This window comes from Daucus carota, chromosome 5 (genome assembly GCF_001625215.2).
Source record: "Daucus carota subsp. sativus chromosome 5, DH1 v3.0, whole genome shotgun sequence".
NCBI lineage: Eukaryota > Viridiplantae > Streptophyta > Magnoliopsida > Apiales > Apiaceae > Daucus > Daucus carota.
The window spans coordinates 43078048-43136014 of record NC_030385.2 but is presented as its reverse complement, the minus strand read 5'-3'; the positions used below and the strand labels follow the sequence as shown (position 1 = coordinate 43136014).

Below are 57967 nucleotides of genomic sequence, written 5' to 3'. Positions count from 1 at the left end.
AATCATATCAGGATCATCATATTAGGATCATAATTTGAAAATAGCACTAATCACACATCCTTGAATCGTGCCACTAATCACGACGTCAATTTAGATTTAAGCTTTGCTACTTATTTGCATATGATATTCTTATTAGATCAAAGCAGATAAGTTGGATTTCACATTCGAAATCATTCTTTCTTCCACGCCTCTAATCGCGACGAGTATGTTTTCTTGCTTGGCTTTCGAACTGATTTGTGTTCTCGGTCGGATTTTGGTGTAGTACTATTGCTCTTGGCTTTCTTTACACATTAATTTCTCTATCCACGGACTTTGCTTTGCGCGTATTTACTATATTGTATAATCAAATTGTACTTATCTTGCACAAATCGCGTTGATCCGTGTATGCCTCAGGTAGTATCCGTCAAAGTCCTCTTGCGACGATGCTTCGACAAAGGATGATGTTTCGAAGTCAAAAAGAGAATAACACCATTGGCCGTGAAATAAGTCTGCACTATTTCCATCTTAATTTACAATATTTGCTACATTGTGTATATTTGTTCATTCTATTATTTTTGAACGGGTTCTGAAATTTGTTGTTTGAACGCTGCAGGTATCATAATCAGTACATGATTTTGTATTTAACGTGTTTGATAATTTGCTACAAAGAAAAGCTGAGAGATCCGTCCTCACGATTTCTATTGATTTCATGTTCCAGGAATTTGAGAAAAGGTTTGAACACTTTAGTGCAAATGAAAGATTTGTGTTGTGATATAGAAATTGGGATTATTTTTTTGAACATCATTTTTAACTCTCCGTTTTGGGATTTGTGTTGTGCAAAAAGTAATCTTAGTGTTTTGTTTTTTAATTCTTCTGGATTCAATTTATTTTGATTTTGTATAGAGGACATGATAATTTGTAATTAATTTTTTTAATTTTTTTTTCCATAATTTTCTTTCGTATTGATAGTGATTATGATGATGCATATATGTCCTCCATTGTATTTATTGAGCATCTTTTTGTTATTGAGTTTTCCTTACAACTGTTGAACAGAGATGATTCGTCCTGGCCACCATCGGATGCTCATCGTGTGAAGATTTGTATTCACTTTTCCTCAACATCTGCTTTATTGATCTAGACTTTTTGTTAACCTTTTATCGTGTGCCATTGTTTTTTGACAAGAGACACCGAGAATGAATATGACGCAATTTCCGTCCAGATACATGAATCTAGCCTGCTACAACTCATATGTGAATAGGGAAAAGTAGTCAAAATATATTTGATTTTCAATGATTTTGGCATTTATTATTACAATCTTTTTTTGTATAATATGTAGTGGTTTCGATATTCGGTACATTTAATTTTCAAATCTTGACTTTTTGTTATAATTTCAAATTAATGGAGTCTTTTTTCACTCCACAATTTTAGCTCTTAATAACGAAGTTTTTATATATTAGATTTTTAAATATTCGGATACATGGATCTAGACTGTTATAGCTCATGTGCAAACAGGGAAGTCAAGCTTTATTTGATTTCCACTGATTTTTACATTAATTACTAAAAAACTTTTTCACTTAATTTTTGCGGTTTCCATGTTCATTATATTCAAATTTCAAATCAAGACTTTTTGTTATAAAACAAATTAATAGAGTATTTTTTCCATTCCATAATTTTAGCTCTTGATAAGGAAGTTTTTATACATTCGAATTTTTAATGTTTGGATGCATGGGTCTAGCCTGCTATAACTCATATTTAAATAAGGAAAAATAGTCAAAGTTTATCTGATTTAACTGATTTTGGCCGTTATTATTACACTCCTTTTTTGTATAAAATATACTGGTTTCTATATTCAATACATTATATTTCCAAATCAATACTTTTAATTATAATTCCTAATCAATGGAACACTTTTTAACACCACAATTTTAGCTCTTGATAATAAAGTTTTTTTGTGTTAATTTTTTTAATATTTTCCGATACATGCATATACACTACTATAACTCATAGAAAGTAAGAAAACATAGTCAAATATAATTTGATTTCCACTTATTGTAGCATTTATTACTACAATATTTTTTCGTATAATTTGTGCGGTTTCTATTTTCACTATATTCAATTTTCAAATCGACTTTTTGTTATAATTTCCAATTAACGAAGTATTTCTTCACTCCACAATTTTAACTCTTGATAAGGAAGTTTCTATATATTAGACTTTTTAAATTTTCGGATACAAGAATCTAGCCTGCTATAACTTATATGTAAATAAGGAAACATAATCAAAATTTATTCGATTTTCAATGAAATTGGCATTTGTTATTACAATCCATTTTTGTATAAAATATAGTGGCTTCCATATACATTATATTCAATAAGCAAATCAATACTTTTTGTTATAATTTCAAATTAATTGAGTCTTTTCTCATTTTGAGATTAGCTCTTGATAAGGAAGTTTACATATACAAGATTTTTCAAACTTTCGATACATGTATCTGGATTGCTATAGCTTATATGCCAATAGAGAAGTCAAACTTCATTTGATTTCCACTGATATGACATTTATTATTACAATACGTTTTCGTTTACTTTATGCGGTGTCCATGTTCATTATATTCAATTTTAAAATCAAGATTTTTTTGTTATAATTGCATTATTAATAGAGTATCTTTTCACTCCATAATTTTAGCTCTTGATAAGTAAGTTTTTATATATTTGACTTTTTAAATTTTCGGATAAATAGGTCTAACCTGCTATAACTCAAATGTAAATAAAGAAAGGTAGTCAACGCTTATTTGATTTTCGCTGATTTTGACATTTATTATTACAATCCTTTTTTCTAATATATGTACTGGTTTTCATATTCACCACATTCAATTTTCAAATCTAGACTTTTTTTATATAATGTCATATCAATGCAACATTTTTTAACTCCACAATTTTAGTTCTTGATGATGAAGTGTTTATATATTAGATTTTTAAAATTTCCAAATATATGGATCTAGCAAGCTATAATTCATATGCAAATAAGAAAACGTAATCAAACTTAATTTAATTTTCATTAATTTTAGCATGTATTACTACAATGTTTTTTCGTATAATTTGTGCAGTTTCCATTTCACCACATTCAATTTTCAAATTAAGACTTTCAGTTATGGTTTTCGAATAATAAAGAATTTTTTCATTCAACAATTTTAACTTTTAATTAGGAAGTTTTTATATATTAAAAAATAAAAAAACAAAAATCATACTCGTGTGCGTAGCACGTGCCAAAATGCTATGAGTATATATTTATTTAAATAAAAATCTGATAAATGAGCATGTTGGAAGTTTAAATAACTTAACAATAAAAAATTTTACATACAGTAAATTATACAAATTATTATTTAATAATAGATCTATAAACTTATAAATTTTTAACTATATAAATAATGATTTAATAATAAATCTATAAACTTATAAATTTTTATTCCAAACATAAAAAATTATTATTATATTAAATATTTAGTTATATTAATGATACTAATGAAAAGTATATTCCGTTATAAAAACAATACAGAATCTATTCCATTATAAATATTTATCACGTATATCTTCTTATTATAAATTTTAAATATAGACAATAATTGTAGCATATAATTTTAGTAATGTAATTGAATTATGATCACATATGTATTCCTTTATTGATGTATTTTTTCAAGGTTAGTTATTCCATAACTTATTCATCAATTTTTATTAAGGACGGGAGGAAACTCTTTTATCAGCATATTCACCTTAATTTTATAATTAAAGATCGGATGGTAGCTTTATAATCTGCATAATCAGGTTAAATTTAAAATTATTTCTATTTCTAAATACAAAGATTTATATAGTCTGCGTCGTTATAATTTCTGTTGCGTGATTTTATTTTTTTTCAATCGAATCGTATATATTATCTTTAACATTTACAGCGTACTGATCTCCAATAACATAACACGATTATTTTGACTCTTACATGCGTTGCCTTTCATAACTCATATCTCATATCATATTGTTTGTTAATAAAAAATGTATAGCTTAACTATATAAAAAAAACAAAAAATCATACCCATGTGCGTAACACGGGCCAAAATGCTATGTGCATATTTTTATTTAAATAACTTAACAATAAATTTTCTTACATACAATCAATTATAATTTTTTGTTATTTTATTTAAAATACGAGGGGTCGCCGTTAGCCGACCCCAAATTTTTTTAATTATATAGCGATTACTATTTTCATGTCTTTTATAAATATTTTAGTCAAAATTATCAAATACTTTTATTTGTTTTAACTATACAAATAATGATTTAATAATAGATTTATAAACTTATAAATTTTTATACCAAACATAAAAAATTCTTATTATATTAAATATTTGGTTATATGAATGATACTAATGAAAAGTATATTCTGTTATAAAGACAATACAGAATCTATTCCATTATATATATTTATCACGTTTATCTTTTTATTATAAAATTTAAATATAGGCAATAATTGTAGCATATAATTTCAGTAATGTAACTGAATTATGATCACATATGTATTCCTTTATTGATGTATTCCTTCAAGGTTAGTTAATCCTTAACTTATTTATCAAATTTTATCAAGCAAGATAGGAAACTCTTTTATCAGCATATTCACCTTAATTTTATAATTAAGGATTAAGGAATGGATGGAAGCTTTATAATCTGCATAATCAGGTTAAGTTCAAAAATATTTCTGTTTCTAAATACAAAGATTTATATAGTCTGTGTCGTTATGATTTCTGTTGCGTGATTTTATTTTTTTTATTCGAATCATATATATTATCTTTAACATTTACAGCGTACTGATCGCCAATAATATAAAACGATTATTTTGACTCATACATACGTTGCCTTTCATAACTTATATCTCATATCATATTGTTTGTTAATAAAAAAATGTATAGCTTAAAAAAAAAAACAAAAAATCATACATATTTGTGTAGCACGGGCCAAAATGCTATGATGATATTTTCATTTAAATAACTTAACAATAAATTTTTTTACATACAATTAATTAAATTTTTTTGTTATTTTATTTAAGATACGAGGGGTCGCCGTTAGGCGGCCTCAAGAAATTTTAATTATATAGTCATTACTATTTTCATGTCTTTTATAAATATTTTGGTAAAAATTATCAAATATTTGTAATTATTTTAACTATATAAATAATAATTTAATAATATATCTATAAACTTATAAATTTCTATTCCAAACATCAAATATTTATTATTATATTAAATATTTGGTTATATTAATGATACTAATACAAAATATATTCCGTTATAAAAACAATACAGAATCTATTTCCTTATAAATATTTATCACGTATATCTTCTTATTATAAATTTTAAATATAGGCAATTATAATTGTAGCATAGTATTCCTTTATTAATGTATTCTTTCAAGGTTTTTTTTTTGAAACAGTATTTCTTCAAGGTTAGTTATTCCTTAACTTATTTATCAATTTTTTTTAAGGTAGGAAACTCTTTTATCAGCATATTCACCTTAATTTTATAATTAAGAAATGGATGGAAGCTTTATAATCTGCATAATAGGGTTAAGTTTAAAATTATTTCTGTTTCTAAATACATAGATTAATATAGTCTGCGTCTTTATAATTCTTGTTGTGTGATTTTATTGTTTTTCAATCAAATCATATATATTATCTTTAACATTTACAGCGTACTGATCGCCAATAACATAACACGATTATTTTGACTCTTATATGCGTTGCCTTTCATAACTTATATCCCATATCATATTATTTGTTAATAAAAAATGTATAGCTTATCTAGATAAAAAAACAAAAAATCATACCCATGTGCATAGCACGGGCCAAAATGCTATGAGCATATTTTCATTTAAATAACTTAATAATAAATTTTTTTACATACAATTAATTATAACTTTTTGTTATTTTATTTAAGATACGAGGGGTCGCCGTTAGGCGACCCCGAGAAATTTTAGTCATATAGTCATTACTATTTTCATGTCTTTTATAAATATTTTAAAAAAAATTACTTACTATTTTTATTATTATTTTATCTATACAAATAATGATTTAATAATAGATCTATAAACTTATAAACTTTTATTCAAAACATTATAAATTATCATTATATTAAATATTTGGTTATATTAAAAATATTTATCACGTATATCTGCTTATTATCAATTTTAAATATAGTCAATAATTGTAGCATATAATTTTAGTAATGTAACTGAATTATGACCACATATGTATTTCTTTATTGATGTATTCGTTTAAGGTTAATTATTTCTTAATCAATGTAATAATATTAATTAAGGAAGGAGAAGACTCTAGCGTCAGCATATTCATCTTAATTTTATAATTAAGAAATGAATGGAAGCTTTATAATCTGTATAATCAGGTTAAATTAATAATTATTTATGTTTCTAAATACAAAGATTTATATAGTCCGCGTCGTTATAATTTCTGTTGCGTGATTTTATTTTTTCAATCGAAATTCGTATATATTTTATCTTTAACATCTACAACGTACGGATCGTCAATAACATAACTCGAGTATTTTGACTATTACATACGTCGCCTTTCATAACTTATATCTCATATCATATTGTTTGTTAATAAAACATTTATAGGTTAACTAGATAAAAACAAATCATACCCGTGTGCGTAGCATGGGCCGAGATGCTATGAGCATATTTTTCTATAAATAAAAATTTGATAAATGAGCATATTTTCATTTAAATAACTTAACAATAAAATTTCTTGCATATAGTTTATTATAATTTTTTATTTATTTTATTTAAGATACGAGGGGTCGCCGTTAGGCGACCCCGAGAAATCTTAATTATATAGTCATTACTATTTTCATGAATTTTTTATAATATTTCAGAAACAATTACCTATTTTTTATTATTTTAACTATACAAACAATGATTTGATTATTGATCCATAAACTTATAAATTTTTATTCTGAACTTGAAATATTATTATTATATTAAATATTTGGTTATATCAATGATACTAATGAAAATCTATTCTGTTATAAAAATCAATACAGTATCTATTCCATATATATTTATAACGTATATCTTCTTACTATCAATTTTCGGTATAAACAGTAATTGTAGCATATAATTATAGTAATGTAACTGAATTATGACTACATATGTATTCCTTTATTGATGTTTAAGGTTAATTATTTTTTAACCTATTTATCAATTTTTATTAAGGTTGGGTGGAAACTCTATCATCAACATATTTACCTTAATTTAATACATAAGGAATGGATGAAAGATTTATAATATGGATAATCAGGTTAAGTTTATAATTATTTATGTTTCTAAATACAAAAATTTATATAGTCCGCGTTGTTATAAAATTTGTTGCGTGATTTTATTTTATTTTTCAATCGACATTCATATATATTATCTTTAACATCTACAACGTACTGATCGCCAATAACATAACTCGAGTATTTTAACTCTTACGTACGTGCCTTTCATAACTTATATTTCATATCATACTGTTTGTTAATAAAAAATGTATGGGTTAATTTGAGAAAAAAAAATAAAAAATCATACCCATGTGCGTAGCACAGGCCAAAATGCTAATAAATACGTTAAATTTTATGACTTAAAACGCATAAATAAGTAGTTTGACTGCGCCTATTACCCGTCAGATTTGGGGTTATTCACGACAGAAAGTAGAGGTTAAGTTGATAAAAAATCAAAGAATCAATACCCGTGTGCGTAGCACGGGCCAAAAAGGCTAGTAAAAATAATTTATGAGTAATTTATGATTTATGAGTAATTTTTGTAAAAAATAAAAAATAATCAAGTCACTGAAAAAATACCTCAAACTAACTTTTTAATTTAAGTTAGTTTCTGGCTTTGACTTTAAAACGACTTCTGAATATAAAGCTCGATTTTAAATCCAGAGAAATAGACTCTTAATTTTACAGATCATATAGAAATTAGTAGTACAAATATCTCATATTCAATTATTCTCTCTTTATTTACATGGTAAACCGTAAATCTAATTATTAAATACACAAGTCATCGTGGACGAATCTAGACATATTTGTTTTTTATCAGTTAACCCAGACATATTTGATTAGGAGGGAACTGCAGAAAAATCTAGAAACACACTTTTATATTAAAATTTCGATAGAGACATTTTTAGTTTTTTAATTTAAGAATTTTAATGATAAAAAAATAGATCCTGATTCCATCCCGTTACAAGATAAGCTCCAAACATCAGAATTTAAGTTTTCCACGCTCTCTAATGTTTTTTAAACCCTTTTCCAGTATACTTGACTTTTACACATACTGCATTAAAAAATATTTAATTCTACACATTAATTCTCATGCAAGCAATTCTGAATGATGATTCATTTTGAACACTTCTTAGTCGCAAAAGCTAAAACAGGTCACGTATCTGGACAGCAAATACTTGGTAAATTCTAAGATGGCTCGGCACGCTCTTGGAAAATTGTAAAAGAAAGACATAATCAATAAAGTCTGTGTGTTAATTAATTCCACGCTCTCACATAAAATGTCGGTCTTTTTTACTTAGTAAACAAACATGACTAGAGCCCTCCTCTTTGTGGACCCTTCTTAAAAATCCAACTTCAAAACAACTTGCATTTCGTCAAAACAAGTCCTTTTTGAACTTACCAAGAACCTCCCTTGAACTCTCTTAGAAAACACTTAGAACATCTTTATATAAGCACTCCAAGTCCGGAGAAATGAACATCTCTAGCTAAAAAACAGCAAACCATGGAAAATCGGAAACCGAAACTGAAACCGAAACCGGAACAGATGAGGTGCAAGAAGCACCCGAAGCACAAGCAAGCGCCTGGCGTTTGCGCAGTATGTCTAGCGGAAAGACTCTCTCGGCTGGCGTCTTCGAAGAAACCAATGAAGAGAGCATTGAGAACTCCGGATACTTCGTCGTCGTTGTCATCGTTATCGTCGTGTGATTCTTCGTCGAATGCTTCCTCATGCGCATCTCCGGTGAAAAGATCAGAGGGGAAAGGGTACGTGTCTTTCTTGAAAGTGAGTGGGAAGAATGTGATTCTTACGAAGAGTAGGTCAATGGAGTTTTATCCACCGAGGAAAGATCAAATGAACGATGAATTTCGGAAGAAGAAGGGGGGATTTTGGTCTAAATTAATTGGTTCGAGAAGCAAGAAAATGGATCATGAAGGTTTAATGCATTCGAAGACTACGAGGGAAAGATCATCTTCTGGAGTTCATTGAGGCAGATTTTTTCAGATTCTTTGTAATTGTTATTGTATATCTAGATTCTTTTATTTATATGTAGATTTGTAGTATTTACATCAGAGAAAACAAATGATCGAATATTTTCTCAGATTGTTACGTTACATGCATGTATTGTGTAGTGAGAAGTGAGCCTGGTGTTTTGGCTTAAGCTGATGAATTGCGAAAATCGAAATTCAATCACACTTTCAACTTAATGATACCAACTTGTCATATACTGATTATGTTTGGTTTGGTTTTATACTATATCGCTTGGTGAGACGTTGATACAGAAAAATTGTAAGACTGCTAGTATCTAACTTCGCCTCTTCATCCATTTACAGAGTGCTACAGAAGTATTTTGACGTTGATTACTAATTTAGTTTCTTGTTCTGATCGATCCGTTGATAATGAATTTTAGTATGCAAGTAGGATTGGTCTGGTTTAAGTTTGGTTTGCATATACTCCCTCCGTCCCAGTCATTTGTATATATACAAATGGTTGGGACACGAAGACCAAGAAATTGTGTAAGAAATGAGTAAAGTTAGATGAAAAGTGGGTATAGTGGTGGGACCTATTTATATTTAATAATAGATTTGAGATAGTGGAGGAATGTAGTGGGTGTAATAGTGTTTATATTATTATAAAATAGAGATAGTGGAGGAAGGTAGTTGGTGTAATGATATTTTATATTATAAAAGTTTACCACTTTTAAAATGTATACAATTGATGGGACGTCCCAAAAAGGAAACTGTATACAATTCACTGGGACGGAGGGAGTACATGCTGATCACAAAGTTGTATGAAAGGGAGGGGAAACAAGACTTTTAACACCGAGATTCTTTTTCTCCTCCGGAGATACTTGACTTGATTTATAAGTAACTTATAAGGGAATTATAAGAATTCACACTGACACTAATGTGAATTCTTCGATCTTCGTCTCTATCGATCATCTGGCACACCTTTCTTTAGTAGCACTTTTGTTTTGGTGACTTTTAGTAACACTTGTTGTTTTACATTACTTCCAACACTTGCTCCCACAACAGCGCAGAGACAAGAAAATCTTCCCTGATCCGTAAATTTGATCGGAGTGCACCTTTGTTAACTAGTACTCCCTCCGTCCCCTTTTACATGTCCACTTTGAAAAAAAAATTTGTCCCAAATTACTTGTCCACTTCTCTTTTCAAAGCAACTTTTTGTATGTTTTTTCAAAAAGTAACAACTTCCAATGTTTGACTAGCATATATATATACACAACTCTATCTAATTCATTACATTTATTAGGGATATGTATGAAAACAAGATATCCAACTAACATTTTCTTAAGATGCGTTTTTTTTCCAAAAGGGACAAGTAAAAAGGGACGGAGGGAGTAGTAGTCATGATGACGCCGCGTCAAGATGCAACCAAAGTGTTAGGAGTATTAAATTAGTTATAGGACCAATGCGAAAGCAGCAAGTATGATGGTACGGACAACTACATACAGAATGTAATGGTGAACTGGTGCTAGGCTGTTTTGTTCGCTGTGGCTGAGATTTGGTTTGTGGTCCTTATTTTTATGAAAAATACTAGATTTCGAATTTCTTTTATTATTATTTTTTCAAAATTTATTGATAATGTATAATTAATTCTACACGCTAATAATAATAAAAAAAAAGTTTCAATACATGTAAATTGGATAATTTTAGGCATTTGTCTGGGTCTGGACATAATTTGAGACTTCTAACATTACTCTTTTTATGCGGTTGGCGTTTGACTTTTGTGGTTTATGGTTTATGTATCATTTTCTATAGGTAGGTCGGTTTATTGTTTATATGTACTCTCTGTTTTTGTCTACTATTTAATACTCCCTCCGTCCCAGTCATTTGTATACAAATGGCTGGGACACGGAGACCAAGAAACTGTGTAAGAAATGAGTAAAGTTGGATGAAAAATAGGTATAATGGTGGGACCCATTCATATTTAATAATAGATTTGAGATAGTGGAGGAAAGTAGTGGGTGTAATAGTGTTTATATTATTATAAAAATGGAGATAGTGGAAGAAAGTAGTTGCTGAATTGATGTTTTATATTATAAAAGTTTACTACTTTTAGAATATATACAATTGATGGGACGTCCCAAAATAGGAACTGTATACAATTCATTGGGACGGAGGGAGTACTACTTATGTATTTTTTTCCCATACGAAGATTTTGAGACTGTTTTTAGCATGTATCGCAATTACCTAGATCTGATAGTACTCCCTCTGTCCTATAATAATAATAATAATAAGAGTCGTTTTGACTTTGACACATGATTTAAGATGTAAAAATACATATTTTTTATATATTAGTTTTAAATTTTTTTTCTGAATTAAAATATAGATATTAAATTTGTATTTGAGAAAAAAAATTGAAAAAAAATATGTCGAAGTATGTTTTTTGTACACCTCAAATTACGTATAAAAAATCAAAACGACTTTTATTATGAGACAAAAGGACTAATAGAATACTCCCTCCGTCCCAGTCATTTGTATACAAATGGTTGGGACACGGAGACCAAGAAATTGGATAAGAAATGAGGAAAGTTGGATGAAAAGTGGGTATAGTGGTGGGACCCATTTATATTTAATAATAGATTTGAGATAGTGGAGGAAAGTAGTGAGTGTAATAGGGTTTATATTATTATAAAATGGAGATAGTGGAAGAAAGTACTCCCTCCGTCCCAGCCAATTCTTTACGTTTGGTTTGGGCACGGAGGTTAAGAAATATGTATAAAGTAGTGGAAAAGAGGAAGAAAAGTGGATGAAGTGATGGGACCCATCAATTTTTAATGAATAAAAGAGAGATAGTGGAGTAAAAGTAGTGTGAAAAAGGAGTAAAAGTAGTGTGAAAATGGAGGAAAAGTTGGGAAGTAGTGGGACCCATTGACTATTTTTGGTAAGTTTTGGAAATGTAAAGAATTGGATAGGACATCCAAAAAAGGAAACTGTTTATATTATTATAAAATGGAGATAGTGGAAGAAAGTACTCCCTCCGTCCCAGCCAATTCTTTACGTTTGGTTTGGGCACGGAGGTTAAGAAATATGTATAAAGTAGTGGAAAAGAGGAAGAAAAATGGATGAAGTGATGGGACCCATCAATTTTTAATGAATAAAAGAGAGATAGTGGAGTAAAAGTAGTGTGAAAAAGGAGTAAAAGTAGTGTGAAAATGGAGGAAAAGTTGGGAAGTAGTGGGACCCATTGACTTTGGTAAGTTTTGGAATGTAAAGAATTGGATGAGACATCCAAAAAAGAAAACTGTAAAGAACTTGGTGGGACGGAGGGAGTAGTTGGTGAATTGATGTTTTATATTATAAAAGTTTACTACTTTTGGAATGTATACAATTAGTGGGACGTCTCAAAAAGGAAACTGTATACAATTTATTGGGACGGAGGGAGTAGTAAATTTCACAGCAGGACAGTTCGACAGCAATAGTTGCATTAATATTCTGCTACATGGGGTGGTTGAATACGAATTCCTCGCAATTTCCTGCACTGCAGGAGTGCAGGTATAACTTACAGGCTACAGCTAATGCAAGGTCAAAAGTTTATACGAGACTACAGTTGCCCAGTTCCCACGCAAGAAGATACAACAGAAGAAAATTACTCCTCCTTCCCATATTAATGGTCTCTAAATAAAAAATTTCATAATATCTATCCTCCTCTTTGTTCAATTTAATTTTATATTATTTTGATATTGATCATAACTAATTCACATAATTTTCAAAGTATATGGACCCGTATTAAACGAGTCTTCGAGATTATTATACATGAAATCAGGTTGGATGGACTCGTTCTTAATAAAATATGTGACTCTGAGATCATCAAGATCCATCTTTTAGTATTAACTAGTTGAGAAACCGCGCGTTGCGGCGGCCTATAAAAATTATATTAATGATTTAATATTAATTTTTGTAGAATGTAATTATTTTATGAATGTCTATAAAAAATATATTAATGATTAAAAATTAATATCTGTAGGATAAAATAAATTTTATATTATAAAATTTTTGATATAATACAAATACTAATATATAAAATTGCAAAATTGGATTATAATTCATGGTGAAAAAATGAAAATAAATTTCTACACGTAATTAACAATTTAAAGCACGACGAATCTTAATTTTATTTGTGTTTTTTTTTTGAAAAGTAATCATGTTCTTATATTGTTTTCCTTCAAATTTTTTTGGATTGATTGTGCACAAAAACATCTAACTTAAATCCGTTAGACAGCGGTCTATAACTACCCTTACGTGTAACAATTTTTATTTTTTAATATTGTATAAACAGCGTTCACTTGAAAGTCGCTTGAACGGAGCAAACACATAATGCATGAATAATATTTTCCAGTATACAAAGTAAATCATATAAAAATTAACAACAACAAACATGTCCGATGAACAAAACAAATATTATAAAAGAATAACCAACAAACATACATCACTCATAGTTAATTTATTGATATCATCCATCAAAATCATGTCAAGACTATTTTGAATTGTCGACTCCCACATAACGGTCTATAACTACTTTTGTTTAAAACAACCTTTATCTTTTTAATATAGTATAAACAACATTCACTTATCGTAGCTGCAGAAGAACGGCACCGTCGAGTTAGAAATCGAGCAAGAGAATTATCACCAGAGAGAGGTAAGATTGTGGTATTGAGAGAGAGTATGTTGTGTTTAGATGATCTAAAACCCTACAACTTATAGGGGTATTTATAGGTGCAGAGAGACTTGTGTGATACTTTTTCTTATAATTAAATAATCGGAAACAAAATCAGATTAAAACTTTCAAGCGGTTATATTCCATAAATAATGTAAAACAAAATCAGATTCTAAAACTTGCTTCTAATATATCCGAAACTAAAAAAGGTAGTTATAAATTCTGATATTTTTCATCCAAAAATTTCAGAAAATTAGAAAAATAGAACGGAGCGATGTGAGAGGCGCCACCTACACGCCCCTCGCTTCTCCTTTATATAAGTATATTGATGATTACTATTTATTATTAAAAATTTATATTAACTTGTATGAAAATTAATAGATTTATTTTATTAATTTAATATAAATAATATCAAACAGAAACAAGAAAATGAGAGGGAAAAACAATAACGATCTTTAGGGGACAAATATATAAGAACTAACCGGAGTGAATATCTGTTTATGATGTCATTCTATAAAATATATATGTGACAAACTAAAATACGTCTATTGAAAGAATGAAAAATATCTTCATTAAGTTTCGATATATCTTCGTTTATCTTCCTTCAAATATTAATCGGTCTTGCTTATTAAAGAAAAATGCTAATATCTTAGGAAAAAAAATGCCAAAACTCTCTTAAATTATATGCTAAACTCACTTTTTAGCTAAGGGGTTTGTATGGTTGGAGATGCTCTTAAACTTCAAAATATCTTCGTTTTATCTTCCTTCAAAATCTTAAACTCTTTTCCTCCATCTTTTTAGATAGTTTTATTATTTTGCTGTATGTATGAACTTATTATGTTTTATTTGTATTGCATTTTTTCAGGTATGCGAGTGGAAGATAGAATGGTAGTGGGACCTTTATGGGTGTTTTCTTATCGAACATTAAAGTTTTATTGTCTAATAAGTGTCTCCGGTCATCTCTGCATGTCCGAGGGTTAGATGATAAACTTTCTTGAACGAAAGGAACTCCTTACAGCGGCTTTTGTATTCTGATACAATTCGTTATACGAGAAAGTATCTTGTGACAAAAAAAATAAAAAATATTAATCGGTCTTGCTTATCGAAGAAAAATGTAATATCTTGAGAGAAGAAATGCCGAAACTCTCTTAAATTATATGTGGCATATTTTTTCATTAAATAAATTTGAACTCCATTTAAATCAATCTCACCAATAAAATCATTCTTAACCGGAGCATCAGCTATTTGGAAATATTTTTTTAAAAATAATTTGAAATACATTTTGTTATATCATCCTTATTTTATCTATTTATAAACAAATTCCCGAATAAATATCACCCATGCATGCACATCAACTTCGTTACTGTAACAATAATTTTGAAACCCAACGGCTCATGTTAATTCCGATCATCACTGCCCTCATCTCGCAATAGCCTCCTTCCACATCTCTCCCCCTCCGCTTTTCTATCCCCTCCTCCCACTCTCCCTTCTTCTACAAAAAAATAATAATTCCCCCATCTCATTTATCACAAAAATCATGTCCTCCCCACGCGAAGAGAACGTCTACAATGCCAAACTCGCAGAACAGGCCGAACGATACGAAGAGATGGTGGAGTACATGGAGAAGGTCTCCAACTCGTTGGCTGAATCGGAGGAGCTCAGCGTCGAGGAACGCAACCTCCTCTCTGTGGCCTACAAGAACGTGATTGGCGCTCGTCGTGCCTCGTGGAGGATCATTTCGTCGATTGAGCAGAAGGAGGAGAGCCGGGGGAATGAGGATCATGTTTCGGTGATCAAGGAGTATAGGTCGAAGATTGAGAAGGAGCTTTCGAATATATGTGATGGGATTCTCAAGCTGCTGGATGCGACACTCGTGCCTTCGGCTTCGTCGGGGGATTCGAAGGTGTTTTATTTGAAGATGAAGGGGGATTATCATCGGTATCTTGCGGAGTTTAGGACTGGAGGTGATCGGAAAGATGCTGCTGAGAGCACTCTCAATGCCTACAAAGCCGCTCAGGTAATTTTTTACACGTATTTGTGTTAGAATATAATATGATCCCGACACCTTGAGATTTTGAGAGAATTGGTCATTTAATATGATATCACACATCTTCGAGTGAGGGGAAATGTTAGAATATAATATATCCTGACATCTTGATATTTTGGGAGAATCGGTCACATCACAGTCTCTGGTGTTGAATGAAAGGGCTTATAGAAGTTTGTTGTGATCAAGATATAAATCTTCTTATAAGGCTCGTAAAATTGAAGTCTGAATAGTATAAGATCCTGTTGGAGCATTTTTCTAAACCTTACTTGACATTTTTTTGAAAAGGATGCTCAATTATGATCAATTCGAGTGAAATTTTAATGTAACTGGCACTCTACAGTCTACACTGCATGTGTTTTCAGCCGCAGCCTAAAGATTGTAGTATTGAGTTTTTAGCACTGCATATGGATGCCCTTGAATATGAAACTTTTGTTCTATTACAGGATATTGCAACTGCAGAACTAGCTCCAACACATCCAATTCGACTTGGCTTGGCTCTTAACTTCTCCGTGTTTTACTATGAGATTCTTAACTCACCAGACAGAGCTTGCAGTCTTGCTAAACAGGTGATCGAATGATTTTTGTTTTAATTTTGAATACAACATGTTCCATATTGATGTAGCAAAATCAGACATAAAAACAAAAATGCATATCATTTTCAAGAAAATAAACATAATTAACCCGGGAATATCTTAATGTACATGAAACTGTCTACCAAGTTGGAGATTTCATGCTGATGTTATTCTGTGAGTTGCATGACAGGCTTTTGATGAAGCGATCGCGGAACTAGACACCTTGGGTGAAGAATCCTACAAAGACAGTACATTGATTATGCAACTTCTCCGCGACAACCTCACTCTCTGGACATCTGATATGCAGGTTTAAAATTTTTTCCTTCTGAGATCTTTTAATCACTACCACATGGTCTAATGAAGAACGAAGCTAATCAGTTCTCGATCGATTATGAAATGCAGGATGATGGTCCAGATGAGATCAAGGAAGCCTCCTCGAAGCAGGAAGAAAAGAAAGAAGATGAACAGCAGCAGTGAGGATAGCTAGCCATCCTCAAATTAAAGCTCTTCTCCTTCTATCAGAAGAAGAGTACTATTTTCATATTTTTTGTGCCCCCTTTGAATTGTTTTAGTTATTAACTTAAGTACCATATGTTGATGCGCCACACTTGTTTTACCATCCAGATGTAACTCGGGTGGCTTATTAGATACCTTAGATTAATTCGTTATAAGCTAATCATATCCCTGAAATTTTATACGTTACTCGAACTGTTATGGTTTTTTAAGTTTATACTATAGTCACAGAAACTCTTGCTAACTACATTCTTATCTTTTATAACAAAAAGATGGCCCTATGTTCCTTGCACTTTTTAATTTGCAATCCCTTAGACACATATTTCAAGATAGAATATATGTTTACAAATAATTTTTTAATTTTTTTTATTCTATATAGAAATTTAAATTTTAAATTTTTTTTTCCTTGAAAAGAAAAGTTTAAAATAATTTATTAAATTAAAATTCATAACTCCGGATAAACAATTGAGATCCGCGACGGGAGTATATAGCAGGATATATGAACCAGAAAAAAAAAATCATTCTGACCCAACTTTTAAATTTAGCTAGCGGCCTCTAGATTGTTGGAACGGGCATATTTATAATATTTGTATGTAAAAACCGTAGTTATTTAAAAAAATTAAAAGATGAAGGTTTTTTTTTTGATTAAATATGAATGTTAATAATTTATTGATTTACTTTTACAAGAATGAAGATAATTAGCTACTTCGCTCATTGAAGCATTCCCTTTTTTGGGCTATGCTTTTGTGGGCTTTTCTTCTTGTCATTTAAACATTTGATTATCTAGGCTTCCGGCAGGCCGCAGTGTACAGATATTCAGAAATACACAAAATATGGTAAGTATTTTGTTTCATTTTCATATTATCATATTTTGTGTATCTTGTATATTTGTTTAATATTATAACAATTGTTTTAATTATTATTACATACTTTTTTATTAAATATATCATATTTTTATTAATATAGATTGAATTTTTTAAAATTTATTTTAATTGTATTTTTAAAATTAATAACAAATATAATAATAGTTATAGTCAATATCATCGGAGAATTAATAATTATTTGTTTTTAATATAAATTATTACTATAAATTTTAACGTAAATACAAAAATATTATTTTTACTATAAATAATCCTAGTGGATTATAAAATTTTAGTGATTCAATAATTTTTAACTAATCATACTATAGCTAATAATTTTAGTTCATTCTGTTGAAGAGGTTCAGGGAAAGATGAAAGGATAAGAAGAGAACAATAATTGCTATGTCTTGCATAATAATTAACACTCATCCTATCGAAAGAATAGAGAATTCATAACAATGCGATGTCCTAAACATCCGATAAGTATCGGATAAGTATCTTGAAAATTCAGCGGTGTGAATGTGTTAAAAAAAATCCCATTAAAACAGGCAGCGCTGAGGACCGAGGACAGGAGGTATATATGTCAACAATGTTGGAGATAAAAATTTTGATCAATTAAAATATGGAAACTTCTCGTCTTGAAAGCCTCAAAAAGTCTTGAAAGCCACAAAAAGCACTTCCTAGTTCCTGCTACTCACCCACATTATTGGATGAACCAAATCATAATCATGCATGCTACATGCAACCATTATGCAACCATTTTAATATAAAATACTAGAAATACTAGTACTAATATAAGATATACTTGACGTTGAGTAGCGTTCTCAAATTCTTCATCTAAAGATCTTGTTTCTTTCCGTAAGTTAGTTCCGAGTCTTCTGACTAATACTACTAACTTGTGTCACTGAAGATAAATCCAGCTCTGCCATCTTTATCTTCTCCACACGCAGCCCTGGCGTCTGCCTTATCACCATTTTTCCCGTACTTATCTCAACTATGATAAATAGTTAAATACCCTGAAATATATACTCTCTGCAATCTGCATAACGATATATAGTGAGTTCTAAATATTTTTTAGAATAAATATATAGATGTTTAGTTATTTATTCAAAAATAAAATATTTTTATAAATAAATTTTAATATTATATATTGTAAAAAATATAAAATATGATAACACAAGAAATTACAGTGTAAGATATCAAAACAGAAAGTGTAAAAGTTTAGATGGGAGTTGTTGATACATACGGAAATAATCCCCCTTCATTGATGTAGTCCTACTTGCCTGAGTACCATTTATCTAGACAGTTTGTATCAACAGACCTCTTTAATGAGTGGTCGTTTGGACAGTTGGTCGAAAATTAAAATATACTACTAATACTGTATCAATAAATCTCATTAAATGGTTGGTTGTTTGATCGCAAATCAGAAATAATTGAAAACATATGATAGGATAAAATATTAAGTGATTTGAAATTGGGTCTAATTGGCAATCGTTTTCTGTCAGACAAAAAAAATTCACATTAAATCGATACTGCCACATGGAACTAACTTTTCAGTAAAACTTACTTAATTTATCATATTTTTCATAAATAAAATTCTATTTTAAGAAGGAAAATGTGTAGTAACAATATTATTATTTTGAAAAATAATGATTTATTAAATATGAGTATATTAAAATCTTTAAATATTGACATTCAAAAATAAGTATGTATATATTATGTACATATATTGCGTAAATAAATTTTGAATTTTAAAATAGGAGAGACAAACATGATCAATGTCATTTTCAAACTCTACTATGGGATATATATCAATTCCGAGGTCAGTTAAATATAAATTTAGTGATGCCTGGAGTTTTGGAATCCGATTATTGAATTCTATTAATATTAATTTATTTGAACCGTATATATATTAAATTCTAAATTATATATTAAAATATGAGAATTTTAAATCTTATTTTTTATTGACTTATAAATAAGAGAAAAAACATTTTTAAATCAATCTATACGTTATTTTAATATATAAGAAAATCGTTAAATATCAGTTAATTACAAGGCTTATATGGGACAGTTGCCCCATTTGCAATTGAATTTTAATTTATTTGTAATAATTTGGATATATATATTAGATACTATTAGTTGCTCTAGTATATCTATAAAAAAAAAAATTATGCCCACATATTACCGTCCAAATAGAAGCATACATATAGAGAGGAGCAGATTAGATCTAGAAAGTCTCATGTATGAATCAATTTGCGATTTGAAATATATATGATATGATAACAGTACTGGCTTATCATAATATAATACAGAGTACAACGTGCTATATATGTACGCGAATCATATTAGAAAAATATCGTATCAATACTAACATTGACACTAGTTATTAAATTGAAAGGTTAGTTGCAGGCGGCAGCCTCCCAGTTTCATTTACTTTCATCCTTCTTATACAAATTTAAGAAATTTATGCATTTCAACCCAGCTATTCGCAAGACAGAGACACCGTATCTGCCTATTACTAAAAAGTGATTTATTTCCAATATTTTAGACTGCAGAATGTATTTGAAATTGTTCGAATTTTTAGTTTATAGTGTTAACGTGTACAGTGGCGGATCTGACTATTAAGTTAAGGGGGGTCAATTTTTTTGTAAAAAAAATTAAAAGGGGTCACAAAAAAATTAAGGAGAGTCAATTTTAATTTTACAACCTAAAAATATGTATAATATTAACAAACAAAAAAATTAAGGGGGGTCAGTTGCCCCCTCTTGCCCCTTCTAAGATCCGCCTCTGAACGTGTACACGCGGGTCAGACTTATTTCCAACAATATTATAATACAAATCTAAGTATTTTATATCCAATTTGGAAACATATGCAAAAGAAAAATGTTATTTAAATATTCTAAATAATTTTTTCAAAAAAATCAAATAACAAACAAAATGACCTCTGTATACACACGTCATTCAAAAGTTTTTTTTTTAATCTGAAATCCAGATTGGATATTTAAAATTACTCGTTTCAAGCACTTTAACATTTCTCTTTCAATTATGAGTAAAATATCATAAATAAATTATATTTATAAACACCGTCAAAAATAATTGAAGTATATAATATCAAAAGACTCTATTACTTATAGTATATTATTATTTTCCTAGTTACTTAGCCATTTGTTTTTGATTGCAACTAATCTGGATTTAGCATTTCTCTTTTGTTTGATGCTCCGTTTAAAATAATCCTACAGCATAGCCTCATCTTATATTCGTGGTTTCATCTCTGTTCTCACCTAACCATTTATGCACACAAACACACAAGAACATATGCAATTATTAGGCCATGAAAGATTCAACTTAGTTTAACTTGTGAGGAATGCTAAGCATGTTCAATTAAAAATAGCAACTACCGTAGAATGCAAGTGCAATAAAATATTAAAAAACACCAGCTTAGATCGAAGTCTCAAGTCTCAACTTTGTACGAAAATAATTAGCACTAATAAAAGGGGTTTGTACGACAAGTTGAGTAGGATAAGCTTATCACTTTGATTTCTTGGATCTCATATGGTCCACCCCACAAACAGAAATTCTTAGCTTGCACGAAAGTACATGCAGTAAAAGGTTCGATCTCGATCCAATTGCACATGATCATTTAATTTCTGAATCTCTCTAAAATTTCTGAATCTCTCTCTGAAGATTCTTGACATTTTAATATTCATTTTAATATATGTTCTATAATTTGATTTAATTAAACATAAAACGTCGTGAACTACTGAGCAATAATTTGTAATCATTGAGTGTTTTTATATTGAGTAGGCTGAAATATCACATCAAAGTGATTATCGTGGTACCTGTTCCTTTTATATGCATATTATATATTTATACACTCTATGTGTATAAGTAACTTGTAGTCCTATCACACGGATAAACTAGCTGCGGGTATAAATGAACAAACATGTCTGTGAATAAAATTTTATTTGATCATTTAAATGAACTCATTTATACTCATTTTAAAATTTTAATTATATATATAAACATTTGTTCGGTTAGTTAATAAATTTAAGTCAAGTTTTTTTGTGGACAATTCGAATTCAACATGTTCAATTTAAGACTGCCTCGACTACGGTAGAAACTTGAGTGACTGAACTCGACTCGTATAAAGATTCTATACATAACGTAAAATTTAAATATTTCAAGTGACTACAAAATTTAGACATGAAATACGAAATAGCAAAATAAAGCTCAAGTTGAATGCGGTTTTGCAGTTTTCGAAATCAGACTTCCAAAATTAGTATATTAGCTGCCATTTCTCTATTTTTCAATCTTCGCTTCATCAACTATTAAGTCCATTCGCTTTTCCATATTCTCTCATGTTTATTTTTTTTATAATAAAATCAAGATTCTATATTTTTTGGTGAGTTCTTGTTAAATAATTTGTGATAAGGATTGTTAGTCATGCCTATTTTTTTTTTATATTAGTGTTATATATTAAAATATTTTTCTGTGACTTATTATAGATTTCGACTTGTATGATATTGTTGATGATCCGTAAGACTTGCATCAAATATGACATGGTGATAAATATCGGAAGAGCTCGCTTTTCGCAACAAAAAAAATTCATATTAAGGGACATGTGTTGCCCTGGTTTCGGTTGATGAAACTTATAGTTTTGAAATGATACTTATATAAAGTCTAATTATGATGCTATTATATTTGCTACTTATATGTGTTGAATTACTCGACACACAATTGTAATACGTTTTGGAATGAAGAGTTTAGATATTTTATGTGTTAAGTGATCCGGAACAAAATGTTAGCTCATTCTTTATTTTACAATCAAGTTGTAATCGATAATTTAGGAATTTGTCTCGAGTGCGTCCCAAAATTTTAATGAATTCTTCGTTTTTATCGAAAAAAGGATATATATATATATATATATATATATATATATATATATATATATATATATATATATATATATATATATATATATATATATATATATATATATATATATATATATATATATATATATTAATTAACACGAAATATTATACTTTAGAATTTATAAATTAAAATTTGTCAAATTAAAAACATATGAATAGTGTAGGGACAACACATGTGGAGTGGGCTCAAATTTGACGCAATTCAAATTGCACTCGTATATCCTGGTGATGTTGAATGTCACTTTAATTCGGCTATAAATTTAAATCAACTCGAACTTTTTGATAAAAAGGATTAAACTTAATTTGGATAAAACTGAGTTTAGCACTACAAGTGTTCTTTTAAAGAAGTTACTATTCTTTTCATTAGAAATTTTATAAGAAACGGAAGGGATTTTATAAAATATAAAAATAAAATTTCAATATATTTAATACCGCCGAAAAGTTTTGTTCTAAAGATGAATGAATATGAATGTTTATTTATCGTATATTTGTTTGGTACAAGGTCACATAACAGATAAGAATGAGTAGACTATTTGTCGCTTTTCTTTTATTTTACTTCGTTAGACTTGTTTAGCGGCTTGAATGAGTCAGTATTTTAGGAAAATACAGCACATACACTTGTGTAATCCTATTTGACCAAAGTTTATACGAGATACATGAATCAGAGCGGGCGTGGATGGACAATATCCGCAATCGCATGGGCTTTCGAAAATAAAGGATTAAACTTAATAATTATTTATTATAATTATTATTAAATTTTATCTATTGTTGATTTTAACTGATCTTAATCATATAAGTTGATAAATTAAATTTTAATTGTTAATTTACGTTGTAAAAAAAAATTAAAAAATACATCAATGATTCGATATGCAAGAAATATTCCATTTAAATGATTTTTAAATTTATTTATGATGCATTTTGATAGTTTATTTTATTTAAAAACTATAATACTTAAATTTTATGTAAAAATAAAAAATCTAATTTCATTTAGCAAAAAAAATAATCTAATTTTGAGATTTCATTAGGGCAAATTGGTTTGGCCCGCCCCTCAATCATAGAAATATATATAGACCCTCTCACTGTCTGCTAAAAGGTGAGAGAGTGCTGACGCTTTGTACATATCTATAGTAATAGTGGTGGGTGAATGAATTAATCATGTATGGCCTCTTGCACCGAAAGTCATCATCGTCCTTACTCATTTCCGGCAAAAGAATATAATTTAACCCGTCACTCTTGACCGGAGATAATTTTCCCGTCGTCTTGGGTATTGTGGATGGTTTTTTTATTTGAAATAATTTTTTTTGGAACGTTTCACTCAATTATATATATTTTTAAAATAACAGAATTTTTAGATATAAAATTTTAATTACATCCACTAGTTTTTTCTACTACACTCATCTTACCTATTAAATATTAGTTGATCTTGTCTCTTTATCGATTTTTCTTATTTTTTTCCACTGATTACACTCACTTCTTACCTTAAATTTTCGTTGATGATATAATTTTATCAAAAAAAAAATTCTTATATTTTTCCGCTAAACTAAATTTTTCTTAACCTTGCCCGATCCATTTGTATACAACTCGACGGGCGCACGGAGCAAGCTTTAGATAATGATTCAGCGTGAAAAAGTATGAAAAGATGATCCAGTGAGGTCATCAGGTTGATATAACGACTTCTGTAGATGTTTGTTAAACTTAAAAGTAAGATTTTGTAAGCTTCGGATGATATTTTTCTTAGGATGACAAAAATTTTAGATTAAATTTGTTATTTCGGATCCTTGAATTCATGTTTCGATTTTATTGATTTAATATCCGATTAAATACAAATTATTTGGCTGTCCAGAAATATTATCTGTTAAATGGAATATGAACAAGTTACAACATTTTTGTTAAACTATTTAGTTTAATATGTAGAGACAGATTCTGTAAAACAAAAATTTAGTCATCATTAAACTAAAAAATTGAGTATATTATATTTAGGACTACCGCCGAATTTTCGTGAAAAATAGTTTTTCAATAAAATAAAATGAAAGTAAATGCCTAACTAAAATAATATGGAGATATTTTAAAATTATAACAAATTATCCGCTGTTTTTATGACAAAAAGAAAAATGTCTCTCTTATAAAAATTGTGAATATTTTGCTTATTGCATTGGCAGTGACTAGTGATCCGACCCAAAATATAATCATTAAGAATCTGAATTTCAATATTTTATTTAATGCAAACTAAGACATATGATTAGCGTGATTTCTCAAACGTAATTATTTCACTATTCCTAAATTTCATTGTGAGAACTATATCCATTATCAGCCTATCAACTTTAACACACATGTGAGACACATTATTTTAGTTGGACAACCTTTGTACCATGAGACAGCTATGACACATGCATTGTTTGTTATAACATGTATTAATTTGATTCTTTATTTCTAGACTAACAGTGTTTTCATTTCCAGATTAGCAGCCTCTCCTAATTTAGTCCTTGCTCTGCGGATCCAAATTTGGACGATGATGTCTACAAGGTTCTCAAGTGGATCTGTCTTATTTTTTAATCTCAACTTACATAATTTATAGTGACATTATACATTGTATATTACGTATTATGAGGGTGACAAAATTAGTTTACCTGTTAATCGTGTTAATTTAATTAATTAATCATTCATTATACAGGAAAAGTCTAACAACCTCAATAATCATTAGAGTATAGCAACTACTACTTCATATTAGGTGTACTGACTGACTGAAAATTAAGATGCTGCCGCAGCCTGGTGCATGAGATAAATTTCCAGCTATTGTAATTACTAGGAGTAATTATTATGGATCGATTTGCCATTATAATAGTTTAATATAATAGGGTTTCTTTACGCCTAGATAATTATTAAAGATCGACGAGTCTCGTTACCTTTAGAGCGAAAATTCTACAAGAACCAGATGCCTCAATGAATTCTATTTTTATTCTCCGTAAATAAGTCTTCATAAATAAATATATGCAATTCATAATCTGAAATTTGAAATTTGGTAATAATTACTGGTAGTTCCTTATAAATAAAAGAGATATATAAATTTTACGTTAAAAGATATAAAAATTTTACGTTGGAAGATATATAAATTCTATGTCAAAATTAAACTATAATCGTATTCATGTATTTAGTTATATACATTAAATTAATTTGCTGTGAAACACACTACGCATCTTATAAATATCTTAATCATTGGTACTAATGATAATTAAAAAGCTTCAAAAAGTAGCATGTAATATAAAAAGATAAGTGTATTATCAACTATCAAATTTTTATCACAGCTACAATTCAACGTCTTTTAAGTAACGTACAATAATAATCTAAAACACAGTATGAAAAAAAACAAAAGGTAAGGTAAGACATTTTTTAATCCCATCCAGCTAACTCTGTAACTAACCTTCAAAGTCGGAGATCAAAACTACCCAAGACTTCATTTGTTTTTTATAATATAAATAATTGACCCAGGGTTGATCCCTTGCAAGGGTGGCAGACTTGTAAAGTAACCCCACCTTGTACAACACGAGGACGGTGATTTTTTTCCATCTAATTTTGCATGTTGATGAATTAAAGAATAATAAACTTGATAAATCTACAGAAATTTGTTTATCTTTATAAAAAGTAGCAAGTATTTTGATAAATATGTACAGAAATAAATATAACAAAGCAGAAAAATTATTGAGCTAAAAACTTGATGATCCTAATAAAATATTTTTGGATTTGAATTTTTTACACAAATTAATTATAATAAAACAAAAAATTTAATGAGCTAAGAACTTGACATCACATGATGTGATAAAATTTCCTCAGCATTTAGATTTTTACTCGTGCATTATCGTACTGATCTTAATAGTGTCATCACAGGGCCTATAAATTGAGGGCACTCCTCATAATATTTTCATAATATACTCATATTTCACAATATTTACCAAAATACTATTAGAGTTCTAGCCATGTCTGCATCTTTCTCAAATGCTTCAATGGTAATACATTTATTTAAGTAATATTGTATCTGCATAGGTGACAAGATCATGCTTATTGTTGATCGGTATTAAATATTGTTGCATGCATTTTGTTTTTACAGATTCTGGAGGAAGAGCGGAGGTTTGAAGCAGAGGTAGCTGAGGTGCAAGCATGGTGGAACTCTGACAGATTCAGGCTCACTCGCCGTCCTTATTCAGCCCGGGACGTGGTCTCGCTCCGCGGTGACCTGAAGCTAAGCTATCCCTCTGATGAGCTAGCCAAGAAGCTGTGGAGGACCCTGAAGGCACACCAAGCCAATGGCACAACTTCAAGGACTTTTGGAGCACTTGACCCTGTCCAAGTGACTATGATGGCCAAGCATTTGGACTCAATTTACGTGTCTGGATGGCAATGCTCGTCGACTCATACCTCCACCAATGAGCCTGGCCCGGACCTGGCGGACTATCCTTATGATACTGTGCCTAATAAGGTGGAACACCTCTTTATGGCTCAGCTGTATCATGACAGGAAGCAGAGAGAGGCGCGGATGAGTTTGAGCCGTGAGGAGAGGGCTAAAACGCCTTTTATTGATTACTTGAAGCCTATCATTGCTGATGGTGACACGGGGTTTGGGGGCGCCACGGCTACTGTCAAGATGTGCAAGCTCTTTGTGGAGCGTGGTGCTGCTGGTGTGCATATTGAAGATCAGTCCTCTGTGACTAAGAAATGTGGGCACATGGCTGGGAAAGTGCTTGTTTCTGTGAGTGAGCATATTAATAGGCTTGTTGCAGCACGGTTGCAATTCGATGTGATGGGGACTGAGACTGTTTTGGTGGCCAGGACTGATGCTGTGGGAGCTACTTTGATCCAGTCAAATATTGACACCAGGGATCATCAGTTTATTTTGGGGGTGACTAACCCGAATCTTAAGGGTAAAGGCCTGGCTGAACTCCTGGAAGCTGCAATGGGTGCTGGGAAAAGCGCGCCTGAGCTTCAAGCTATTGAGGATAAGTGGCTGGCGATGGCTGAATTGAAGACCTTTTCGGATTGTGTTGTGGATGCCATCAAGAATCTGAATGTTGGGGAGGCTGAGAAGAGGAGGAGATTGAATGAATGGATGAACTGTGCAAGTTTTGACAAGTGTTTGTCAAATGTACAAGGCCGCGAGATTGCTGAGAGATTGGGCCTTGTCAATCTGTTCTGGGACTGGGATTTGCCTAGAACCAGAGAAGGTTTCTACAGGTTTCAAGGGTCTGTGAGTGCTGCAGTTGTCCGCGGCTGGGCTTTTGCACCTATCTGTGACCTTATTTGGATGGAAACGGCCAGCCCTGACTACGACGAGTGCTCAGAGTTTGCACAGGGGATGAAATTGGTCGTACCTGAAACCATGTTGGCGTATAATCTGTCCCCTTCATTTAACTGGGATGCATCAGGCATGACTGACCAGCAAATGATGGATTTCATTCCAAGGATCGCGAAGCTAGGCTATTGTTGGCAGTTCATAACACTTGCTGGTTTCCACGCGGACGCTTTGATTGTGGACACTTTTGCCAAGGACTATGCAAAGAGGGGAATGCTGGCTTATGTTGAGAAGATCCAAAGAGAGGAAAGGAAACATGGTGTTGATACCCTGGCTCATCAGAAATGGTCCGGTGCTAATTACTACGACAAGGTTCTCAGGACTGTCCAGGGAGGCATCACTTCCACCGCTGCCATGGGCAAAGGTACATCTATCATTTGATCATTAACATAAATAACTATAAAATTTTAACTGATGTAAAACCGCGGTTGTTGCAGGAGTCACTGAGGATCAATTCGGAGAAACATGGACCAGGTCCGGGGCTACAAACATGGGCGGCAGCGCTGTGGTGATTGCAAAGTCAAGAATGTGAGACGCATTGTCTAATCCAGGGGTGGTGGAAAAGCAGCTTGGGAAATTATTTTATGTGCTTTGAATTTGTAATCATGTGTTTCAATAAGTAAATTATGGTCATTTGTAATTTTTGCTACCAAAGCTTCTTTTTTAAAGAAAAAAATGTCGGTTGTTCAAGCTTGTTCAAACCCTGTTCTTCATTTGGTCATGAAACATGTGTACGATCTTCACTGTTTTGCTTTCAATCAGCCAGCTTTTCCATACAGATGTCAAAATATAATTATGAGCCTGTCTGAAATTCACTATTATCTGATAAGAGGGTTCACAACCCAAAGTAAAGTCCACAGTATGGATAATAATGTGACTAATTATAGGCCCTCAGATAGTGGAATTCTTTGCCCCACAACCTCAAGCCTGAGATAATTTCTCCACATGTCTCCATGTTCCTCGTGCTAATAATTCTACAACAAACTTTAATGGAATTATTGATCTCATCCAGCTTGTTTCTTGAATCTTGAATCTTGGATCATCAATTATTAGTCTTTCTCTTACTGTACCATCTTTAGGGTGAATGAAAAAGGTTATCAATCCGCGGTAAGTGTAGGCCTTGGATTAGTGATCAAGTCCCGGAGAAGGGTGTTTTTGCAGGGTAATTGCCCGAATTCAGGTTCAGACATCGGTCTTGTAAGAAGGGAAATTTTTTCATAATGTAAGATGATTATGGTGCAGGCAAATGTAAATATTGGAGATCTTTTCTATATATATAGCGGATTGAAAAGAAAAATTTTATAATGACGTCTTCCCCACCTCTAGTGCAAAAACTAGCAGCTGATCCTGCAACAAATAAGAATGCACAGAGCAGTGTAACTTGCGTTTACCAGGCGTATATTGGAGGTTGTTGGCGAAGCATTACTGTTTTATGGACCAAGAACATGATGAACTATTCGTTAATCATGTCTGTGGATAGTATGGAAACTGATCACCATCAAACCTGCAAAGTTGAATTAAAGCCTTGGCATTTTTGGTCGAGGAAAGGGTACAAATCTATTAACGTAGACGGTTACCAGGTGGATGCATATTGGGATTTTCGGTCTGCTAGATTTTCTGGAAGTCCTGAGCCTTTCTCAGATTATTATGTAGCAATAGTTTCAGAGGAAGAGGTGGTGTTATTATTAGGGGATTTGAAGAAGAAGGCTTATAAGAAGACTAAATCAAGGCCTGCTTTACATGATGCATTTCTGTTTTACAAAAAGGAACATGTGTTCGGTAAGAAGAATTTTGCAACACGAGCAGCATTTGATCAGACAGCAAAGGAACATGACATTGTCGTTGAAGGCTCAACATCGGGGCCTAAAGATCCTGAAATGTGGATCAGTGTTGATGGGATCGTGCTTGTCAATATCAAGAACTTGCAATGGAAGTTCAGGGGAAACGAGACCATCACAATAAATAAGCAGGCAGTTCAGGTTTATTGGGATGTCTATGGATGGTTATTTTGTGACCCGGGGTCTAATCACGGATTGTTTATATTCAAGCCTTCTGTAACAGAACACGAGGGCGACAAAGATGCCAATGGTAGTGCTCACGGTAATGGCAGTGATTGCAGCGGGGATAGCATGTATTACTCTACCGTAGGACATTCAAAAGAAACACAATTTTGCCTTTTTCTTTATGCTTGGAAAGTTGAATAGTGACAAGAATTATAAATTCAATTGCATTGAGTATTAATGGCTTCTGATTTGTGCACATTGTTGATTGTGGTTATTCTGTTTGGCTTGCTAGCATATTTTGCATTTCCTTTCTCATGATCAGAGCTTAACAAAAGCCGGTGTTATCTCAAATCTGATGCTCCGATCAAAGCTTTAATACCAACTCTTTGCATAGCTTGCAAAATAAAATATAATATCATTTCTATAAACAATAAATAACTGGGAAGTAGCTTGAAAAGCCGATCTGAATGATGACTCTGCTCAGCCATAACATAAATTCTACCGTGTCAATATGGTGAATAATCAGATATCGCGTCTTTTAGATGTTTAGGTGCAATATGAATTCAGAAACTTATTTTTCAGCCTCTCAGGATTGTGCAACTCTGACATTTTTATGGTCCTCAATATGTTGCAGAATTGCAGGTTATCTTGTTAGCTCTTTGAAACCCTGTCGAATAAAATCTTGCCTGCATTATCATTCATTCTTGTCATTTGCCTCGAGTTCTATGATTCTATATGAAAACTTCAATCTTTCTTCTTTGTAGATAACAAGATCCATGTTATCTTCACTGTTCTGCCTCTGATCAGTCATCAGATCAGAGCAATACTGCACAACTTGTCGAAAAATGACAGTTACATACTACAAATGAGTCTGTCTAAATTTTATTATTGAAAGATATGTGTTCACAACATAAAATGAAGTCCATAATTTGGATAATAATGTGACTAAATATAGGCCCTCATAATGTGGAATTCTTTGTTCCACAACCTCAAGCTTGAGATATTTCCTCCGCAAACTTACTCTCATGTCTAAACTTCCCTGTTTCTTTGTCCAAAAAATTCTACACCAAATCTCTGTCAAATTATTTTTATCCTAGCTCAGCTTGTTTCTGGAAACCTGAATCATCGATTTTAATCATTCACAGGTGTACCAGCTTCTGCGCGAATAAAGAGCTTATTGATTCGACAGCAAGAGGCCTTTTAGATTAATAAGGTTTACGAAAAAGTTGTTTGTGCAAGGTGATTGCTTTTTGCAACTCGTTTATTTTCTCATGATGTAAGATGAGAATGTTGTATAGAAATGTGAAATTGGGAAATCTTTTCCATGTATATAACGGATCAAAAGGCAAATCTTTGTAATGGCGTCTTCTCCACCTCTAGCACAAAAGCTAACAGCTGATGCTGGATCACATAAAAGTGCACAGAGCAGTGTAACTTGCGTTTACCAGTCTCATATTGGAGGATGCTGGCGAAGCATAACCGTTTTATGGACCAAGAACATGATGAACTATTCCTTAATCATGTCCGTCGATAGTATGGAAAGTAATCAACATCATACTTTTAAAGTAGACTTAAAGCCTTGGCACTTTTGGTCGCGGAAAGGGTACAAATCTTTCCAGGTAGATGGTTACCAGTTGGAAGCATTTTGGGATTTTCGGGCTGCTAGATTTTCTGGAAGTCCTGAGCCTTGGTCAGATTATTATGTAGCATTAGTTTCTGATGGAGAGGTGGCATTATTGTTAGGGGATTTAAAGAAAAAGGCATATAAGAAGACGAAATCTAGGCCTGCTTTATTTGATGCATTTCTGATTTACAAAAAAGAACATGTCTTTGGGAAGAAGAGTTTTTCAACGCGGGCATCCTTTGATCACAGAACCAAAGAACACGACATCGTTGTAGAAAGCTCAACATCCGGGCCTAAAGATCCTGAAATGTGGATTAGTGTTGATGGGATTGTGCAGATCAACATCAAGAACTTGCAGTGGAAATTTAGGGGAAACGAGACCATCACAATAAATAAGCAGGCAGTTCAGGTTTTTTGGGATGTCTATGGATGGTTATTTTGTGACCCGGGGTCTAATCATGGATTGTTCATATTCAAGCCTTGTGTGACCGAATCAGAGTGTGACAAGGACGACAGTAGTAGCGTCCATGGAAATGGCAGTGACTGCAGCGGTGAAAGCATGTATTACTCTACAGTGGGGCAGTCGAAAGAGACTCAATTTAGCCTTTTTCTTTATGCTTGGAAGGTTGAGTAGTGTGATCAGACTTGTAAGTTCCAGTAGTTTACCAGGATCATTTATTATATGTTCTTTTCCTCACTTGTGTACATTAACAAAATTCAAGAGGGATTACCTTAAATTTGATGCTTTGATAAATATTTCAATCTCAACTCTTTGCATAGCTTGCAATGTAAAATGCAGAACTTTACCAGAGAAATGCTGCAATCGAGGATCCAGCACTTCTGTAGACGCCCTGATCTTGAAAATAATGACAGTTGAATCAGAACTAAGAAAAACATAATAAACGACAATCAAACAAGACACCAAACTAAACTAGTTCAATGGAGCGCCCTAGCACATATTCATAATCTTAATGTTTTTCTATTTCCCTCGGAAGTCTTACCATGTTAAGTAACCCGTCAATCTAAAACCTTAAGCTGTTAGAGGAATTGTTAAACAATTTCTACCCTGCGTCCTCAGACCTCCACAAACAATGTAAAAAAGTTGAAAATAATTCTTACCTCAAAAGGCACATGCACCTCAGCCAAAATGCATCAACCTTCACACAAAAATTTGTCAAATGAAGTATAAAAAGAAGCAAGGCCATTATCGAACACCGTAACTAACAAATAACAATGATAGTATTGCGATTTACATGGTATAAGATCCTGTATTACATCGACTGATAACAGTCATCATGCACAACAAATAAAATAAATACCAGAAGAAGTATTTTTCCTGTGAAAACACGACAGGAAAGCTGTAATGCAGTAGTTGCAACAATGAGGCTGCTTATTCAGAACATAAACTCTATAATGTTGGAGTCTATAAATGATTAGTACCGGTTGGAGTTTGTATATTTGTCCAGAATTGGCTTTACTTTCCTTTCTTCCATGGTTTCATTATGGAAAGTACGACGATGAGGGCGATGACGAGGAGGAGGATGATGGCAATCATCATACATTTTCTGGATTTCTTCTGCAAGCTCTTGGCAGTGTTGAGAGCATCAGTTCCCCATTGCACATGGTCTACAGCATTTGCCACCTACAAGTTAGAAAAAAGAGAGTTCTTTTTTTTTAATCAGGTAGATGCAACTTTGCGCATCTATGATATGCGTACATTTGATAAAAAAAAAATTGGATATATATTTACGCACCTTCAACAGAGAAAAGAAAATATATTATGTAATTGTGCATTTATTTTTTATCCACAAAAGAGAAGATTTATTGTTTCAATTGAAATTGCATGGCACACCCATTTACTGTTCCTGCTGCTATTTCTAAGTATCATGATACGAGGTATGTAATTTTGTTTGAAATTATTTATTCATTAAAACTATGTATCCAAATTTCATTCTAAACTTGTGTAGCATTGATGTGTTAACATGCATATATGATACTCGTCCCCGATACTCGTCCCCGTTGAGTTATATATAGATGGTAACATGGGACGGAAGTCCCCGTTGAGTTATATATAGATGGTAACATGGGACGGAACGCGAACACGGATTTTAAATGTTACGGTAAAGTAGGGTTCTATTACCTAATTTTATGATTATTTTTTTTGGGAATAAAGTTTGAATATTATATTTCTGTTCAGAATAAGAAAATTTTAAAAAAATATCATAAAACTATATATTATAAAATATTAAAGTGCGTGTCGATCAGTAAAAATTTATGTCCACTTATTAAATTATATAATTTATGTAATTTCTAGAAAATTTTAACAAAAATAATTACTATTTAAAACAAGAATAATAGATAAACTATTGGGCACATAAATTTCATCCGGCCATTCTATTTGACTTTTGCCCATAGTTTCTAATTATCTGTGGCAAACTCAAAAAATTTTCCAACACAAATGCATGGAAATAGAAGTAACGTGAAAAATATGATGAAATGGATTATCATATTAGTATTTAGATTATTCTATACATACTTTTTTTCCCTACTAAAATATTCTACACATTCTCATGTAATTGAAACAACATCCTTCCTTTTACCTCTTAGAAATATTTGTCTATTAACTCACAATTTTCTTTTAAAATGAAATGTGATAGGAGAGAATTGAAAGGAATATACAACTCAGGCAAATAAGGAGATAAAAGATTCTTAAAATAAAAAGGACCGCAATTCTTAAAATTCTTCTACAACCTCTTTGAATAGGATAAATTTATAGCTATAGTGAGTTAATTTGTGAGAGATTTATATGTTTCTAACAAAAATAATTATTTTTATATAATTATACTCATTATATAAATCATTTGTAAATTACATACAACTCTCTCAGTTTATCTTAGGACGAGAGTTTGACCCGCATTCTAATGAGAAAATATAGTTCTGTAACCTATTTTCTTTTTAAAAAAATCTCCTTAATAAAAATTTGATATTTACTTTTAAGGAAATAAGAGGGACAGAGGAAATAATATTTACTTGTATCAACATTTTGGATTAAGCAACAAATATGAATTAATAACATTAGCTAAATTAATTAAATTTTAATTAATAATATAAAAATATCATTAAGATGAATTAAATATAATATCAATAATAATTCTATTTTAAAAAAATTTGAACGAATCATGTATATATTAGATAAATATTTTACACGAAATTTGAAGGTTTAATACTAAATTTTAAATAAAACATTAAAATTAATATTAACATAGATTAGTTATTAAATTTTAATATTGATCTCGGTACACAAATTTTATCAATTAAAAGAATTTATGATTTTGAAGATTATTTATTTTTGGAGATGTTCTATTATAAACATTATGTATGTTATAATATAAAGGGTTTACGACATCACATATTATTTATTTTAAAAAGATTTACTCTAATAATTATATATGTATAAATGTCTATTAGAGTGTAAAGTTTTGCTACATTTTCCTCAAATAATGATAACAAATTATGATTTTAGTAGTGGGGTCATAATACTTTAAAAACAGAAGAATAATTTTTAATTTATTTTTTGACAACCGAACACTCATTTTCCTTTTGAGGATTATAAACATAATATATAAAAATATATCTTTATCAAAAACACTGATGCCGAGTTAAATAAAAAGAGACATCATACATAACACGTCTCCAAATTTACATATTTTATAAAATTTATTTAATTTATAAACAAATGTAATATTTAGTAGGGATTTTATAAAACTTTGTTGAATATCCAGATACTTTATAAATTGAATTAAAATTTTAAATATATCTAACCAAGAGCTTAATATTTTTTTTAACTATTATGATATGCAATTTAAAATTTTAAATATTTATTTAATTGCAAAAATCTTTTAATATCTATTTTATTCAACGTCAATATAAGTATCATACTACTATTTCAAAAATTGGGTATATAATATTTGTTAACTAATTTTATAAGGTGATGAGCTTAATATTTTATTTACCTATCTTAAATCTTCTTAGATACATATCACATATATGCCAACACCGTGCATACTCATATTGTACCAAATTAATATCAAGAAAGAATACAGGTCATATTTTCTTTTGGGAATACATAGTGTGCCAAAAAGTATCAAAAATTAATTTAATATCTTCAAAACATCTAAACACCTTCAAAAACAGCATAGAATTTATAAATTGTAAGATTTGTAAATTAATTTAAAGTCTATATATGTTAATAAATTTAAGAAAGCACCGGGATTCTCATACACAAATTGAAAAAAAAATGAAAAATGACTGAATAATAAAATAGAGACCAGAACATTTTTATATTATGTGCAACTTAAATCTATATAATAAACCATGAGTAGTGTTTCACAAAATTAACAATCCATTGCAATATTTAAAAAATTAACATTCAATATATGATCTATTAATTTCTTGTGTAGCTTCTCCTTTTTGCCAGAATAGAGTAATTTACATTTTTAAAAAGTAGTCTGATGTATTAAGAAGTATTATTATTATAGATTTTAAACTGAAAATTATAAAATGAGAATATAAATAGATATCCGTGAAAGACAAGGAAATGAAAGGAAATAATTTTGATTACTAAAACAAGATTCATATATATTAGTGTATCAAAACTTAGTATTGAACTAAAGGAAGGCTGTAGCATAACTTGAGGAAGACTAGCATAACTTGGGAAAATCCTGGCTATCTAGCACCTACCTAAGAATTTCACTTTTTGCTATACACGTCTAACCAAAAAAAATATGCATTTGAGATATTATATTAAATAAAATCATATTTAGAAAATAGAACATTAATCGGTCTCGTCTTGTAACACACTTAGACACTAATAAACAGAAAATTGCTAGTATTAAAACTCAATAATATCCACAATAATGTACTGGTTTCTTTGTTTTTGTGTTCAGACTCGAACACCAACACCAACACCAGAAAGACCACGAAAATTATCAAACTTTACACGCAAAAAATAAAATAAAATCATAAAAAATCATAATGCGGTCATATACCAAAGAAATCGTAAAATAGTTGCAGTTAAATATGACGGGAAGACTTAATGATGTGCGTATATATCCAATGGTAAACTATTTTCCGACTCACTATAAGGCTAGCGCACACGTAGACCGAGAAACTTAAAGAGGGGGGACCGAAGACTCAAGCACCGTTTTTCTTCCAAGGTTTGAGCACTCCAACAACTATAATTGTGATTATTATTAAAAGAATAATGATGGCAATGCACATCCATTTTCGAGAGTTCCTCTGAAGTTTCTTTGCTTTCTGAAGTGCAGTTGTCCCTGATTGGACATGGTCGACTGCATTCGAGACCTGAACAAGATTCCGGTTAACGCACAACCCGTAGAAAGGTATGTTGCGCTGCTACAATTAGGTGTATATGTAGAACAAGTTGAGAGAAACAAACCTGGCTTTCAATGTTATCTAACAGATCTCCTTGGGCCTCAACCAGGACCGCCATATCAAGATAAATCTGGCATATGCCAAGGAGAAGTTTTAATCAAGTTGATTTCCCCAATAAGATCTCTATTTATGTATTAATATATATAGTATGATGTATAACTAAATTCAAATAGTACCTGATGCAGGTCAAGAAGCTTTTTCTCGATTTCCCTCACAGCATCATGTCTCTCCTGGATTTCTTCTAATGTATTTAGCACCTGAGACAACACTCCCCAGGATGCAAAAAGTAACTTCAGACATAGAAGATATTATATAGAAGATGCATAGACTAAATGATAGAAATTCGTCCCCATTCTACAAGTGTGCTGGATTTCATACATCTCTCAACGTATGAATTTTAAATCCCAAAAGAGCTGAACTTGTAAATTGATTATAATAAGTTAAAAGTTATATAATTGGCTTTGTCACAGTAAAGATATACGATACATGAATACTCTGAGATAATTGAATCCTTGTCAAACACAAGATTGTTCTACATCCTAAACTGTGATTTGATAAAAATTTGAATCTTTCTAGTTTAACAACGCAGGTTACTTTAAATGTCTTTTACCAAGTGGCCTTGTGCATTACATAGTGGTAAATTGTATTCATGTCTAAGACCTGTTTTGTCCCAACATTAAAAAGTGAGATCCTAATGCCACTCTATATTATTCCAGCACTTAGCCTATCAAAAGCTTCTGTAGTCTATCAGTGTTTCCTAATTTATAATATTATATGATTCACAATAAAGACAATTGTCCAAGATGTGGGGCATATAAAAATCAAACAAACACCCAACTGCCCACTCTAGAGTCTAAACAGTACATGATACAGATGATTACAAACTCTACAAAGGATTATGAATAAATATAGTACCTGTCCGCGTCCCATTTCTTGCATAGCATTCTGGAATATTTGTTCACTATTGCCAGTTTCTATAAGGTTGCTAATCGTCTGGGAAATCATAAATAATTCCTTATTAGTTTATACTTATAGAGCCTAATATTTACAAATTTCATTGGATTTGAAGCTAACCTCTTCATCTGGTCTGGTTCCAGTAACTTCAAATTTATGAAGGCACACAAAGAGAATACGAATTAGAAATCATACTGACAATTTGATGGAACACTTAAGACATCGGTGATAAGTCCAAATAGTAAATATAGTATCTGAATATTGCTGGCAAACCAAAGTGATCAAACCTGTTATTACTCTTCTTTCCACGACCTCACGATACTCATCATCAATCCTTTGTCTCAATGTCTGATAAAATAAGCATTGGTAACTTACATGATCCAGTAACATTAATTGAACACAGGGATGCAATTAATATCAACATAACAGCAAGTATGAACATACCTGAAACTCTATCATTATATCTCTGAACTTCTTGGTCAAAGCACTGAAAAGTAAATAAAAAAGCTGCAATTGAAGCTATAGTACATGTGCATAACAAACTGAAATGAGATTCATAATTGTTAGTAGCATACTTTGTCATGGTTGTCCTCGATCGGTCAACTCCTGTACCCTTTCCGCAACCAGGTTTTTGCCGATTGGCCAAGTTCTGAAGAGAAAGCACTAAAATCAACACTGTCCGAAATCATGATCAAGAAACATCTGAAAAGCCCATACCTCCTTATTTAATGCTTCTATTTTTGCTTTTACATTCCGTGCAAGTTTCCCGACCTCATCAACATCTTTTTCCATCCGCTTCCTGATTCCTGTGATCAACGCAATACAGTTGATATTAGTTATGATGATGGAATGTCATAAAGCAAATTTTTTTAGCTCTGTGAACCAGTAATGATTACGAAAGCTTTAGCATATCGAATTGTGATGCCAATGTATTGATTTAAAATTTATAGAGAATAAACAATTCCAATTATTAATGAGGCAAGAAGCATGTCTACTCAATCCTACTTCAGATTATCACGATCAGAATCGTTTGCGGATAGCAGTATTAACATTTTATAACATAACTTGTCTGCTTTTAACATAAAGATTGAATAAGGAATTTCACCTTTCATGGAAGATGCTTTTGTGACAGACTTTGACTCCTCATTAGCATCCTATCAAAAAAAAAAAAAAAAAAACACATGAGAAGATTGAATATGGAGAAAGGAACTGGATTTGTCTTTCTACTCCAACTTTGCTGTAGCTTAATGTATATATTAACTAATTGTTTTCAGCAATTAAACTTGCAAGAGTGTTTTCTACATCCCCTTACATTTATGAACTGGTCACATCCCACTTTTCCACAGATGAAGAAACTATATTGGAACGAAGGAGATGCTAACAAGGTGAACCGGAACATTCTCACATATGCTATGTTACTTAAACTCTTGACTTTTGGCAATCATGCATGCCTGACTAGGACACTCAAATATGACACTTATTCCATGTTAAACCCTTTGACTGAAATTTAGACAATTTGACCAACTGAAAGACCGCATATGAGCTAAATTTAGGATGTTAAAAATCCACCACAGGATTGATGTAAAGACGAGTGTACTGTGTATATAATAGAACTCCAGTATAGTTCAAGGACAAGACCGTAGTATGCTAAGCCCTCTAAAAATTCATGCTAAAATCTTGATATGATATCGAACAAAGTATAATTATTTGTTGTAAATTATATGCTCCCCAAATACAGATTAGGTCGTGCCAGTTCTCAAAAATTCTGAGTTTAGCACTCGGATATGTGTCATGTCAGAGACTGCCAGTTTCAGTAGTGAAGCTTCAATGTAAAAACCACAAAAAGAACCTGATATAAGCACCAAAGTAATGGGCACAAGGTGATACTTGATAGAATAGTCTTATGAAAAGTTTCAGCCTCAATGATATCTACCTCTCTTACTCTCTAAACAAGGGTTTGCTTAAAAGACTATGTTGAAGAATTTGCACCAATGCTCTCATGATTTTTCGAGTAGCTAAAATCAAATTAAATCCCCAGGTGGAGCATTTATTTCGGAGTCAAAGCCCAAAGGATGCACAGACATAATGAAAGAAGTACTTGCATCACTTGAGCAATTTGAGCGGCAAAAAGTGTAATTAGAAGATCAAGCTCCCAGCCTAAAGAAGTATGTAAGATCTTTGGTATAAAGTCCCAATAAAGGCATGAAGGGAACTGAAGCCATGTACTCCTTACGTGCATACATGGAGAGATGACCATACAATCTATACTTATTTCACTTAACAAAATAAGAAATCACTCTGAAGAGTTCAAAAACATTCGGAAAAGCTTCAGCACAAAAACTTCCTCAAAGAAGCAGAACGAAACCTTATAAGTTATAACTTATATAGGATGCATATATAGTTTTGGGTATATATAACATATAAAGGTATCATGGTTCCTTCTCTATCTCAAGAGTTTTAAATTTTGCCCCCAAAAGTATGGTATGATGTCTGCTGAAGGAGCTCTGTTTTAGCTAATTCAATATTCATTTGATTGTTTTCAGTAATGCTTGTGTTTTTCTGTGTGTGCTATATAGGGATTATGAGAAGCTTCTCTTTTAACTTTCAAAATCAAAAGTTATTTATGGGCCTCTCTAGCTAGGCTATTAACTTTATCATGAGAAAATGGTGGGATACCCTATATTAATAGTGAAATTCTCTTAATTTCCTGAAAAAGAATCCCCACAATAAAATTCGTCGTAAATGCAATTCATCATTCATATCTTGTGTCCCTTGTCAAAGCCTTGCCTCACTATTATATCACACAACAAAAGGGCGCAATCTAAGAAATGCAAATACCTTAAGTTTCTGAAGTAATCCAGCAACCTTATCTACTAGCCTATCCACCTCTTGTATCTGCAACAAAGTCAAAAGTAGATATACATTGGAGAAGCACAGCAATTCTTCAATTCATTGAAACAAAAATTAAAATTTAACTCTTCAGATTTCAAATAACAGTAACTAAAAATTCGCATACAGTCCCAAGTTCTAAATCTACAAACGCACTCGGCAACCTGTCATGTTCCATAGGTACCTCAACCCATTAAAACAACAAATAAAATCGAATTCTTCAGATTTCAGGAACTAAAAATTTGCACACAAACCTAAGTTCCAAATCTATGATCGCATTTGTCAAATTTTTCATGTTTTATAGGCACCTCAATTTACCCCCACCCACCCAAAACCTACCCACCCAGTACCTGTTTGTTAAATGCTTCCATTCCCATATCTGAGTTACTCTCTGGAAGCCGAGTGCCCATCTCAATATCAGCATCTCTGGAAGGTTTACTCCTGGAATCGGTGACGAAATCCTAAAAAAACACATAACACATAAAATCATAAACTGCACAATCTCTAATTTAAAATAAGTTACAAAACATAAAAATTAGGGGCGGAAATATCTAATAGGGCACAGAGCTTGACTCAATTTTACCAACACAATACCTGATAATGTCAATACTCAATTTCAACCTGAATAAGACCCATGATGACCCTTTCTCCAGACCAACAGAACCAAAGAAAAGGTCTTCATCAAAAATTATATTCCTTTGGCATTATATATTACACTTTTTATCAAATTCCACGTAATTATAATAAAGCACAGAATCAAGCTCACAAACATGAAAACAATTCAAACCCCCAAACCTCTGAACCAACACCGGAGGGAAATAATCCCCTTTACTTTCTTCATCAAAGTTACACACACAAAAGGTATACAAGAATAAACCCATATCTCCAATATGCCTAACTTTCTTTCAGATCTTCAAGCAATCAATCTGACTCCCCCCAATCTGACTCCCCCCCTCCCCCCCAAAACCAACATACATACATATATATTAACTTGCATCACTGATCACTAATTGCTTAGCTTAAAAGGATCAATATTCTACTAATTTCCTATAACACCCACCACTCCAACAACAATCATCAGCATTATAAATCAAATTCCAAAGATGAAGACACAATCTATGACTTAAAAATCACCAAACTCAACATCTTTCATGAATTACACAGACAATATCAATCTATAGATGCAATAACAAAAAGGGGTTGCTAAAGATTGAAACTTACTGAAAGAAGGTCGTTCATCTTGATCAAAAATCACCTGTGGAGAGAGAGAGTAGAGAGAGAGAGTAAAAGTGTTGAAGAAAAGAAAGGAAACAAGAAAAGCTAATGGGGTCCTCGATTATTGAAATTTCATTACAGCCTACTAACAGTTGTTTTACTTTTGTTAATACATTTAAGTTGTGTGTTTCATCTGCCGTGTTTGGCCGGCGATATTAGCGGAGCTGTAAACGAGGAGGGACAATATTAAAAATATGTATGATCTTGCCACGAAGCATTACTTGCCAAACAGCTGATTAGAGTTTTTGTGTTTCTTTGAGTTTAGTTTAATTACAAGGAATTTTTCATGGTGTGCCCGAGGGCACACAATAATCCCTAACTCCAATAAAAATAACTCATTTTGATTGGTGGATGAACAATAAATGATAACGGTCCCCCTCCATTCACATCAACTTCACCAATCAAAACAAGCTATTTTTATAAAATTTAGTGTTACAAAGGCCCTATTTACAAAATAGTTTAGAATATAACTCTTTGTTTTTAAAGTAGTTTATAATATAACCTAAATTATGGTGATAAAATATAGGAAATTTATAAATAATGTTTTCAAATTTATTTTTAAAATATAGTCGAAATTGTGAATGAAGTTATAACATGAGTCGAAAATAGTTGATTTTGAGATTAGTGGATTGCAAACGACTTTGCATACATGATTGTCCCGTATTTTTTTAAAAAAATAATTATAATTTGGATAATTTTGAAAACAATCCTAAAAATTTTATGACTGTGATATGCTTTAAAATTTAGATTTTGATAAAGTATTAATATATAATAAAGTTTTTTTTGAAATAATAAACTTTTTCTTTTAAATATGAATTTTTAATAGAAAACTAAAAGAATAAGTTTAGTAATATATTCAAAATCTTAAGTATAAGGCTCTCGGTTATTTTTCCAAAATGGTTAAGAAGATTACGGGGGATTTGCGTGTCTTGTTTGATTTTCGTTCTTCAACGAGGAGATTTAAGGAGTCACTCGTTATCTATAGTTTAAGATTTAGAATAAACTAGTTGATAAACCGCGCGTTTATAAAAATTATATTGATAATTTAAAATTAATATTTGTAGAATGAAAAAGAAAATATCGGAGACTAATCTGTGATTAATCCGAATACTAATCATGTGTTGCATGAATAATATTTTCATGTATACAAAGTGAACCATATAAAAATTAATAACAACAAACATGTTCGATAAAAAAAACAAATATTATAAAAAATAACCAATAAACATGTATTAATAACAGTTAATTTATTGACTTTTTCATCCATCAATATCATATACACACTATATGGTTCTCCGGTGTTTCGATTTGTCGACTCCCACATCCGACAAACTCTTAATTTTGTTAGCCAATCATCTCTATCGTCATTCAAAACATCAAACATAGTAGCATAGTGTAACTCATTATTGTATTAGACGGAGAAGACAAATAAGCTAAAAAAAAAATTTGTGTGTTAAATTTTATGATGTCTACCTGAATTTATAGGGGTTGATTTGAGAAAAAGACCGGTTTATCAAAAATTCTTTTGGTTTTTGATATGCACTTTTTCCAAAAATATGATAATAATTTCAAATTTTGATTTGATTTTGATATTTTGAAAAAGGTAGTTTTGAAACCTTTTCCAAATATATCCGAAACTAAAAAAGATAATTTTTATTTTTGATATTTTTTCATCCAAAAATTTTAGAAAATTAGAAAAATAGAACAGAGCTTTCTGAGAGACGCTACCTAACCGCCCCACGCTTCTCCTTTATATAAGTATATTGATTTAAATGTCCTTGAATAATATAAAATTATATTAAGAGAATTTTGTGACGTTTAAATATTTAAACGTATATGTTATAAAATCTTAATATAGTCAACGATTTCAAATTTGAGCCCTCTCCTTTTCATTTGTTTATTTAAGATATTGTTATTTATTTATTCTTAACTATTATTCAATCATACGACTAATGATAACGTTTGATAAAAATATCGTTTAAAATAATAAACTAAATTAGCTAATCATTATGACTATTACCACTAAAACACTTTTGTTTACGGGATCAACAAATTTTAAATACAGATTTTTAAATAACAAAATTTTAAATTCAGATTTTTAAATTATAAAATTTCAAATAATTAGAATAACACACACATATATATAAATATATATAAAATTTTATTTGATTGAATTTAGAAAACATTACTGGTTATTTATAATAAATAGTTATTATTTAAAAATATATTTGTTAAAATTTGAAGACGAATGATCCAATGTAAAGAATTTTATTTTAACAGCTAGATATTAACCTTGTAGTAATAAACGATTATGAAAATTGCACCACAGTGGAAAGTTCATAGCACCACAATGAAAAGCGATAAATATGAATAGAGTTAAAATTAAAAATTTTATTTATAAAAATTTTTAAAACTATAACTAAGAAATGAAAAATATAACACAATTGAATATCAATCATGTTGAGGAAATTTAAATTTATATGTAATCTCAAGATATTGCACATATCTTATTTTAATAACAATCAGACATATTTTTTATACACATCCATGAGACTATAATTTTCTAAGCATGTTATAAAGATTATTTTCTTAATATTTATTATTTTAATTACTTTAAATTATATTATTAATATGATTAATAATTCAAGTTTTAGTAGTAGAAATAGTAAGACTTGAATATAATCATATAAATAGATTTTAATTCAAAATAGTTGATAAATTTGGATTTATGTTGGATTTGAAATATTAAATATGTTTTACCTTCAACTTAGCAATCGAGGCTTTCTTTTTCTTTGTTTTTTTTTTGAAAAAGCAATCGAGGTTTTAAGAACTTGTAATCTGTCGCCTTGTGTTGTTTTATCTGTTAACTCATCTAGATAATATGGCACCTGCAAACATGTTCACAACCCGTAAAATTACATAAAATTTAGAGAAAAAAATCTTAAAAAATCCAAATTAAATTCAAGAATAAAAATACATACACATAATCCCAAAATATCTTTAGAAGAATTAAATATTAAAAAAGATCAAATTAAGTTTAAAAATCAAAAGATCCGGATTCAAATATTTATTTAGTACTCTCTCCCCTCCATTCGCTGGATAGTATATATTGGGGAACGGGAGGCGGTATGGATTTTAATACACGGTAAAATATAATTGTGTAAAATTTCAAAAATGAGTTACGGAATACAGGACCACTAAAATGCGTGTCGAGTAGTTGAAAAAGAAAGGTATAGAATTAAAATAGGACGAGAGAGTAATATTTATATTAAAATATAATAAATTATTTGCCTCTTATTTTTATGGGACCCATGAATAAAATCTATAATCTTGTGGGACCTATGAATAAATTTAATAATTTATATTATTGGTTGATTTGAAAAAGATATTATCATGATTTTGTTGATTTTTATTCTTTTTCCTCTTATTTATGTAAAATATTAAGTTCTAATTTACATATATTATATTTATATATGTTGTCTGAATTTTGTTTTAAATTTAATCAAATTTGAATCCGAGAGAATGTACATAAAATTTTAATATTTATTGGGTATAGACAAATAATTTTAAATAATTTCACCATAAAATAATCGATTATAATATATAACGGTGTTATAATGATTTGTTATCGTGGATTTATATTTTTAATATTCTAAGAAATAACGACATGTTACATAAATTATATAACTAACATAAGTCAATACAGATAATTTAATTATAAAACTAAAAAGTATAAAATCACACAAATAAAAATTATGAGTCATTATATATATTAAACAAATTAATTAATTACATTAATATCACATATATGAAATAATCAATAAATGTGATAGAAAAAAAAAGGAATATTCAATTCTCTAGATTGGAATATAAGATTTTCAATACATGCTTTTGAATAATTTTGTCCAAAAAATTGTACCCCTCACCATTGGATCCTGTATATATAGAGGATCACTGCCTGCTGCATTTTCTCACATTCTCAATTGTTGCTTAAATTGCTTACTCTCTTCTCGGCTTTCTCATTTTTATGTAAGTTATATGTTGTCAGGGTGCAAAATTTGCACATGCATTTGATTTTCATTTTTCATGTTTATGGCTTGCTCATTTCATTGGATCATGATGAATTTCAGTGTTAACATTATAAAACACTGTCATTCGGAGCCCAAAAATATGAAAGACAGAGACGTTTTTAGTTATTCTTGTGTGATTTTCATGTCAGAAAACTGAAATTTTGTGATTAATTAAATTTATATAGTATATATCATCGGTTTTAATTATTTATTTCTTCTTATTATTCATGTTTTTATATTTTTTTTACGTGATTTTGATTTCTAGGCAGAATTTTGAAGGATTTTGTGATTCATATACAAATCCATACTAGTTTCGATGAATTTTGTGATTCATATACAAATCCATATTGGTTTCGATGAATTTGGCGTGCTTTTGTATATGTGATTGTAGGGCTTTGTACTTTGTATATGTGATTGTAGGGCTTTGTGAAATATAAGGAAATTATATTATTTTTTGATTGATAAATTTGGCGCGCCTTTGTATGTGTTTGTAGGCATAGGGTTTTGTGATCCATAATTTAAGACATATAACGAGCTTTTTATATGTGTTTGTGGGCGTAGGGTTTTGTGATCCATGGTTTATGACATCACCTTATGTGTTTCATACTTAGACATGTTGTCTCATTGTGTGTTGTTAATTATAGATGATTATCATTTTTACTTTCAAAATTTTTGTGTTGTTATAAATGATTATCATTTTTACTGTCAAGATCTCATATAATTGTGTATCATTGTGTGTTGTTAATTATAGATGATTAAATTTTTACTTTCAAAATTTTTGTGTTGTTATAAATGATTATCATTTTTACTGTCAAAATCTCATATAATTGTGTATCGGTTTATTTCAATTTTATTTGATAGTTAAAATTTTATAAACACAATAATTTATCTTGTAAACTAGATTTATTTCTAAATTCTCAAGGTAAATAATTTCATTTTTTTCGAAACTATTTTATACAGATAGTTATTTCAAAAAATTAAGATGTAAATAATATACTTATAACAATGGTTGATTGTATATGTAAGATAGTATATATCTTCAATATCAACAAAATAAATTGTACCATTTTTACCTTTTTAATATAGATGTTATGATGTATGTAAAGATTACATATCTATTTGAACTCAACATTGCGGCGCTTTTACAACATCTTTTCCCCTGTATCTTGTGTGAATGAAATATATCATGTATAGTAAATTAGTAACGCGGCAACTAATGTATCAACTTGATATTATGGCATGTAGAGATCAAAATGGAGATGAACAACAACAACAACGTGCAAACAGGACGACAAGGAGCAGGCCCAAGCGGAGTTGGTAGCAGCCAGAACCAGCCTGGAATTGTTAATCAGGACGCTGCAGCGGCTGCTTTTTTTGGTGCTGGTTTTCCGAGCTATTGTGCTGCTCCTGGTGGTGCATTTGTTGACTATAATGCTGAGTATGCTGGCGGTGTTTATGCTGGCTATGGAGCTGCTTCTGCCGGTGGTTCCTTTTCCAATTATGGTGCTTCTGCTGTGTCTGCCGGTGGTTCCTTTTCCAATTATGGAGCTGCTTCTGCTGCGTCTGCCGGTGGTTCCTTTTCCAATTATGGTACTGCTTATGATGCGTCTGCCGCTGGTTATTTTGGTGGTCATGATGCTGTTGATGCTTTGGCTGCTGCGTCTCCGGGCTCCTCCTCTCAGTCTTATAAAGGGAGCAAGAGGCACACTGAACAGCAAGTCGCTGCGATGAACGAGTAAGAGCATCTCATCACTCTTTAACTTAGTTTTCATTGTACGGTTCCCATGGTCACATGCTAAACACTAAATTTCACAAGTTTGAGTCATTTTGATTGGTTGTTGTTTTCTAATAATGGTGGACCCCCTGCAAATGCAACAACCACACCAATCAAAATGTTCTAAACCTATAAAATTTAGTGCTTAGAATGTGCAGGAACACACTAGACAAACCCTTCATTGTATTCTACTGTACTCTAAATTTTTTTTTTGTCTATAATGTAGCTACTTCAACAACAATCAGCACCCTGACGAGGAGCAAAGAAAGGAGCTTGCTAGGAGAATAGGGCTGAACCCTGGACAAGTCAATGTCTGGTTTCAGAACAAGCGCAGTCAACTAAAGAAGGTACGTATTTGCTTCCTCTTTATTACATTAATTATGCCTCCACCTCAATTGAAAGTCTTTGTATACAAGTTATTTGTAACAATTTTACTCACATTGAAATCACCTATCATGCAAAATTCTGTAGAGCCAAAGAGAACGAGGAAAAAAGGAGGCTGGTCAGATAGAGAGCAAGAAGGTCCGCGCTGAAATGGAGGCTCTCCGGTTAGAGAACCAAAAGCTCCGCGCTGGATATCCTGACTATGAGGCTCAACGGTTAGAGATTCAGAAGCTCCATGCTGAAAATGCGCAGATTCCGAAGCTCCGTGCTGAAAATGCGCACCTGCGTGAAGAAGCTCAAAAGAGAAACACATCGGAATACGCTGGTCGGGGTAAAGGACCACTCTCCCAAGGAAGTAACCTCAACCCCATGCAAGTGCAAAATATAGATATGGTAAATTAATTTTGTACATTAATTTCAATTTAAAACATTGTTCTCACTCGATTTATTCACTTTTTTTATAATAATTTTCGTGTACAGTCGAAAAAGCGTAAATTACCAGTAGCTGGTGATTATCCGGCGGACTCAATCAATATAGCCGCTCCGTTAAGGCAACGAGTGGAACAACTTGTACTTTCAGCTGCGGAGGAGCTAAAAGTTATGGCTAATGTTGCGGAATCATGGCGGAGTCCGGCCAGTGCTGATAACGCAACTGGGAGGCTAATATTTGAAGCTTCGGGCCATACAGCTACGGTCTCAATCCACTCGAAACAACTGCTTAATGTTCTCATGGATGTTGTGAGTATTACATATTATTATTTTTATTTTACATATATTATTATCATTCAATAATAATCATCTAAGTCTTTGATTTTCTTGATACTAGAATGAATGGTCATCCACCTTTTCGGCCATCGTCGCCAGAGCTCTGACACTTGACATTCTAAGTGTTGGAGAAGATTTTAACGGAGCTCTTCAACTGGTATAACACATCTGTTTAGTCTATATTCTTAACTCACATATGTGCAACTATATAATAATTATCAATGATTTATGCATTTATAATTCAGATGACGGCGGAATATCATATTCCCTTACCATTGATCCCCAAACGCGAATGCTATTTCGCAAGATATTGCACAAAATATCGTGCGGGGGTGTGGATAGTGGTTGATGTTTCCGTAGACGATGTACTCCCCATTCCAGGAATCACGACCTGCCGAAAAAGGCCATCAGGTTGCGTGATAGAAGAATTGCCAGATGGAACTTCAAAGGTAGGCAAATTCAAAAGGTTTTGTATTAAGTATTATAACAGTCTTATCAGCTTAGTTTGATATATTATGTATAGATATTACTTAAACTGATTACTATTATTGTTGTGATTTAACAGGTTACTTGGATCGAGAACGTATGTACCGAAAGTAATAATGTGAGCAATATGTGTGAAGGCATACTACGTTCGGGTCTGGGATTTGGAGCCAAGAGATGGATGTCAATTCTACATTTACATTGTCGACGTTCTGCAGCTGCGATTTTCCCCATTGTTCCATCAACGGACTTCAGCAATTTAGGTGAGTAAACATAAAATTGGATTATTTAGGCATATATTACTTGCTAGTATTGAAGCAATTGATGTGCATGTTTATAACGTCTCATAGCTTTCTTGATATGACATTATTGTCTTTTCACAGTTACGTCGTCAAATCGAGAAGGGAGAATCGCGATACTGAAACTCTCAGAGAGAATGGTGAACAACTGCTTTGTTGGGATTACCGGTCCAAAGGCTGGTAAATGGACTGAGTTGCAGGGCAATTTTGGTGCAAACATGAAGTTGATGAGTAGAAGAGTCATCGACGAACCTGGCCTACCACATGGCACCCTGCTAAGTGGTTCCAGCTCTTTTTTTCTACCAATTCCACCTAAAATGGTTTTCAATTTCTTCAGCAGTAGTAGACAACGATGGGAGGTATGCATATTTGTACTACGATTGTTTCATAGTTTTTTGTTTGTCATTAGTCGAGTCTCAAATCTCAGTGTCGAAGATTATTTACTTAATAACAAGACATTCATTCTGAATCCATATATTTGATGATCAACAGTGGGACATGTTTAAAATGGGGAATGAATATGATCTGGTACACCACACTCCTCTTGACCAAGAAGGTAGCAGTGGTGTAACCGTATATAAAATTTCGGTAAGTACTTGTATATAAAAATCTTTGTTATTTGTTACAGTATTATCAAACTGCGACTAAATATTGAAAAATTGCAGAACCTGGAGAAGCTACTAGTGCAGGAAAGTTGGAGTGATCCAGTAGCATCACATATCGTGTTTAGCCTTGTCGAAAATCAGGCAATGAATTGGATGATAAATGGGGGAGATCCAGATTATATAGCTCTGGTTCCTTCAGGTTTCACCATATTTCCGGTTGGACCTGTATCGGGCACAGAAGGTTCAAGCTCCGGCGGAACTCTTCTCTCACTGTCATATCAATTCGTAATAAGTCAATCTCAGACCGAGGACATGGATGCACGGGCTTTCCACCTCGCACAGATGGTTAGAGACAGATGTCAAAAAATAAAGGTGGCTTTGGGCGTAGTTGGCCCTAACACAGGAACATCTTAGGTGCAGTATCAATGATGTATTCGACTAGAATTTTTTTAATAGATTGATTTTAATCTTTGTAATAAATTGTATTTGATTTTGATTTTTAAAAGATTTTTGATAAAATGGTGAAGAGTAGATTTACATTCTTTACGATCTAAGCACAAATTATTCAAAAAGTATCTATTTATATCCATTTTTTCGGATACAGATTTTTCCGAGTACAATATATACGTAAATTAATTAATATATTTTACAATTATATTTATATTGTGAAATTTGTTCAGGTGGGTGATGAAATATTAAATACTACGTCATTCATTTATTTATTAAAATGCTAATTTATTTATTTTGTCGTGCATTTTATTTTTATTATGTAAATATGATGTTTATTATGATAATTTTTTGGAAAAAAAAATATTTCAAAATAAATATTTTTAGCATGATTTGAAATAAAATTTATTTTTATTCACTCAAAAGAATGAATGCAATTTGATATAAAATTATTTTAAATTTTTATATAATTATTTTGGAACATAACTATGTTCAGTAAAAAGTTATATATTTTATAAATAGGGTTAAATATCAAGTTGGTCACCGATGTAAATGACATGTATCACTTTTTTCATTGGTTTTTTAGTGGTATCATTTTGATCACTAAAGTCGTATAAAATATCAAATAGATACCTCGAAAAATGTGTTGAGAAGGTAAAAATTTCAAATAAATAATAAACATTTTTATAAATATATTAATTTGATAAATGTTTTTGACACATATTTATATATTATAATATTTTTTTTTCATAGAACACTTACGAATAAAAATATGATAATATAGAAATAAGATTTAGTGTCTTATTACAAAAAGAAAAAAGAAAATAAGATTTACCGGTGATCACATGCCACTGCCTAAATACGATCTCTACTTTCAGTTTCAGACTTACACACGTGTTACATTACAGAATAAAAAAAGCAGGTGACTGTGTCTCCAGCTATCTTACCAACAACTGCAGTAATCCACCGTTCATTTCGTAAACGTGTCGCCTGATTAAGAAACCATTACATCTATAGTACCAAACCTAATATCTTTTCAAATCTGTGATGAATCAATTTGCTTAAAAATTCAAATTGCCGCCTCTCACAAACTTGCACGCGAATGAATCGAACAATGGAGCTTCGAAAAGACTATGGTGATCTAGGTATTCAACAACCACCATCCAGTACAATGTTTGTAAGTCGCTCGACTTTTCTTATAATCTTCTTGGTTGATTGAGTTGGCTCTTTTTACTGTTTACAAATTTCATTGCTTATGTAGTTAGCCACGATTTATCCATGATGGAGAACAAAGAACCCAAGCTTCCATATACTATTGAAGATTTGATGCTTGAGGAAGACGAGCATGGTACTATAAACAACTTTTGTTCACTGATTTAACCTAATTTATAATAGATTATGCAAGCTCTTCAAGTGAAATATTGTTGGGTGTGTAGTTACAGTTAAGGAGGATGTGTTTGTCTGAAGATTTCATTCTGCCACAAGCCTAGGTGATTTTTTGTAACTTCATTTATTATTAATTGAAATATGTCTAGAGTTTGTGAGTTTTATTTATATTCACCAACTGTTTGATAAAATGCTTCATTGAAATATTTTTATTTTTATCATCATTGTGTTATGATTCTTTTATTAATTTTTAATTTTATGTGATGTCTTAAATTCAAATTTTGGGAAGCCATGATGATACCGAGATATTGTTCATTAGTTCTCTGTAGAAATTGAACTTGGACCAGTGTTACAGGTTCTTATATGTACATGGCTTCATGTACTAAATTAAGTATTCAGACTTCTGTGACTTATTATTGTTATTAGTTTTCATTCTGATTTTAATTTTTAATATTATGCGGTGTTTGTATTTGATATTTAAGTAACAATGATGTTTAGATTGAAATTTTGGCGCTGGAAAATATCATGAGAAAGCACTGTGGAGAGTTGATATATTTTTTATGAAATAAAACAATGTGGAAAATGATCTGGACTTTAAGGATGCACTAAAGCAACAGATTTTACTTTCCTAGACATCAGCGGTCGGCATATAAGGTTATGTATGTGTTTAATGCAACTGTAGCATGTACACATTCCATAATGATCACTAATGTTTCGTATATATGTTGATCTGCAGATTCAACAGTGCTTTTGGCAACAAAGTAAAAGGCTGGTGTTACTTCCAGGTTATAGATATCGTATCTGTGATAAGATAATATAAAATTTTTAAGTTTTCTTTTCTGACCCAAATGTGTGATATTATGTTAAAGTATTTAGTCCTTGATATCCTAACACTATAATTTCGAAGTTATTGCATTTAATAAGCTCCTAGATCAGAGTTGGTTGGTTGTCTATAGTTTTATAAAATGCTCTCTGCTGGCCTATCAATGTTGTATTGGCCACTTGCATTTCTGAAATAAAAAATAAAAAAAACAATATTATATACGGCAACACGTATGACATAGAGGCGTGCATATTTGTTTATTGGAATTCCAATTTCCAACTTCAGTTGATTATACTTCATTTTACATTATTTTCTTGACATATTTCGTGTTTATGTTCTGATATAATGATCTCATCTTCTGATGTGGATTGTTCTTTTTGTTTTATGTTCAGTTTTGATGCAGTAGATCGAATATCCAAGAATATGAAATTTATCACTTCTCTTCACTTCTGATTGTTTACTAATTTTGACTAATGTGAAACATAAGCGGAAATGCAATATTTTACTGATATGATTGTCAACATGATGAATTTGAACATGTTATTTGGACCCTAGGGTGGACCGATTATCATGTCTCAGGTCCTAAAACTTTTTTTTAATAAATTGAATCACGAGTTTAATATTTTGTTAACTTGCAATTAGTAAAAGAGATTGACCTTTTTTTCGATTTGATGATTATGTTGTGCAGATTGAGGATGAATATGGTCCGATAGAATGGAAAATAGGTACTCCAGGAAAATCTTATACAAAATGGTTCTCAAGCATGGTTGTAGGCCTTAAAACTGGTGTCCCATGGATGATGTGCAAGTAAGACGATGTACCTAATCCAATTGTAAGTGATTTTCAATAAGTTTTCATATATGTTCAGATTTCTATGGCGAAGAGCCGAAGATACATGCAACTTATAGAAAGCAAGTCTATGACCCAAGAGCGGGGAAAGGAACCTGTTCAACAACATAATGTAGAAGATAAAAGGAAAATTATTTTGAAAGTTAAAAATACCAACAAGAAAGAGGCTGCTTTAAGAGGTTTGTATGTGCCCTTATTTTTTAAACCGAACAAAGTACGAGTATATGGAAGAAATGATGTTTCCCATCAGAATACAACTCCAAGCAATGATCCAAACCATAAAAGAAAACATCACAGTGGAAAGAATGAACTTGCTTTAATCCGAAAACCTCAAATTTAAACCCAAAAGAAGGGTTATACAAGGAAAAGCTGTAGCTCCTTATCAAAGTCTAATAAAGATGATTGATTTGAACAAGCGGGAAGAAGCATTTAATGCAAATGGTGTAGCTGTGACTATGCATACCCCAGCTTCTGTTCTTGATTTAACTGAAACTGATGTTAAACAACCCACAGACCAAACTTAAGCTCCTGTTTTTGACTTGAACCAGAGATTGGTAAGTTATCAGGTTATATTTTGCATGACAAAATAAGTTATTGTATTGTTGTACATGGTGGCAAACTGGAATAGTTGCATTCTGTTATTCTTTTGTTTGAAATTTGGCAGGTAGAAGAAGAGGAATACAGGGTAATTGTGAGATGGCAAGGCAAGACAAGCTATCTGAGTTGAAGTTATCTCTATGTAGAAATGTTGGACACGGTTCCTATCGTGCGGTAAAGAGAAAGATCTCATAGCAAGATCCAGTTGCTTTGAGGGTGTGATTAGCTGTAGTCAATATTTATTAGTCAGTTAATGTAGGAAGAGAGGAAGCTTATAGAAGATTGAAGTACATAAGATAAATATATCTTAACAGTTGTGTTATGTCATTGTTCAAGCAGTTGCGGTATGTCATTGTTAAAACAGACTCTACTATTATGTTGGTTTACGTTAATGTACAAGTGTTGTTTTGATATGTTACTATTAGTAACTTGGTTGATTTACACACAGGCAAACTATCTGATGAATTATTAGAGTTAATGCGGACGGAAATACAAGAATTTTGTAATCTCACCGACAGCCAAGGGTTTAATACAAATAAATTTTCTTCTTTGGCCGTTTGGCATAATAATGTTCATATATTTATAGAACAATATTTATCATATCATTATCTCTGTTAATAGTATGTTAACTCGAATTTGACGCTTATAATGATAAATATATTTTGTACATGTCACTTATTAAAATTTAAACATCTATTTCAAGTAGTTATGTAATTTTATAAATATAGTTTGAAAATTAAGTATATACTATATAATTGAAATCTTCTTTAAAAATATAATTTTAAATATAATTTTTATTAATTTATATAGTTTTGTAAATTTATAAGTTAAAATCATGATAATATTTAAAATATACCTATTTAAAAATCGAGGTATGGCCGCTCGGCCGAGAAACCTTTTTATAATTATGTTTATTAAAAATCATAATAATATTTAAAATATATATATTTGAAAACCGAGGTATGGCTGCCCAGCCATGCCGAGGAACCTCTGTATAATAGTTATGCATGAATAGTCAATTTTGCTTTATAAAAAATTACTGATTTGTTAATCTCATAATATTATTACTTAAATAACCTATATATTTTGAAAGGGGCACATGAGAAATATATCATAACTTAATTTACATTAAATCAATTATATATTTTAAACTAAGAGATTATCTTATATTAATAATCATTATTTTTATCATCACTAATAAATAATTTTAAATAAAAGTATTAATTATAATTTACTATATGCATATTTTTTCATACTAATATATTTTGAATAAATATTAAAATTAGGATGCTGCTACATGCACAGTTTAAATTTATTTATGTATTTTCTATTCTTACTTTTTAATCAAATTATTCTTAATTTTTAAGAAAACGGTATAAAGTCTAAATAAAATTTTGGTGTGCATTAATAAATTTAGATATAAATATACAAAAATTTAATATAATTATTATAATAAATATATAAAAAATTAAAACATATAACCATGCGAAGCGAGTCCACAACACTATCAACACGACTCAGCACTTTGGCCAATTTCATTTGGAAAGCAGAGAACCGAGCCATTGGCCGTGAAGAAGACTATCAAAAGATAATTTTTACTGAAGCTGTAGAAGAACTCTCCCATTCAGTTTTGCAAGATGGGGCAAATAGCACTTAGTACAATAACATTTGTTAGAGACAATAAGGGAAGAGAAACGAAGTTGACTCCCATCTCAAATCAACTCTACACCTTTTATATTAAAAAAAAGGTTTAAATAGTAAAATAAAAAATTTAAAACAAATAGTATTTTCGAGAATTTGGTCACAATTAATTTTACGAAAAAAATCATCTCTCTACCCATGCGTAGCGGGCAAAAAATCCTAGTAAATATAATGTATAATCCCTCCAATAGATTATATTGTTGATATTGAAGCTACTAGTGCAGGAAAGTTGGAGTGATCCAGTAGCATCACATATCGTGTTTAGCCTTGTCGAAAATCAGGCAATGAATTGGATGATATCTGGGGGAGATCCAGATTATATACTTCTGGTTCCTTCAGGTTTCACCATATTTCCGGTTGGACCTGTATCGGGCACAGAAGGTTCAAGCTCCGGCGGAACTCTTCTTACAGTGTCCTATCAATTTGTAATAAGTCAGTCTCCGACCGAGGACGTGGATGCACGGGCTTTTCACCTCGCACAGTTTGTGAGAGAAAAATGCCAAAAAATAAAGCTGGCGTTGGGTGCAGTTGGCGCTAATACAGGAACATCTTAGGGTGCAGTATTAAGGAGGTGTATTCAAGTTGGATTTTATTCAAAAAAAAAATAGATTGTTTTTAATCTATGTATCTTAATAAATTGTATTTGATTTTGATTTTTTATAGATTTTTGATAAAGCACGACAGAGTTGTTAATTCTTTAGAATTCAAGCACAAGATTTCAAAAAGTTTAAAATTATAATCCCGCCAAATGATTTCGATGGATTGAAAACAATCCCACTTAGATATCATAGTTTTTTAGGCAAAATTTAAAATCTTTAATGAATATCAATAGATTTTGTAACATAATATAAAATCTCAATTAAATACGACTAATATTTTCATGCATTTAAAATTTCAATCGAAATACACGGTCTAATATTAATTTTAAAATTTTCCATTTTCGAGAGAAGTTGTCTGTGTATAAAGTAGTCCACATCAAAATTTATGATCCGACTCAAATGAAATAAACCGAATTCATATTAAGAAAAAAATGACGATATCACTTAATCTAAAATTGAAAATTGGTGAAAAAAATGTCTCAATAAAAAAAAAATTACTTCCTCCGAATACACCCCTTGATCTTTTATTCTTTTTCCTAAACATTATGTTTAAAATTATTTTAAAAATGCTTCCCAAATCTTTTATTCCCTTCTATAAATCTTACTTTAAGAATTAAACAGGGATATTTCGTATTCAATTGAGATTTAAAAGAAAAATTCATTCATAATCCTGGTATATTCAACTCTAATTTTAAAAATTGTGGTATATTCAATTCTAATTTTAAAAATTGTATCAGAATCTTGGATTAGT

General features: G+C 31.0%; 7 protein-coding genes and 1 long non-coding RNA gene across 14 annotated transcripts; 7 read left to right on the top strand and 1 right to left on the bottom strand.

Moving 5' to 3' along the window:
- The first annotated feature begins 8793 nt into the window (after positions 1-8793).
- On the top strand, positions 8794-9276 carry LOC108222137 (uncharacterized). Its single transcript, XM_017396043.2, has one exon. It carries the CDS (start codon positions 8794-8796, stop codon positions 9274-9276), a length of 483 nt encoding a protein of 160 aa, XP_017251532.1.
- A 6091-nt stretch (positions 9277-15367) lies between these two features.
- LOC108222000 (14-3-3-like protein B) lies at positions 15368-17288 on the top strand. Its single transcript, XM_017395876.2, has 4 exons — positions 15368-15985; positions 16459-16581; positions 16778-16894; positions 16990-17288. Exons 1-4 carry the CDS (start codon positions 15506-15508, stop codon positions 17062-17064), a joined length of 795 nt encoding a protein of 264 aa, XP_017251365.1. The 5' UTR covers positions 15368-15505; the 3' UTR covers positions 17065-17288.
- Positions 17289-26736: 9448 nt separating this feature from the next.
- LOC108223341 (isocitrate lyase) lies at positions 26737-28936 on the top strand. Its single transcript, XM_017397539.2, has 3 exons — positions 26737-26895; positions 26997-28599; positions 28673-28936. The coding sequence occupies exons 1-3, from the start codon at positions 26866-26868 to the stop codon at positions 28765-28767; spliced, it is 1728 nt and encodes a 575-aa protein (XP_017253028.1). The 5' UTR covers positions 26737-26865; the 3' UTR covers positions 28768-28936.
- A 306-nt stretch (positions 28937-29242) lies between these two features.
- LOC108223343 (uncharacterized) lies at positions 29243-30529 on the top strand. The gene has a single exon (XM_017397540.2). The coding sequence runs from the start codon at positions 29540-29542 to the stop codon at positions 30437-30439; it is 900 nt and encodes a 299-aa protein (XP_017253029.1). The 5' UTR covers positions 29243-29539; the 3' UTR covers positions 30440-30529.
- Positions 30530-31466: 937 nt separating this feature from the next.
- LOC108221809 (uncharacterized) lies at positions 31467-32559 on the top strand. Its single transcript, XM_017395666.2, has one exon. It carries the CDS (start codon positions 31597-31599, stop codon positions 32494-32496), a length of 900 nt encoding a protein of 299 aa, XP_017251155.1. The 5' UTR covers positions 31467-31596; the 3' UTR covers positions 32497-32559.
- Positions 32560-33083: 524 nt separating this feature from the next.
- LOC108219957 (syntaxin-132) lies at positions 33084-42578 on the bottom strand. Of its 2 annotated transcripts, none has more exons than XM_064094329.1 (13): positions 42381-42542; positions 41510-41620; positions 41109-41165; positions 39376-39424; positions 38988-39076; positions 38846-38919; positions 38715-38757; positions 38558-38618; positions 38391-38416; positions 38232-38309; positions 37493-37573; positions 37321-37386; positions 33084-33504 (listed from the first exon to the last, which is right to left on the bottom strand). In XM_064094329.1, the coding sequence occupies exons 1-13, from the start codon at positions 42396-42398 to the stop codon at positions 33337-33339; spliced, it is 921 nt and encodes a 306-aa protein (XP_063950399.1). In that variant the 5' UTR covers positions 42399-42542; the 3' UTR covers positions 33084-33336. The 2 variants fall into 2 exon arrangements, with proteins under 2 accessions (XP_063950399.1, XP_017249048.1); XM_017393559.2 differs by lacking the exon at positions 33084-33504 and adding an exon at positions 36734-37226 and having other exon boundaries at positions 42381-42578.
- A 5179-nt stretch (positions 42579-47757) lies between these two features.
- On the top strand, positions 47758-51228 carry LOC108221808 (homeobox-leucine zipper protein HDG2-like). Its single transcript, XM_064094068.1, has 10 exons — positions 47758-48239; positions 48505-48625; positions 48750-49055; positions 49143-49400; positions 49489-49584; positions 49673-49876; positions 49993-50173; positions 50294-50568; positions 50702-50782; positions 50875-51228. Exons 1-10 carry the CDS (start codon positions 47758-47760, stop codon positions 51226-51228), a joined length of 2358 nt encoding a protein of 785 aa, XP_063950138.1.
- Positions 51229-52170: 942 nt separating this feature from the next.
- LOC108220343 (uncharacterized) lies at positions 52171-55329 on the top strand. 6 transcript variants are annotated; one of them, XR_010283914.1, is made up of 6 exons: positions 52171-52438; positions 52523-52609; positions 52698-52751; positions 53146-53301; positions 53384-54049; positions 54159-55329. It is a non-coding gene; the product is annotated as an uncharacterized LOC108220343 (long non-coding RNA). The 6 variants fall into 6 exon arrangements; XR_010283915.1 differs by having other exon boundaries at positions 52178-52438; positions 53146-53306; positions 53384-53432; XR_001806725.2 differs by having other exon boundaries at positions 52179-52438; positions 53384-54873; positions 54984-55329.
- The last annotated feature ends 2638 nt before the right edge of the window (positions 55330-57967 follow it).

Bases quoted from the DNA above. Each gene is read 5' to 3' on its own strand.
- LOC108222137 (XM_017396043.2), top strand. From the start codon at position 8,794: ATGGAAAATCGGAAACCGAAACTGAAACCGAAACCGGAACAGATGAGG.
- LOC108222000 (XM_017395876.2), top strand. From the start codon at position 15,506: ATGTCCTCCCCACGCGAAGAGAACGTCTACAATGCCAAACTCGCAGAA. The intron at 15,986-16,458 runs GTAATTTTTTAC...GTTCTATTACAG, and splicing joins ATGCCTACAAAGCCGCTCAG to GATATTGCAACTGCAGAACT. The intron at 16,895-16,989 runs GTTTAAAATTTT...TATGAAATGCAG, and splicing joins TCTGGACATCTGATATGCAG to GATGATGGTCCAGATGAGAT.
- LOC108223341 (XM_017397539.2), top strand. From the start codon at position 26,866: ATGTCTGCATCTTTCTCAAATGCTTCAATG. The intron at 26,896-26,996 runs GTAATACATTTA...TTGTTTTTACAG, and splicing joins CTTTCTCAAATGCTTCAATG to ATTCTGGAGGAAGAGCGGAG. The intron at 28,600-28,672 runs GTACATCTATCA...CGGTTGTTGCAG, and splicing joins CACCGCTGCCATGGGCAAAG to GAGTCACTGAGGATCAATTC.
- LOC108223343 (XM_017397540.2), top strand. From the start codon at position 29,540: ATGACGTCTTCCCCACCTCTAGTGCAAAAACTAGCAGCTGATCCTGCA.
- LOC108221809 (XM_017395666.2), top strand. From the start codon at position 31,597: ATGGCGTCTTCTCCACCTCTAGCACAAAAGCTAACAGCTGATGCTGGA.
- LOC108219957 (XM_017393559.2), bottom strand. The intron at 38,310-38,390 runs GTTAGCTTCAAA...ATGATTTCCCAG, and splicing joins GAACCAGACCAGATGAAGAG to ACGATTAGCAACCTTATAGA. The intron at 37,227-37,320 runs GTTTGTTTCTCT...AATCTTGTTCAG, and splicing joins TAGATAACATTGAAAGCCAG to GTCTCGAATGCAGTCGACCA.
- LOC108221808 (XM_064094068.1), top strand. From the start codon at position 47,758: ATGGAGATGAACAACAACAACAACGTGCAAACAGGACGACAAGGAGCA. The intron at 50,569-50,701 runs GTATGCATATTT...GATGATCAACAG, and splicing joins GTAGTAGACAACGATGGGAG to TGGGACATGTTTAAAATGGG. The intron at 50,783-50,874 runs GTATATAAAATT...GAAAAATTGCAG, and splicing joins AAGGTAGCAGTGGTGTAACC to AACCTGGAGAAGCTACTAGT.